The sequence below is a fragment of the Humulus lupulus genome, chromosome 7, assembly GCF_963169125.1.
Source record: "Humulus lupulus chromosome 7, drHumLupu1.1, whole genome shotgun sequence".
NCBI lineage: Eukaryota > Viridiplantae > Streptophyta > Magnoliopsida > Rosales > Cannabaceae > Humulus > Humulus lupulus.
This window is the reverse complement of record NC_084799.1, coordinates 77,073,780-77,145,868: the sequence shown is the minus strand read 5'-3', so window position 1 is coordinate 77,145,868 and position 72,089 is coordinate 77,073,780. Positions and strand designations below refer to the sequence as shown.

Here is a 72,089-nt window from a genome sequence, read left to right as displayed (position 1 = left end):
AAGCTCAAATACCCTATCAAACCCATAAATCCCCTTGTGGTTTAAAAATTTATCAAACTTAAACCACAAACCAGAAAACTTAAACCATTTCAGAATATAAACCTAAAAAATGCATTAAGTTCTTACCTTAAACAAGAATTCGACCTTGAGCTTCCTCCAAATCCAACTCCAAGCTAAACCCCTTTGATTCCTAAGCTGAGTTCTCATAAACAACAAGCCACAAATCCAGCTTTCAACTTTCATTCTCTACTCTCAAGAACAAGCTTGGAAACTTAAAGAAAATCAGGGATGCATTCCTTACCTCTGTGTTAAACATACCCTTGAGCTAATTCCCCTAACCACAGCAAGCAAAATCCCTCAATTCCTTAGTCTAAAATCCTCAAGATTCTTCAAGCTCTCAACCACCAAGGAGAGGGAAGGATAGAGCCGAATATGAGAGAGAGTTGAGAAATTTTATTCCTTTTCCTTTCCTCTATTTTTTCCAAAATGTTCTAGTATTTCCCAGCCCTTAACTAAGTACAACCAGCTGCCAAAATGACCTAATTACTCCTTTAAGTTAACCTAAGTCCTCATATGACACCAAGGGCGATTTAGTCTTTTAACACATCCCGCTAAGTCCTCGAGCATGCCTAAAAATCCCCGTTTAATCCTGACACATCTAAACTATTACTGCATTACTAATCGCTACTCAATAATTCCCGAACACTTTATAATATTCCCAAAATACCCCTAAGCTCCTCCCGAGCCAGGTATTTGACCCCGTTGTGATTTTCTAGCTAAACAGCTCCCTAGGACCGTCTCAAATCGTGCACCACAATTATATCACCACTCACACATGGTATCAATCACAATACACATAAATATAGCATTTATGCCCCCAACGAGCTAAAATTACAATTATGCCCCTAACAGCCAAATGGGGCCCACATGCATATTTAATCACCTAAGCATGCACTTCTAATCACATATTCATTAAATTCATATATTAATACAATATATCAATTATTTCCCTCCAGGCACGCTAATCAAGGCCCCAAGCCTTATTAGCTAATTTGGGTTGCTACATATACGATAGAGCAGGTTCCCCGAGAGCAAAACTCAAATGCGGACGCCTAGCTAGACTCACAACATCCAACGAGGTCGATGCGCTGAATGTGATGCCAATTGAGCACCTGTCGACATCCAGTATTAGCGAGCCTGAACAGGAAGATGTACGCATGATCGACTCTGAACCAACCTGGATGACCTCAATAGTGGATTACCTCGAAACTGGCATTCTCCCAGCAAAACGGAACAAGGCTCGGAAACTGATGTATCGAATTCCCAGATACACTATTGAGGAAGGAAGGTTATATCAAAGAGGATATTCTATGCCATTACTCTGATGTGCGACTCCACCCGAGGCCAAGAAAATCCTAGAAGAAATTCATGAAGGATTTTGTGGAGACCACACTGGGGGGCATAGCCTATCAAAGAAAATTATAAGACAAGGATATTTCTAGCCCACTATCAAAGCAGACGCATTCGAGTATGTCAAGAAATGTGATAAATGCCAGCGGTTCGCTACAATTTTGCGAGCTCCACCATCTGAGCTAACCATGATGACCTCCCCATGGCCATTTGTAGTGTGGGGAGTTGATCTAATAGGCTCATTGCCAACCGGCAAGGGTGGAGTTAAGTATGCAGTGGTCGCGGTCGATTATTTTAAAAAATGGACTGAGGCCAAACCTCTGGCAACGATTACCTCGAAAAAAGTCTTGGACTTTGTGGTAAAAAACATCATCTACCGATATGGAATGTCGAGGAAAATAGTATCAGATAACGGTACTCAATTCGACATTGAATTATTCACCCACTTTTGTGAAAAAATGGGATAATAAAAAGCTTCTCCTCTGTTGCCCATCCCCAAGAAAATGGCCAAGTCGAAGCAATGAATAAAACTCTCAAGAGTTCTATGAAAAATAAATTGGAAGAAGCTAAGGGAAAATGGCCCGAGGAGTTGCCCCAAGTTTTGTGGGCATATCGAACTACAGCTCGCACTTCGACAGGACATACCCCTTTTTCTCTGGCATATGGATGTGAGGCCATGTTACTAATCAAGGTTGAAATACCCACTATTCATAGCCATGCTTATGATCAAGCCTCGAACCAATCCCAGCTCGAAGTAAGTTTGGACCTTATTGAAGAAAGGCGAGATGAAGCTCAACTGAAAAATGCAACATATCAACAGCGAGCTACCCGATATTTCAATAAAAAGGTTCAGGACAGGAAATTCGGATTGGGAGACTTGGTGTTAAGGCGTGTGTTCCTAGCTACAAGGGATCCGGCCGCTGGCGTACTTGGGCCTAATTGGGAAGGACCTTACCAAATCGAGTCAGTTATTCGACCTATCGTCTACAAATTGGCGAGATTAAATGGAGAATTGGTACCACGAGCTTGGAATGGCGAACATCTACGACCTTACTATCAATAGTGTAGGAATGATGTCTCATGTAACCATGCTTATTTGTCTTTACAAAGTTCCTATTAATAAATTGTTCAATTTTGATTAAAAGTCATTTTCGTTTCAATATGTTGTATTTTTTGCAAACTCTCTTAATTTAATAACCTATGGTCACACTCATAGGATATTAAGGGGGCATTAGTGGTATATATACCATAAATTTGAAAAAATAAATAACTCAAATATAGCATACACAAAAACAAACAAATGTCTGGACCGTTAACCCGACATAAAAGTTAAGAGTGATTCTAAAAAAAAAGTGTCTGGATATAACCAGATGTGCAAGCTAAGATAATTTGCACATAACCATATTATTAAAAATAAAGTGTCTTGATATAACTAGATGCACGAGCTAAAATTATTTGGACGAAACCAGATTATTAAAAATAAAGTGTTTGGATATAACCAGATGCGTGAGCTAAAATTATTTGGACGAAACCAGATTATTAAAAATAAAGTGTCTGGATGCAACTAGATACGCGAACCAATGTGATCTGGATATAACTAGATAAAAAATATATAAGTGTATGGATTACAAACCAAACACGACCTAAACAAGTTTGGAACAAACCAGCTAAAATCGATCGACACAAGTGGGGAAAAGATTAACCTACTGCGGCTAAGTCGATACCGAGGCTGGAGTATTTTGCAACAAAAGTTTCAACCTCATAACCTCAAGGAACTATCCAAGGAAGAGGAAAAGTGACGACAAAAAGCAAGATACAACTAAATTGCTTAGCTTACATATCACTTAAGTACTTCCGAGTGCGTGGAAAAAGTAAGATCCGACCTTGACAAACTATGCACGAATGCATCAGAACTCGAGCTTAAATCCAACATATGTTTGTATGAATAAACTAGCATAAAGGCAAAACTCTAATATAAATTGCTTAAAATATTTTGATCTGAGAGAAGTAAAGCAAAAATATTAAAGTAAAGTTGAACATGGTATAAAAAATATCAAATATATATAGCTCTTTTACGAGCTGTAAATTGTTTTTGCTCCAAGGACATGAAAAAGAAAGGCTGTAAACTATTACAATTTTTTTTAAAGGGACGCAGCCCATGATCGAGATCTAGGAAGCAGGAGCATCCTCCTTAGCCTTCTCAGCATCTTCCTTAGCCTTCTCAGCGTCCTCCCGAGCAGCTTCCTCCGCCTCTAGCTGAGCTTGCCATTTGGCCAGAAGCTCATCCTCAAAAGTGCCCAAGAAGCTCGTGTCGAGATTGGCATTGTTGGCCCAAATCCTATACATGGCCATGTCAGCTGCCCAATCCTTCCTCTGCTTAAAATCTTCGAGAATACGAGCCTTTTCACCTTCTATTATCTCGAAGGTGGCCTTTTTCTCCTCCTCAAGCTTGGCATTCAACTTCTCGAGCTCCTCAACCCTGGAGCTCTTTTCTTTGAGCTCGGCATTCAGCTTCTCGAGCTCATCGACCCTAGAGTTTTTCTCTTTAAGCTCAGCCTCAAACTTTGACTTTCAGCCTTGAACTCGTCAGCAAGCTTAAGCTGGAGATCCTTCGACTCCTGAGCATAGGACATGCTCGCATGAACCTCATTATTCAGCTTGTAATCTAGCTGAGCAACTGCAGCGAGAGCCTAACACACAACCAAATCAAGTTAGAACATACTCTAAGTAAAATTACAATAAATAGCGAAGTAAGAGAGGTTACCGAGGAGATGAGCTCGGTACTCTTGTCATAAAGGACATTGGAGTCCCAAGCATTGACCAGGAACTGCCATTGAAGAGCCTCAAGACTGCTGAGGCTTTGGCCCACTCGAGACAGGACGTCCGAGCCAAGGGTGGCTCCATGAGTCCTGGCGGCGTTGTCGATAACATACTCATCAGAATGAGTAGAAATCGACAACAAGCGCCCCTTAGTGGTCGTTGGTTTCTTCGGAACTGGGTTGAGCGTTGGAAGGATCTGGACAGCAGGAGGCAAAGAAGAAGCATCTGCTGCAGGAATGTCGACCTGGGGAGTGGAGGTCGCTACTGGGTTCGAAATAATAGAAGCTGGGGGGGAGGAGTCATCTCAGTCCTTTTAGGGACCTTAGCAGGCCGACCAGTCTTTTGCGAGGCTCTCGAGCTCTTGCTTTGCTTGGACCCCGAGCCACTATTGAGCATATTCTCGAGGTCAAAATCCATAGTGCCTGCATAATCAAATCACATTATAAAATGATCTTAAAACGCTAAAATTAGCATAAAGCAGACAGTTAAAGGAAATAGAAGCAAGTGACAAGGAAACTAACTGGAACTCTCCCCCGAGCTTGTGCTCAGCGACCATGTAATCCCTCTATCTTCAGAGGAGGCTGGGGGAGTCCTTTCCCTATATGTGGAAGTTAGCCTCGAAAGGTCTCTATAGTCATTTGTCCTGTACTGAACGACTATCCCATCCCAAACTTCATTTAAGCTATACATAGTTTGGAATCTTCCTAACAAACTATCAAACCTATGGACCCTCTCATCTACCCAAAACCATTCATAAAAGTTATCCCTATCATCTGGGAGTAAGATCAAGGTGTCAAGTCTATACTTAAGAAGGGAAGGAGACCACAAGGTCGAGCTAAGAATGACCTCACCTCTGTCACTCGAGCTCGAGGCCTCATCATTGGAGTCATTCCCCAAGCATGGACTCCTGCGACGGCGAGCTGAGGATCGTGCTTTTGAGCTTTGCCTCGGAGGAAGCCTGTTAGTTGGGAGTGCACATGCTCATACTTGGTGTACTTCTGGTAGGCCGTATCATCTGTTCACTGGTCCTACTCCAGGAGACCATAGGCTCGAATCTTATCTTCGTGAAGAAGATAAGACAGGGAGCGCCTGCCATATGGAAGCTGGAGCAAAGCCTCTATGTGTTCCTTCATTGCGCCCGTAGGAGTAGGACGGTGATAGTTGGCTGAAGAATTGAATACATTATGAGTAGTTCGAGCCTAAGCAAAAGTCAAGTACAAAAGGAAAAAGGATCTTATACTTACGAATTCGTCTGAATGAATAATACTTAGAGGGAGCCAGGCCGTTTGTCCAAAAGAACGCCAACTTGAAGTTAGGAGGATGGTTGGGCATGTCCTCAAAGATCTTATTCTCCCTGGGATAGCTCGATAAGTAGTAGAAGCCATCTTCTCCCCGAGCTCGGGAAGGGTTGCTTTTCAAGCAAAAGAGACACAGAATCTCTCTTAGTGAAGGTCCTTCCCACTTCAGTTCGTGGTAAAGCAACCTCAAGGCTGACAAGACCCTGTATGATTTGGTTTGGAGTTGGAAGGGCGTGAGCCCAACAAAATCCAAAAAGTACTTAAAAAAGGACTTCAAGGGCAATAAGGCCCCTACCTTCATATGCTCGTGGCTCCAAGCCGCTAGCTTCAGCTTATTATCGGGATTACCATCTCCCGAGGTGTAGCAGCTTCGTTCATTGGAGGCCGAAGCTCGACATCTCAGTGAGCCTAACAATCCTAGGCCATGGCGAGCTAGGATGTTGGTGATTTGTCCCAATGAAGAAACCGAGCTCCAATAATGCTCGGCCTCGAAAAAACTCTCCCCTCGAGGTAGGAATGGTAGTCAGTTGTGAGGTGGATGGACGATTTGATGATTCTTCCATCAGTGAGAATTTGAGATCGCCCGGTTTGAAAGAAACTGTTACTTTAAGCTTGGGTCAAGAGGGATTGGTCTGGGCTCGAGGTCCGGGTCTAGATAGATCGCAACCCGAAGTTTTTTCCTCTTTCTCTCTTCGACCTCGTTGATTTGGCGTTGGAAGTGAGCTTGAATGTCCTCTTGCTCAAACCTCACTTCGTGCTCACAAATCAACCGTTGATTTCGAGTAAAGGGCGATTCTGGGCTTGGAGTTGTCGGCGAATAAGGAATCGCGAGTACTGACCCCCACCGTTTTTCCAAATTCTATGACATCTAGCAAGAAATAAAAGGGTGAGGGCCGGGCACACAAGAAATCAAGAGATAAAGGATAAAAATCAAGATGGTTCAAGAATGAATGCTCGAAACCATGGAATAAGCTCAATCAAAAGAACGAGATCAAGCTCGGAAGAAACCTGAGCTATTGAAAGAGTTGGGCTCCGAGCGTGTATTTGATGCGAAGGGGGGAAAATGGATTTATTTTTTAGAATCCCGGATTTTCAGGGAAAAAGTTGGTGGTTACTCAAAAAGGTGATATATTTTAGAAATGTGCAATTTAAAAACCCTAATTCCATACCCCATTTCTTGTTCTACACGATATGTTATTTGAAATTTAAATAACACAGTAAAAGAGCCATATTTAAATCTTTTCCGCAAAATTTGGGTTGGGAACCCATAATTTCAAACGTGCACGAAGAAAATATATATATAAGCATATAAGGTCAAGAACAGAGACTTACACAATGAAGCTGGCAGATACAATGAAATCGACGACTGGAGTGCTAGTAACAGCAAGGACCTCACCGAATCGAATATGTTGGAGGAAGATTGTTTCTGTGGCTTGGAAAACATGCAAAAGTAGAAGAAATTTTTTAAGCTTTGGTTTTTGCTTCCTGAAAACTCAAAACGAGAAAGTAAAATGAGGAAGACGATAGGGGTGTATTTATAGATCCCGAGGAATGTCAAGGGTCGAATTGATCTAAGCCATTGGCTAGATTTGGTATCTGATCTGACAGCCAGGTATAAATGAAGTGATGGAGGCAGTCGAATAGACGTGGGCATGGCACAAAAGGCACTCGAGTGTTCTGATTAATCAATCCCTGATTGACACGTGTCCACACTTGAGTACACTTAATGCCACAATTTCCAAGGAGGGTAGTTCAAAAGTTTCCTTCTCATAGGATTCGAACTAATACTTTTGAGGGGGAAAAATGTTACACCCAGATTTTGAGCATGAGGTTGTGATCCTGAAATCTAGGCTCGTTATGTGTAAGCTCGAAATAGGCACGGTCGTCATATGTCTGTAATGCCCAAAATCCCTAACGGGGTTTAATGGCTGGATTAGTAGGCCGGGAGGGCCATAATTGTTTTATTATGCCATTAAATGATTATATGCATGTTTATATGAATTATATTTATAATATGATATTAAATACATGCATGTGGGTCCACATTTGATTATTAGGGCATTTTGGTAATTTGGCCCGTTGATGGCTTATTTGTATATCTCGATGCATGTTGTGATTTATGGATGAGATCTCATCATTATGTGGATATATTCAAGCTATTCGACATGATACAATCTTAGGTTGAAAATTAGCAGTTTTGTCATAACGGGGTCAATTATTGAGATATTAGATTATGAGAATGTTTATTTGACGATATATTGGGAGTTATTGAGATCAGAAGGAAATTCTGGGAGTTTTGACTATTTTGTCCCCGGGAGCGTTTTTGGGACCCCGAGCATTAGGTTTTATTTGAGGTTACTTAAGCCTGAAGTAGTCTGTCAGAAAGAACCTTACGTTATAACACCTTTTTTTTTCTCCTGTTAGTTCTTTTCACCGTTCGTGGCAATTTTGAAGAAATCTTGAGTTCTAGGAGTCGGAATCAAGCGAGGATCGAGGCATAGCGATCCTAGGAAAGATTAGAATCTTCTTAACCAAAGGATTTGGCGACAAAACAATCTAATCAAAGGTAATCCAAGCTTTAAGTTTTGAGTTTTAGAGTTTCTAAGCTTTGATTTGGATTTTGTGTGTTGTTGAGTTTTTGATTCGTTTGAGCCTCGGGATTTGATGATTTTTTATCATTGGGATGATTGGGAATTTTGATTTTTGGATTTGGAGATGTTTAAGTAGGTTTTTGGAAGGTTTAAATTGTGAGAAAACAGAGTTATGGCTGGTTCCTGGGTGGGGGGTGCGGCCCTGTTCTTGGGGGTCACGACCCAAGTTGGGTGCTGAGGGTTGTTGACACGGTTTTTCACCAACAATGTATTATGTAAATTAGCTGAAATAAACTAGTGCTTATGGATAAACCATAGTAAGAATAATGACTCTTAAGGATGCTTAGAATGAAATAATAAGAACACTCGTTCCTTTTTACGTGGTTCGGAGGCTAAAATCTCCCTAGTCCACAAGTCGATATTATTGTTGTATATCTCTCTATATTTTGACAAAGTATTTGCATTACACAAAAAAAATACAACCCCTTCTCTATCCAATGTCTTGGTATTTATAGAAGAACCATCCCAGGATAGGTGATGGGGTCATCACGTGAATATACATCCTTTTTTGTGACTTGTCTTCTACAAATGATGAATATTACAATATATTAAGGTAAGGTCTAATCATTAGGTAAAAATGATCATGGGTCGCCTGGCAAAATCAGACACGTGATGTCTGATCATGCACATTTATATTACGTGTCCGAGAATTTAGGGATAAAGGGACGTGCGATGTCTGATCATGCACGTTTATATATAACGCACTCAGCTTAATAAACTCTTGGTCATGGCAGGTGGTCAGAGTACTCCGACCTGAATATAACGCCAGCACATGCCCAGGATGTTGTAACTTATATCCATCTCCAACTCGTATTTTAATGCTTCGTATTCCTCAGCTCATGTTATTACTTGGGGGTCGCACTGCCTCCGCAGAAGAGATATCAACTGGTGGGTCCCTTAATATTGTTCTTAGCTAGCCAGCTGTACTCGAGCTGCATAAAAGACCTCGGGCTGAATATCAGGGCGTACAAGGGCAGTGGAGGTTGTGCGTGCTGGGGACCGCGGCACTGGGTAAGGGGCGCCACGGTGCTTGCTCCTGATGTTTCTGTTTTGGCTGGGGGCCGCGATTCAGGGTTTTGGGGCCGCGACTCTTGAGGGTTTTTGAGGCCAAATGGGTGTTTTGATCATGGGAACTCAATCTTAGGCCTCAGGATCGTTCTTACTACCCGGTTTAGTAGGATTCGATGTCCTGAAGGCTAGGTCTTGGTTCGGGAACCTCTGTTATTCATTTTATTGATGGAATCCTATATTTGGTTATGACTAGGTGACCGCTACGGAACTAAAAGATAGATCGTTCTCAAGGGTCATTCTTTTACTAATTCTCGCTCGAATCAGAGGTAAGAAAACTACACCCCATAGGTGACATGCATGGTTATTCATGAGACATGTTGAATGTTTAAATGTGGACATGGATTGAATATCGAATGCTTAGCATATCTTGCTCACTTGTGTATGGCACTGACTGAATAGCCAGAATTGGCAATGGTGTCAGTATCAACTATGAAGCTGTGACTCATTAGTCAAGTTCGGCAGTGGTACTAAGCACTGGTCACCTGGTATTGACTCATAAGTCAGGAACGGTCTTAGCATGTTAACGCAAGTTGACAAAGATTATATCTAATCGACATCTGCATTGAATGACTCAAATGAGCATTAATGACGGACCGACCTCAAGTTTGATGAAAATTAAAAGCGCTTGTCTAGCCAAAGGCTAGTCATTTAGAGCCAGGGCCAGCGAGCCCCGATGACTGTTTAGTCACATGGCTATGGGTTCCGAGCCCCGTGGTGACTTACTCATCAGTCACACATCTGTTTAAGCTAGTGACTTACCCATCAGTCACTCATTATGGTTTACCAGAACCTTAAGTGTTAAATCACTCATCTGATTAAGAGCTATAAGATCCTTCATGGTTAATGTAACCACAAAGTAATATTCACTCATCTATTCAGGGATATAAGCTTCGTATGATTATCATGATCATCATTTAATACTATATACTTGCATTATTGTGTTTTCTTACTGGACTTTGGCTCATGGGTGCTATGTAGTGTAGGTAAAGGGAAAGAAAAGCTCACCTAACCTTGAGTGGAGAGCTTAGGTGGTGATGTGTACATATGCGGCCGCTTGACCACCACGACCAAGGATTTCTCAGGGGAACTAGGGGGTTTACCCTATTTTTGCCGCTTAGATCGGCGGGTTGTAAATTTCAAACTGTAATGACCATTTTGCATTGTAAAATAACTTGTAAACGTTTTTATGGGCCCATGAACAGTTTTATGTTTCAAATAAAGTATATCATTTCCTTTTTATTGGTTTTCCACCTTAACCCATTAATAACACCTAGAAGCACGTTTTTAACCAAAGAACTCGATTAGAGAGTTAAATTCACGATTCAAAGTTCACCTTAACGATCTTGGAGTAACCAGGGCGTTACAATGTCCATTCAGTCAAATCATTTTTTTGTAAACAGTGACCTTGAAGGGTCGAGGGGTATGTAGCCTTGAATATGCTCTGAGCTCGCAAATAGCATGGTTTGACACTTAAATATATCCCTGAACCATACCTTGCCTTCTGAAATGGTTCGAGCTCGGAATGTGTGAGTTTGAATGTGGCGACATCGTCAATGGTAACTTGTTCCGAGCATAGACGAAGTTAGGCGATGAGCTTGTGATCGACTGATAGTCTCAGAGATGTAATGAATCCCATATCTAAATTAATCATTTGCATGTGAACATATTTATTGTTGTACAATCCCAATGTTTAAGGGATATTATCTAATTTGTTATCCAATCCCACATTTTATGGGACGTTTCCGTATACGTAGGAAATAATGCATTAAATAGCATTATATTATTTAATTCACAGAATATCTTCCCGAAATATGTGGGAATGAATTCTGTAACCTTCCCTATAAATAGAGAAGGAAACTCCATTTGTAAGGGACCGAAATACTGATTTCTTGAGAGAAAACTCTGGGCAACTATTCTCTGAAAAGTTTCCATAAAACTCCCAAGTGCTAATAACATCGACTCGTGGACTAGGCAGATTTAACTGCTGAACCACGTAAAAACCTCCTGTGTTCATCTTTATTCATTTCCTCTGATATTTTCTTGTTTAATTGATCTCCTTTTTAAGTTGACGAAAAACGGCGTCAACACTCATTATCTGATTTGGATACATACCTGTTGATTGAATCTGCAGTCAATAATTTGACCCATTAAATATGATGAGCATATCAAGAGCTTTCCCCCACAGGAACAATCTTACCACACTACAATCACAAACCGCTGCAGTGCTAAAAACATGCCCATAGCATTCATACATTAATCATAACCCCTACTCTTCCAACATACACCTCATGCTTCCAACTCCAACATGCAAATATTACATTAATATAATCACGGAGCAGGTAATCATATAATCACGTTCATATATATATATATATTCACGGAGCATGTAATCATATAGTCAAGAGCCAGGCTCTATCAGAATCTCATGCTCCCTAATACAATGTGCAGGTAAAGCATTTACATTCTATTTAAGCAGTTAAGCACATAACTACAGAAATAGTTACCATTCCCTGAGTGAAGCTATCTTTAGTGACGAGTGTACATGCCCAGCTTGTCTTCAGGAACCCTTAACCTTGGCTTGCTCTGATACCAAGTTATAACGCCCTAATCTCCAGGGACCGTTACGGTGTGCATTTTAAATAGTACTAAACTCGCTAATCAAGTCATTTAGCCATAATCGTGTAACTAAGTATAATTAGCGGTTTAGGTATTGAAAATTTTGGTTAAGATATAACATTTCACTAGAACGTTTACTGTATACATTGGGATCCCAAAAATATAATTTAAAGGTAATTACAACAAAAGATTTACAACCAGCCGACCTAAGCGGCAAGATAGGGTTTAGCCTTAGTTCTTCTTTCAACCCTCGGCCGTGGCGGTCGAGCAGCTGCATATGTACACATCGTCACCTAAGCTCTCCAACTCAAGGATGGTCCAGCTTTCTTTTGCCTTTACCTGCACCGCATAGCACCCGTGATCCGAAATCCAGCAAGAAAACTTAATATGCTCATGAACCAGTAATAACATGTTACTAAGTCATAATAGGCATGCTTAGCAGTAATAACACTACTCATGCATGCAAGCAGGTACAAATACATGTTTGTGAAGTCCTGCGCTCTAAGTAGATGACTAATAAATCTCTCACTCTGAGGTAGATGACTAATAAGTCATTCCTTAATCAGTTGACTAATAAGTCACTCTCTAAATAGATAACTGATAAGTCCATCTCGGTCAGATGACTGGTAAGTCTATCCTGGTCAGATGACTGATAAGTCCATCTCAGTCAGATGACTGATAAGTCTATCTCGATCAGATGACTGATAAGTCCATCTCAGTCAGATGACTAATGTTGATCGTGAAATCTCATCAACGAAATTAGATCGGAAAACTCAAAGTTAAGTCAAGTGATATTCAGAAGAGAACTTAGAATACACTTATGGAAGGATAAACATAGATCAACACTGGAGTAAAAACGGTATATTTCTTAATAGCTTCAGCTTACAATGAATTTTCCAACCCCTCTTCTGGAGGGGTAATGATCTATTTATACTAGAGCTCTAATGGCTCCTTATACATTGTGGTCCCAGGGGACAAGACTATACATAGGTACATTGTCTGGGTAGTGGCACAGGTTGTGGTGGAGCAGAAGGTCATGGTGTCGGCCTGATACGTGTTCAGAGGCGTGCACATAATGTTTCCACTCTCTGTACAAATCTGTACCTCCACTACTTGCATGATGTAGATGTCAGGGTCACTCTTCTGTCCTCCTCATGGTCGTACGTCCTACACCCATACACATACGGGTACTTTGTATTTGATGGTTATGTTGGTGCGTGGCACCTTGGGGGACCGCAGGACCATGGTTGTGTGAGGCCCTTGCACATGGGTGCGCGAGGCCTTGAAGCCCAGGTGCACGAGGCTGGTGGTGCGAGACGCATTAGGGGGTCGCGGGACCATGGGTGCTTGAGGCCCTTGCACATGGGTGCGCGAGGCCTTTATGCCCAGGTGCGCGAGGCTGGTGGCGCGAGATGCCTTAGGGGGCCACGGGACCATGGGTGCGTGAGGCCCTTGCACACGGGTGCGCGAGGCCTTTATGCCCAGGTGCGCGAGGCTGGTGGCACGAGACACCTTAGGGGGCCGCGCGACCATGGGTACGTGAGGCCCTTGCCCACGGGTGCGCGAGGCCTTCATGCCCAGGTGTGCAAGGCTAGTGGCACAAGACGTCAGGCGCAAGATGCATGGCCTCACTGTGCGAGGCTTGGGGGCAAGACGCCAGGCGCGAGGTGCGCCTCTTGCGCAAGACGCATGGCCTCGCTGTGCAAGGCTTGGGGGCAAGATGCCAGGCGCGAGGTGCGCCTCTTGCGTGAGACGCATGACCTCACTGTGCGAGGCTTGGGGGCGAGATTCCAGGTGTGAGGTGCGCCTCTTGCACGAGATGCATGGCCTCGCTGTGCGAGGCTTGGGGGCGAGACGCCAGGCGCGAGGTGCGCCTCTTGCGCAAGACGCATGGCCTCGCTGTGCGAGGCTTAGGGGCGAGACGCCAGGTGCGAAGTGCGCCTCTTGCACGAGACGCATGGGCGTGTGACACCCTTGGCACGCGGCGTGCCTCCGGATATGAGACTATTCCTCGCGAGGTGCAAGGTGGGCTCGTGGGTCATTGGCGCTAGACACCCGCAGCACCCCAGGTGCCTCTTCGTGAGATGCGGGTTATAGGCCCGCGAGACGGGGGGTCTCGCGAGGTGCCTGGGTACTTGGTGCCCTTTGCCTGCAGATAGGTGTTTGTCCCGGGTGTCTCTAGCAGCGTTTACGCGTGTGAGTTCATCTTGACCCACGAGCAAGTCAACCTCGCGTGGGCACGTCGGACCTCACTATGTGAGGGCCTTGTGCACCTATCCTCTTGCAGTATTCATTATGGCCCCTTAGCTTAGCAGGGCCAAACCTTATGGCTCATAACGTGTTGTTTCTCATGAGACATTCTCCTATATTCAAAAAGGTCTACAGGCTCGAGCCCAATAACATGACTAAGTGACCTTTATCCCTGTGTTCCAACCAGGGACTAGAGATTTTTCTTTGGTGGATTTTTGGCATCCACACTTGCCCCCCAGTCTATAGGGAGACCTTTAGGCGTTCTTGTAGACTCTTCTCTTCCTTTTTATTATCCTCTTTTTTTTTGTATTTATCATGCTCAAGATCCTTTGGAACCCCGCGAAAGGGGGTTCGGTAGGTCTCTCTTTGGTGCACCTTGATTGTATTTATAAGGATATGTTGACCCCTTGGGTTCTAGCTATCCTTTTACATACTTTTGCATGCGCTTATTATTTTTTGCGAGAAGCGTCCTTCTTGTTATTAGGCATAGTACTATTTTTGCAAGCGCCTTCTCTGAGACCCTTTTTGCAAGCGTTTTCTTTGAGACCCTTTTTGCAAGCGTTTTCTTTGAGACCCTTTTTGGAAGCATCTACTTTAAGACCATTTTTGCAAGCGTCTACTTTGAGACTCTTTTTGCAAGCGTCTACTTTTGAGACCCTTTTTGTAGGCGTCTAATTTTGAGACTCTTTTTGCAAACGTCTACTTTTGAGACCCTTTTTGCAGGCGTCTAATTTTGAGACCTTTTTTGCAAGCGCCTACTTTTGAGACACTTTTTGCAAGCATTTACTTTTGAGACCCTTTTAGCAATCTTTGAGGTGATCTCCCCTCGGGTCGGGACTTTCATGGCTAGATGGTCTTCGTTCAATCCCAAACCGAGTCTCCGACCCCTCTAGCACGACGCTCCCTTCTATATGGAATCTTCAGATGTATCGGTAGAGGGGCGACTGGAGGAAGGTTCGCTTTCTTCAACCTGCGAGTTCTTATGGCCCTCTTCCACATGTATGTACTTCTGTGCTCTCTCAAAGAAATCATCTAAACTTGAAACTTCTCTTTTGAGCATGTTACTCCATAACTTGCTTCCTGGACGAACTCCGGCTGTAATAGCCATCTTGAGCTCCGCTTTGGTTAAACTTCCCACCTTTGTTTATTCTATATTGAACCTATGGATATAGTTCTTCAGACTTTCATTCTCACCTTGTTTTATGTTAGTGAGGCTGGTAATTGGCATAACGTAATCACAGGCTGCATGGTGTTGCTGAAGAAATTCATCAGAGAATTGCTGCCATGACTTGATTGTTCCTGGCCGTAACCTCCTGAACCACTTGTACGCCACTCCTTTAAGCATAACAACAAAGCAATGGCACTTTTCCCTGTCATTGACCCCTCTTAACCTCATCAAGTTATTGAATGAGTCTAAGTGATATTTTGGGTCTTTAGTACCCTCGTACGGAGTCATGCAAGGCTCTCTGAAGCCAGCGAGCATTTGCTCAGCCTTGATCTCCCTTGTGAAGGGTGAATCACAGTCAAATTCTTCGTCATCTTTGTGCCCCCCAAGTGCAGTGGTAATCTTTCCTCGAGGGATTCACATTTTGGTGTCTAGTCCCCTCCTCTTTTTGCTTGAGGAGTCTCGCGGGCCCTCAGACTGAACCCTTGCTCTGGTTGTGTTCCTCGGGAGAACCACGGGGGGTGCGTTTCTTACTTCTGACCTCTTCCCATGAAGCTTTTCTCTTAGGCCAGGGGGCGCCTCTTTTGAGGTGACTTCTGCTTCGTTCCTACGACCATCGTCTTCCCTCTGCCTTTGCTCCTAGGGGCATTTCGTCGGTCTAGACCCCTCATGGTACTTTGTCTGGGGAGTTTTACTAGTGGAAAGTCGGGTTCTTCCATCGTCTACGGGGGCAGTGTTTTCCCCTTTTTCACGCTCCTTCTCTTTATGCTTAGGAAGGGGTATGCTCAACTTTCCTTGCAGTAGGTCATTTAAGACCTCCTGCATGCTCTCTATTGTGGTTTCCAGCCTTCAAGCCTTTTTATGTAACCCTTGAATCTCATCCCTGTAGAAACGAGTCGTTGATCTGGAACTTACCGAGTGCACTCTGGGATCCTTGCATGGCCCGTGCGTTGATGGACCTTGGTCTTGGTGGCCTGAGCATGGTGCCACCGGGGGTCGGTGAAGTGGATGCACTGGCAGCTGTGAATGACCTCTGTCGGGCCGGATAGCCGGGGGCGATGCTTCCTTCTCCTCCCTTGGGGGAGGAGGTTCCTCCGACCTACCTCCATGCTTAGGCAATGGGGGGTCTTTCTTGGAAGCCTTCCTCTCTACTCCATCCCGGCGAACCTCATCATCTTGTAGTTGCAGTAGGCGTTTTGAACGCCTTAGCATTTTTCTTTGTTGGAAGTGATGAAAGAACGTTGGCTTGATGCTTGTTCTTCCCACAGGCGGCGCCAAGCTGTTGACGGTGAAATCTCGTCAACGAAATTAGATTGGAAAACTCAAAGTTAAGTCAAGAGATATTCAGATGAGAACTTAGAATACACTTATGGAAGGATAAACATAGATCAACACTGGAGTAAAAACTGTATATTGCTTAATAGCTTCAGCTTACAATGAATTTTCCAACCCCTCTTCTGGAGGGGTAATGATCTATTTATACTAGAGCTCTAATGGCTCCTTATACATTGTGGTCCCAGGGGACAAGACTATACATAGGTACATTGTCTGGGTAGTGGCACAGGTTGTGGTGGAGCAGAAGGTCATGGTGTCGGCCTGATACGTGTTCAGAGGCGTGCACATAATGTTTCCACTCTCTGTACAAATCTGTACCTCCACTACTTGCGTGATGTAGATGTCAGGGTCACACTTCTGTCCTCCTCATGGTCGTACGTCCTACACCCATACACATACGGGTACTTTGTATTTGATGGTTATGTTGGTGCGTGGTACCTTGGGGGACCGCAGGACCATGGTTGTGTGAGGCCCTTACACATGGGTGCGTGAGGCCTTGAAGCCCAGGTGCACGAGGCTGGTGGTGCGAGATGCCTTAGGGGGTCGCGGGACCATGGGTGCTTGAGGCCCTTGCACATGGGTGCGCGAGGCCTTTATGCCCAGGTGCGCGAGGCTGGTGGTGCGAGACGCCTTAGGGGGCCGCGGGATCATGGGTGCGTGAGGCCCTTGCACATGGGTGCGCGAGGCCTTCATGCCCAGGTGCACGAGGCTGGTGGCGCGAGACGCCTTAGGGGGTCGCGGGACCATGGGTGCGTGAGGCCCTTGCACATGGGTATGCGAGGCCTTCATGCTCAGGTGCGCGAGGCTGGTGGCGCGAGATGCTAGGCGCGAGACGCATGGCCTCGCTGTGCGAGGCTTGGGGGTGAGACGCCAAGCGCGAGGTGCGCCTCTTGCACGAGACGCATGGCCTCATTGTGCAAGGCTTGGGGGCGAGATGCCAGGCGCGAGACGCATGGCCTCGCTGTGCGAGGCTTGGGGGCGAGACGCCAGGCGCAAGGTGCGCCTCTTGCGCAAGATGCATGGCCTCGCTGTGTGAGGCTTGAGGGTGAGACGCCAAGCGCGAAGTGCGCCTCTTGTGCGAGACGCATGGGCGTGTGACACCCTTGGCGCGCAGCGTGCCTCTAGATGCGAGACTATTCCTCGCGAGGTGCAAGGTGGGCTCGTGGGTCATTGGCGCGAGACACCTGCAGCACCCCAGGTGCCTCTTCGTGAGATGCGGGTTATAGGCCCGTGAGACGGGGGGTCTCACGAGGTGCCTGGGTACTTGGTGCCCTTTGCCTGCAGATAGGTGTTTGTCCCGGGTGTCTTTGGCAGCGGTTACGCGTGTGAGTGCATCTTAACCCACGAGCAAGTCAAACTCGTGCGGGCACGTCGGACCTCACTATGCGAGGGCCTTGTGCACCTATCCCCTTGTAGGATTCATTCTGGCCCCTTAGCTTAGCAGGGCCAAACCTTATGGCTCATAACGTGTTGTTTCTCATGAGACAATCTCTTGTATTCAAAAAGGTCTACAGGCTCGAGCCCAATAACATGACTAAGTGACCTTTATCCCTGTGTTCCAACCAGGGACTAGAGATTTTTTCTTTGGTGGATTTTTGGCATCCACAACTGATAAGTCCATCTCGGTTAGATGACTAATAAATCTATCCTGGTTAGATGACTAATAAGTCTATCTCGGTCAGATGACTAATAAATCTATCTCGATTATATGACTAATAAGTCTATCTCGGTCAGATGACTAATAAGTCCATCTCGATTAGATGATTAATAAGTCTATCTCGGTCAGATGACTAATAAGTCCATCTCGATTAGATGACTAATAAGTCTATCTCGGTCAGATGACTAATAAGTCCATCTCAGTCAGATGACTAATAATTCTATCTCGATTAGATGAATAATAAGTATATCTCGGTCAGATGACTAATAAGTCCATCTCGATTAGATGACTAATAAGTCTATCTTGGTCAGATGACTAATAAGTCCATCTCGGTTAGATGACTAATAAGTCTGTCTTGGTCAGATGACTAATAAGTCTATCTCGGTCAGATGACTAATAAGTCTATCTCGAAGGTCCCATACCCTCCTAGCCATGTGACGTGTAGGTCACCTTAGCTTTTCCGGCTTTGGCTCTAAGTAACTAGCATTTAGACTAGACAACCGCTTTTAGTTTTCATTGAACTTAAGGTCGGTCCGACATTAATACTCATGATGAGTCATTCAATGCAGATGTTGATTAGATCTAATCTTTATTGGCTTGCGTTAAACACGCTACAACCATCCTTGACTCATAAGTCAATGCCATAAGACCAGTGCTCGGTACTACTGTCGAACTTGACTAGTAAGTCACAGCTTCACAGTCAATACTGATACCAATGCTGATCCCTGACTATTAAGTCAGTGCTTCCTCAATGAGGTAATGTAAACAGACATATATCATATGTCAAATATTCAGATATAAGGCATTTAGCATGCTTAATCAATAATCAGAAGCATAATTATAATCATGCACAAATACAGAGACTCAAGCTCTGATCAATCTTAATTTCAACATTCATGCCATGCCCTAATCTCATGTATCTTGTGCATCACATGTATCACATACTGGGTGCAATTTTCTTACCTTTGGTCCAAGCATAGGTTACCAATAAATGACCGTCAAGCACGATCCTAATTCCAAGCCCCTAGTGAAAACCTAGTCACAACCATAATATAAAACCTCATCAAAATGAGTAAATAAATACTTCCAAACCCAACCCAAGCCTCCGGGACATTGAATCCCACTCAACTAGGTAGTAGGATCGATCACAGGCCCTTAAAGTTAAGTTCCCATGACAAAAACACAATTCTGGGCAAAAATTCCCTTAAGTGTCGCGGCCCATCATACACCATGTCGTGGCCCGCCCCCCTGACAAAGCCTACCTCCTCCATTAGCAAGCTTGGGCTGCGATGCCCTAGAACAGGGCCGCGACCCAACCTCGAACCAGCCATTTTTCCTCGTTTTCTCCTTTTTAAAACCTTCCAAAAACCTATCCAAACTCAAAAATCAATGTTTCCAAACATCCCCATGATCCAAAACCAACAAAACCCAAGCTTCAATTCAATCAAAAACTCATCAAAACACAAAGTCCAATTCAAGCTTAAAAACTTTAAAAACTTAGAACTTAAAACTTGAATTACATGTGATTGAGTTGTTTCCCAACTAAATCCTCAGGCTAATAAGCTTCTAATCTTCCCTAGGATCGCTATACCTCGATCCTCGCTTGAATCCGAGTCCTAGAACTCAAGTTTTCTTCGAAAATGTGATCGGGTGACAGAAATGGAACTTAGAAGGAGAGAGAACATTCCGAACGTTCTTTTTATTTCTTAATAGGTTACTTCAAGCTTAAGTAGCCTCAAACAAATTCTAATGCTCGGGGTCCTGAAAACGTCCCCAGGGGCAAAATAGTCAAAACCTCCAGAATTTCCCCTTGATCTTACTAACTCCCAATTTATCATCAAATACTCACTCCCATTACCCAATAACCCGGTAATGTGCTAAATACCCCTTGACTCACTCCGAGTCAAGAATAAATCCCGTTGTGACTATTCCACTAGCTTACCTCCTAGGATCGTCTCGTGCTAAGTAACCCTAGCATAACAAACTAATAATGAAGCACCACACACATATCACATATATGTCAAATATGCCCGAAATGGCCAAAATATGAAAACCACCCAATTAATCAAAAATGAGTTCACATGGATATTTAATACACCTAAACATGCATATAATCATTTAATAAGATAATAAATCAATTATGGCCCTCCCGACCTCCTAATCAAGGTCCTAAATCTTATTATGGATTTTGGAGCATTACAATGTGGCTGCTGCAAATAGTGAGAGAAGAGAGGAGAAATAAAAGGTGGAAAGAAAACTGATAGGCCTAATTTTTGTTAAGGGTATGTAGGACTTTTCAATAGGTTTGGGGTTATTTTTGTGAAAAACTTTAAAATAGATATATGTTTATTATAAAGGAGAAAGACGTGGAGTTACCCAAAAATGTGGGGGCCATCATGTTATGCGAGGAATATAACAAGCTATTTATGTATTCTCAAAGCGAGATAATAATTCTTACTACTTTGCCTCACCATTCGATTTTTTGCTATTTTTTTCTTAGGAATGTTAGGTCCTTATTGTCATTCCTTCTAATTATATCTCTACTGTAAGAGTCATGCTTTTTTTTTTAACATAATTTTAACTCCATGAATTAACCATTTTCACCATATATTTATAACCATAACCCCTTGTTGGGGTTTTATGCCCTAATTAAAACCCAAATTCTTTGTAATCTCATTTTTATTATCAATAAAAGAATAGAAATCATTTTTTGACTTGGTCAATCACTTTGCTCACATGTGTTTATTTTCATGATTATTTGTTTAATATAAACTTCTATTAAATCCCGAGCATATAGCTAATCTTATTTATAGTGACGTAATCACAGTGGAATATAAATATGATTATATGTTCAAAAATAAGTTAGTCGTAAGATTAGTCAGTGCACCGGATTTACACTGACTTGCCAATCTACGATATGATCTACTTACACATTACAGTGTTATGTTCTTTCCAGAACATTAGCAAAGTAGATAAGATCGGATGTATTTGTTACATCGGACAGGACCGATATTGACAATTGATAAGATAAGTAAACATACCGTTATTATCTATTCTAGTCATTTCATATAGTTGACCATAGGTCAATTCAATCTCAATTCTGAGTGGTTAGTATTCTAACTGATTGTATTATTTGAGTTCTTTGACTTGTTCGTTACCAGCTTACCCTACGGACTAGCCCATACTTACATCTTGGGAACTCGGTAGTATAATTGAGTGGGAGTGTTAATCATAGATATGAACATCTATAGCTTCTGATGAAGAAGTGAAACGATGGTTTCCTTTTAGTTTGGTTCAAGGTGTTAAATGATAGAGATCTCATTTCAGTAATTAAATTAGTTTACTGAAATATCATTTACAAGGAACTAAGTGTTTTAAGGATAAAATACAATGAGGGGTAAAACGGTATTTTAGTCCTATCTCATTGTAGACCGTCTATAGAGGATTGAGTGACAATTATGGTTGTAACAATGGATAATTAATAGCGTATCTATATTTGTTATAGAGCGTTCTATGAATTCAAGAGTGCAATTCCAAGTCTATAGTGGAGTCACGAGGAATTAATAAGTTAGTAAATTTATTTGTTAGATTTATGATAACTTATTGGAGCTTGATTTCATAGGCCCATGGTCCCCATTGTACCTTGGATAAAATCATCTAGATAGTCTCAATTAATTGATTTAATCATCAATTAAAATTATCAAAGTTGACCAGGTCAATTTTGGATAGTTTCACAGAGTTGTGTAATTTTGAGAAGAAAAGAGAAATTATGGCAAATTTATTAATTAAGATAAATTGGTATCTAAATTAATAAATAAATTTAAATCAAGGTTCAAATTATAAATAATTAATTTGATAAAGGATTTAAATAATTATTTAATTAATTAAATCAATAGAAAATAATACAGGCCTTGATTTTAAGTCCAATGGGCTTATAATCAAATGGGAAATTTCACGGGCCTATAGCCCATGATAATTTCGACCTAGGGCTTCAAAATGGCTGTTATTTTATTGATTTTTTAATTAAATTAAATGGCCTAATTGAGTCTATAAAAGGAGTGCTTATAGAGAAGTCAAAAATAGGGTTTTTGATAAGTCAAATTTTCTGATAGTTTTATATTCTCTCTAAACACAAGTCCTTTTCTAAGCCACTTTCTTATTTTCTCTTCTTCTCTCTATATCTATCTCATGTGTTGAGAATTGCCCACACTAGTCTAGGTGGTTCTAAGGATACATTGGAAGATCGTGAAGAAAATAGAAAATCGGTTCAGTTTCTTGATAATACTCTGCGACAGAAAGGATACAAGAGTTAGAGAAACTGAAGGAAGGACTCTTAATTCCGCTGCGTATACTGTAAGTATTATATTGTTTGTTTCTCTTTGAATTCAATTTAGAAACATGTTTTAGGCTATCTCGTATTAATTTGTTTAATATCAAATATACATGAAAATAAATAAAGATCCTGTATAAGTTTTTCCAACACCCCTCATTAATGTTTCTCACATTAATGACCTTATAGGCACTTAAAAAGACATTAATACCCTTCAATAGATATTAAGTTGTTCTCTCTTTTGTTTGTCTTGCACGTACCTAGCAGCCACGAAAATGATCTACTCTCACAAAATATAGCAAACATATATTCTCTCTCAAATCATCAAATCTCAAAGGTCATCACCATTTTTTCGCACCAAGATTTAGAAAGTGACGTTATCTCCCACATCTCTTTTCTTCTCACCCAAGTTGAAAAAGATTAAATAAAAATCATCTCCCAAACTTGAAGAAGATTGAACATTTGATTTGATAATGAGTAAGTATTTTTTTATTTATAGGTTATGGGTGTCTTGTGTAATAGTTTAAATAGAATTTTGGAACTACTATACACTAAAAAATCTGTGAAAAGAAATAATTTTATGTCGAGATGACGAATTTTCGAATGGTTTTCGCGATTTAAGTCACTCTGTTCACACTTTGTTCACACTTTGTTCACACTTGGTTCACATTTTCGCAATTTAGGTCACTGCGTTCACACTTTGTTCACACATTATTCACACTTTGTTCACACATAATTCATACTTGGTTCAGACTTGGTTCACGAGTACTTAACACATGATTCACATTTGGTTCACATATGATTCACACTTGGTTCACACATAATTCACACTGGGTTCACACACTGTTCACACACGTTTCACACTTGGTTCACACATGCTTCACACATGCTTGCTTCACACATGCTTGCTTCACACATGCTTGCTTCACACATTTATTTCTTGTTTCTTTTGGCTAGTTTAACCTAATAACCTTTGGATTTCGAACCTTTTGTCATATGTTATACAGGTCAAACACATATAAATATTGTGGTGTTATATAATGGATCGTGGGAACAAGTTTTGAACGAAGGTTGGTCATTTAGTGCTAAACAAGGCAAGGGTATGAAGGTGCCAAAGACTATCACTTACAATAGTCTTGTTGATCAATTGTATACTTTAATCGGAGCTGGCAAGTCTCATATTGATCTTGACTTAAAATGTAATCTATCATTTTGGAAGTAAAGGTATCCCTCCATCTTTGATTAGTAATGATGATGATGTTGCTTTTTTTCTTGATGAGATAGGAACATCTATCAATCATCGGACACCCCTATGTGTGTCTACTATAGAGAAGAGAAGTAATGATCCTTTGGTTACTAAAACACGTGAGTTGTATACTATTCCTCCAGTTGAAACCAAAGTGAATGATGATTTTTGCATTGATGGCAATGAAGACAGTTGTGATGATGATAATAATGATGCAAATAGCAATGAAGACAGTTGTGATGGTGATAATAATGATGCAGATGGCAATGAAGACAATTGTGATGATGATAATAATGATTCATTAAGCTCAGATGATAATGAAAATATTGATAGGTCTACCAGTAATGATGTACTTGTGAAGCATAATTTACAACAGTCAACCTCTAATGAAGTATTAAAGAGCCATGATTCCTCAAATAATAGAGGTCGTAAAGTAAGACAGGTTGGTGAAGATAATCTATGGAGTACTCCACTTTTGTTGAATCAAGGGGAAAAAGGCTCTACTTCAGCCTCAACAACTCAATTACTAACATCTTCTTCGAGTATCAATTCGTGGGAAATAAAAGAGGGTCAAATATTTGAGAACAAGCAAGAGTTGACGATGAAACTCCATCTTTATGCATTAAAGCAAAACTTTGAGTTTAAAGTAAAGAAGTCTGCGAAAAATATATGGTGTACAGTATGTGTTGATGATAAATGCAAATGGAGGTCGAGGGCTACAAAATTGGTTAATTCCAATATGTTCGAGGTTCGTAAATTTTTCGATGAACACACATGCTCATTGGATGTTCGACATAAAGATCACCGTCAGGCATCCCCATGACTTATTGGACATGTCATAAGGAGAAAAATTGAGGGTGATGATGTTAATTACAAGCCAAGGTCAATTGTAAAAGATATGAGTTTATCATATGGAGTTCATATGAGCTATGCTAAAGCTTGGAGGTGTCGAGAGCATGCATTGGCTTACATAAGAGGTACACCAGAATCATCATTTCATAAACTTCCCTCATTTCTATACATGATGGAGCGAAAAAATCCTGGAACTGTTACTCATTTGCAGATGGACAATGAAGGTAGGTTCAAATATTGCTTCATGGCCTTAGGTGTTTCTATAATGGGGTTTAAAACATATATTCGCCCAGTTATATGTGTAGATGGAACCTTCTTGACTACTCGGTGTGGAGGTACTTTGTTATGTGCCATGGGACAAGATGCTAACAAGCAAATATATCTAATTGCATTTTCAGTAGTTGACTCAGAGAATAATGACTCATGGTTGTATTTTCTACTAAGGTTGAAGGAAGCGATTGGTGAAGTGGAGAATCTAGTATTCGTGTCTGATAGACATACTAGTATAGCAAGTTCCTTTACTAAAAAATTTCCTGAGGCACACCACGGTGCTTGTATACATCATGTTAGCATGAATATCTATGCGAAGTTCAAAACTGACCATTGCCATGAAGAATTCATCCTTGCAGCGAAAGCTTATAGAAAGCGAGAGTTTTTACGCCATTTTGAGAAGATTAAATTCAAAGATCTTGCAATTGCTCAATACTTAGAGAATCAAGTGGGTTTTGAAAAGTGGGCTCGTTCTTTCTTTCCTGGTCATCGATATAATTTAATGACTACAGGTATTGCCGAAAGCTGGAACAATGTCATTGCTGAGGCACGTGGGTGGCCAATTACTTGTCTCATGGAATTTATGAGGCACACTTTACAAAAATGGTTTTTCGAGCGTCGAACTGCAGCATTAGCGGCTACAAGTCCTCTTGCCACAGAAGTGGAAGCTGATTTGTGAAAGTTAGCAGACAAGTCCACTACCTCGTTCTCTTTTCCGTCTAGTCAGTATGAAATAACAGTATTGGATGGTGATCTTGATGGAGATGTCGACCTGAGGAGGAAAACATGTAGTTGTAGAAGATTTGATTTGACAGGTCTTCCTTGTGAACACGCTCTAGCTGGTGCTCGAGATCGTGGCATTAGTCCATATAGTTTATGCTCCAGATTCTACACAGTTGAAGCGTGGTTGTCATCCTATGGTGGATCTGTATATACGTTGGGTAATGAAGAATCTTGGGTGATACCAAATGACATAGGAAGTATGATGATAGCTCCTCCTTTAGTGAAGCAGAAGGCTGGTCGTCCAAAGAAGAAACGACATTTATCAAAGGGTGAGAAGAATAGCAAACAACATAGATGTAGTAGATTTGGTGTCCTGGGCCACAATCGAGTGACGTGCACCACTGTTTGTCCCCCGCCGTCTAGACATGCTTAGTTTGTACTTTTATTGTTTTACTTTGTACTCTTCAATTGCGGAATTTGAATTTTTAGATTGGTTCAGTAATACGACTTTTTGTGTTAAAGTTTGTTGTTTCGGACACACCTAATTCATATTCACACTTAATTCACACCTAATTCACACATAGTTCACACATTATTCACACATATTTCACGCGCGGTTCACACATAATTGACACCTGGTTCACACCTAATTCACACATAATTCAATCCCGATTCACACATATTTCAATCTTGATTCACACTTAATTCACACCCAATTCACACATAACTTAATAAGATAAAAGTGACAAAGATTTATCCATTCCACTATTAAGATGAAATAAACGAAGTCATTCAATACCATTTAATGAGATGAAGTTGACATAGTTTCTTCATACATTCAAAAGTAAGACACATATATTTAAATAAAAGACAACTATGGTTGTAAGTTATGGTAAAACAAATCTACACAAGTCTTTTTTCTAAAGAAATCCATGTTGTCGTCATTTACTTCGGATAGCGGTTTTTTGGCTAGCAAGTACTCCAGATGTTTGATGACATATACCCCACAATCGCCACTGCAAAGGAAAGAAAGTTTTTTAATTATTGGAAGACCATAGTGATTATTTGCAATATAAATATGGTTAACAGAGTTATACCTAGTTTTGGTCTGTGGCACTTTTTCTGTGCCAAGTCTTGTGAACTCAAAACGCACTTTCTCTGCTTGTAGTTGGACATCTTTCCTATGGCTTAACAGCCCACTGGATTGAATTAGAAATGGTAGCATTTTTCCCCATCTGCTCATTTTATTCTCAAACTCCTTGTTGGAGACCACAGTGATATCAGAGTCATAAGCTTTTATAAGATAGCTTGTCAATGATATTCACACTTTCTTCACATACGGTTCACATATTATTTACACATGGTTCACGCATAGCTCACCCAAATTCACACCAACCTCACACATAATTCACACATAATTGACACCTGGTTCACACCTAATTCACACATAGTTCACACATAGTTCAATCCCGATTCACACATATTTCAATCCTGATTCACACTTAATTCACACCCAATTCACACATAACTTAATAAGATAAAAGTGACAAAGATTTATCCATTCCACATTTAAACAACTTTTACAACAAGAGTAAAAATATATATTTTCGGTAATACATTTGTGGGGTCATATAAAAATTTACTATTGAGGTACATTTTATGTACACTAGTTTAGAAACTCCTTTTCAGGATTTGACTTGGCTTCTTCTACCCAAATTAGGACTTCAAATGTTCTCAAAGATCTCTACAACAACCAAATCACACCAAAACCAAAATACCAAACACTGCAGCAATGACAAGTAAAGAAAACACAGGGGAGTTCAGAGCATAAAGGTCTCCTAAGTTCATTTTGCTAGTCTTGCCATCTCAATTCGCTATTCTCAAAGAGTTACAGAGCTTCTCTTCTCTCTTTTTCTCTATTCTCTACCTTTTTCACCAGCCATCTACCGTACAAGTTTTCCATAACTCAGCCAATCATTTGCATCAGAGGTGTAATGATTAAAACACATCAGAAAATGATTGCCAAACCAATTCTGCAGCCCCACGTGTACCAACTGCAAATTCTAGTTGTCACCTTAATTTTAAACCACCTTTTCTCCACTGTTGAGTTGTTTGCTTTGCCATAAATATATATCAGAACATGTGGTCTGAATATGATTATGATCCTCAACAATATTGCTCAAGACAATTTTTTGGACACTGTGAGATATTAACACATATTCTAAAGATTTTTCACTCACTGTTGCTTTCCCATTGGCTGCAATTGTGCAAGAAGATGAGCTTTACAGAGAAATTCATAGGCCAAATCTGCATTTGGACTAAAGAAATATGCAGAAGTTATTTCATCTCTAAAGAAAATGCAGAACCAAATGCAACTCTGGCCAGCATTGCCATAAGCTATGTCTTACTCTTGACCACTTAATACATATGGTAACTAATGTGAGATACATCCTTAAATAACAGTTATTATAACTAAAACAAGCCTAATCATAGTGCATACCCCACAACAACCAGAATATTATTTCCTCAAAAGTTCCCAAAATACAGTCCCATTCCTCATTCTATTCAACCCAAGAAACAGAAATTACCACTCTTTCGTCTATTATAGATAATCTTAATAGGTGTTTTATCATCTTCAATCCTAATCAATATTCTAGAGTAGTCTACTCCAATCTGCACACTAAACGAGCCATAAGGTTCATAAGACCAAATAAGAACTCTCTCTCTCTCTCTCTCTCTCTCTCTCTCTCTCTCTCTCTCTCTCTCTCTCTCTCTCTCTCTCTCTCTCTCTCTCTCTCTCTCTCTCTCTCTCTCTCTCTCTCTCTCTCTCTCTCAGTCCAAATTTTCAAAGATTCTCATAATAAGTACTTGCTTTATAGCCTTATAGGTCTATGGAAATACTTGCCCATTCAATATACATCTATGTTACAAACTTTTTCTTCGAATTTTTACAATATTTATCATGTTTGGCTGAAAAAAATCCCCCACATTTTAGTTAAAATACTACCTAAATAAGAAAATTCAGTAGTTTTGATTCCTTGATCTAAAAGACCAATAATTTTGCTGTCATAAGCTATTATAATATCTTTAAATTCAAATTTACTATTAGTCCATCTACATTTGATTGGACACTGATTGGTTGGTAGTTTGAGACATTATATTTTTAATACAAGCCAATCAGTCAATCTAATCTTCTCTTGCAAAAACTATATCAAATTTTACTTTTTCGTTTATCAAGTTATGCATCAGTCTGTAGATTTGTGGTGGAATTTCATATATAAGTTATGCATCATAAGGTTTCATGTAACCAGTACTTATTTCTTGGTTATATTAAAGAAATATATGTATATATATATTCATGATTTCAGTCGAGGCCATACCATAATACACATCACTTAGAAATTATTTCAACACTTCAAAATAAGACAGTACAATTTGATATTGACAGTATGTACAAGTTTCTCATCATACTCTTGCCTCACTACAAGGAAATAAGTCTAATAATGTCTTATTATAATCAAGAAAAGGTTCAAGAATCACTTTTAATAGGGTAAGTTAGTGTAGTTTCCTTTTATAATTCACACATTATTTACCATAAGTTCAGAACATGGTTCACACACCATTCATACCAAATTCACACATGGTTCACACATCATTCTCACATTGTTCACCAAAATTTCGGAACATGGTTCGCACATCATTCACACACTATTCACACCAAATTCACACACTATTCACACTAAAATCACACATGGTTCACACCAACTTCACTTCATACATGGTTCACACCACAATCACACATTGTTCACATTGAAATTACATATGGTTCACAACAACTTTACTTCACACATGGTTCACACTAAATTCACACCACAATCACACATGGTTCACACCAATTTCACACATTGTTCACACTGAAATTACATATGGTTCACAATAACTTCACTTCACACCAAATTCACACTAAATTCACTTCTTATTTCCCAATTAAAACATGCCTCAAGTAGTTAGAAATTTAACCAAAGTCCAAACCTTACATTCTTCTAACATGTTTCCAACCACAACCATCAAATCTCAAAGCATCAATATGACAAATTCAAAATAAACAAAGGAGTCATAATAACAACAAGGGATCCCAACAACAATACCTTGGGCTAGGGTATCGGGCTTGCAAGGGGAGTGTGGGGTCTTAGGTGTTGTAAACCTTGGGCTCCGGCGACGTGGGCTCGACGATATGGCTGCGAAGCATGGCAAGGCAGAAATGTGGGTGGGTTCGGGGTCGGGACCAAGCGGAGGGGATGGGTTCGTGGGGTCGGGACCAAGAGTGTACAAGGGGCTGGTGGCTGTGGAGATGATGACACAACTGGGAGGAGGGACGAGGTGGGTGCTGGCCGGAGTACCACCGCAGCTTCGACGGGAAGAAATCTGGGTTTGCGAGGGAGGGTTTTCAACGGACGGGAAGGGGGAAGAGTAAGAAACTGAAATAGAGTTTTATTTGTTTAACAAAGGGGTAATTTTGTCTTAAAGAGTCAAAAATGTGAAAAACTTTAACTAAGGGTTAGAGTTATAAATATATGGCTGAATAGGGTTAATTCATGGAGTTACCCTTTTATTATGAACTAACGATAAGTTTGTCATTTCTTACAATAAATAAATAAAGCCTGACAAAAATAAAATAAAATAAATAACACAAATATTTTAATAAAATAAATATGAGTAAATTGTGGAAAAAAATACTTAATATTTTTAAAATATTCCACTTTTATACTCAATTTTTTTTTGAGGTAAACATACTTAATGTCTTCAAAATTTTGTATTTTTATATCCAATTTTTTTTGCAGTAAATATACTTACTATTTTTAAAATATTTACTTTTATACATATTTTTTTATTGTTTTGATAAATAATAAGAAAGTTAAGGAAAAATATATATTTTTTATTATTTTTTTAAATTTTAAATTATTTTTTATTTCTTAATATTCCTCAAAATAAATATTTTAAATTTTAAATTAATAAATGTTTATTAAAGTTAAAAAAAATATTTTTCCATCAATTTAAAATATAATTTTTTTTTAAAAAGTGAAGAAAAAATATAAGTTTTATTTATTTTGATTAATTTAAAATCTTAATTTTTTTTATTATTTTGAGAAAGAATTCAAATATGAAAATAATTTAAATTTTAAATTATAATTAAAAATCTATATTTTTCTTATATTTTTTTTATTATTTCTCAAAATAATAAAAAAAATAGATATATAAGTGCAATATTTTAAAAATATTACTCTAAATAAATTTGAGAATAAAAGTATAATATTTTGAAGGATTTAAGTATATTTAGGGAGATATATAAGTACTATATTTTAAAAATATTAAGTATTTAGCCGAAAATACTCCATTATTCAATAAATAAATCAATGATACACAAATGTTATTGTCAGGGGCATATTTGGTATGGGTGGGAGTTGGCCAGTAGACTGGCGCGCTGCAACGTCTCTTCCAAGGTTTTTCGAAGGTAGCTAGCTCACAATCACTCATGACTCACCCACCACCAAACCAAACCAAACCCAATTTTCACACCGCTCACCTACACCTACCTCTTCTCTCTCTACCCTTTATTGGTTTGTGTCTAAATTCTTGTTTTTCTCACTCGAGAGAGTGAAAGAAAAAAAGAAAAAGCTTCACCATGGCTAGGAAGAAGATCAGAGAGTACGACTCCAAGAGACTCCTCAAGGAACACCTCAAGCGCCTTGCTGGTATCGACCTCCAGATCTGCTCTGCTCAGGTTTCAATTCCCGTTTATCCCTTTTTCTGTGTTGTATTGAAATTTGAATCCTTGTTTTCTATTTACCCTTCCCTAAATTGTATCGTTTTGGCCAATGAGTAGTGAGTTGTAGTTGAGTTGGTTCGAAATCGTGATTTAGAGGATCTTTTTCTTGATGGGTATTGTTTTAGGTGAATGAAGCAACGGACTTTACTGAGCTGACGAATCAGCAGCCATGGCTTTCGTCCACAAGGTTGGTTGTGAAACCAGATATGTTGTTTGGGAAGCGTGGGAAGAGTGGTTTGGTTGCTTTGAACTTGGATCTTGCTCAGGTTGCTGAGTTTGTTAAAGCACGTCTGGGAAAGGAGGTGATTATTTACTTGATTTATAATTTAGATTAAAATGCGTCTGTTGTACATGTTTGTTGTTTGTAATGGTTGACTAAATTTCAGGTTGAGATGGGTGGCTGCAAGGCACCAATAACAACTTTTATTGTTGAGCCATTTGTTCCCCACAGTCAAGAGTATTACGTTTCAATAGTTTCTGACAGACTTGGCTCCACCATTAGCTTTTCAGAATGTGGGGGTATTGAGATTGAAGAGAACTGGGATAAGGTATGGTAATATGACAATGCCTCTGCTGTTTTCATTATGTGGTTTTTTTTGGATTGAATTGTATTTCCTTGATTAAATCTTCTCTTACCACTTATGGAATGTATTTGACTGAATTATGCCATTTTTTTTAACTGTTGTGAAATGCTTCAGGTTAAGACTATATTCCTTCCCACTGAAAAATCATTGACGCTGGATTCATGCGCTCCATTGATAGCTACACTTCCTTTGGAGGTAAGTTTAAACGTAGTTTGGATTATTGTGAGGTGATAACTGTTTTATATTATTCTCTTGTGGAAATCAGAGTGTGCCATCTTAAATTCTTAATAGATCCTCCAGAAATAAAGAAAAAGTAATGTTTGCCATCTTGATAGGTTTAAACGTAGTTGACGATGGATGCTAGTTCTGAGGATATGTACTGTTTGGCATTTTCTCAACTAATCTATCCTAATTGTGGGCAACCCCTAGCTAGAGACATAGTCACCAAGGTTATCTACTGTTTGGCATTTTCATAACTAATGTATCCTATTTTTGACAACCCCTAGCTAAAGACTTAGTCACCAAGGTTATCTACTGTTTGGCATTTTCTCAACTAATGTACCCTAATAGTTGACAACCCCTAGCTAAATACATAGTCACCAAGGTTTGTGTTAAGCATATGAGAACAATAGCGACTTAAGCAAAAAATACCTAAGTAGTTTGAACATTTGATACTGACTTCCTGTGTCTAACAATTACTTCTGAGGCGACAAATAAAACTTCTACAATGATTATGAGTCCAACATAACATGGCCAGATTGTTTGTTTCTTACTTTCTAAAAGAATTAGTAAAACACTTTAAGCCCTTATTTGATAATGTCGTTATTCTGTTCCTTCATGTTTTGTACCTTAAGAAAATATTGAATAGGGTGAAAGAATATATAGTTGTGATAATTGGTGTTTTCTAAGTATTCTGAGGTTATGTTACCATCATACCTTCCATTGTGTTGCTGTAATATGTCCTGATTATACTAGCATTAACAGGTGCGAGGGAAAATTGGTGACTTCTTAATGGGTGTCTTTGCTGTATTTCAAGGTATAAATTGTATATTAACGGGTAGTACGTTAATTTACAACTTCACGAGGACATTATCATTTTGCTGAAATGTTTTGTGCTTCATAAATTTGAAGCAATGAATATTTTTTGGGGGTAGAAAAATATGAATTTATGCAATTATTTCATTAAAAAAGTGAGAGGATAGTATAGTAGCATAAAAAATATGAATTTATGCAATTATTTCATTAAAACCTCAAGTATTATCTAATTGGCCGTGCTTTATGGTGGGTTTTTTTTTTCTTTTTTCCTCTTAACTGAAAACATTTAAATTCTGGGTTCTGACTCATCAATTCTATTTCAATAGATCTGGACTTTAGTTTTCTGGAAATGAATCCTTTTACACTGGTCAACCGAGAGCCATATCCACTGGATATGAGGGGGGAAGTGGATGACACTGCTGCTTTCAAGAACTTTCAAAAGTATTTTCAAGTACTTCATGCTTAAATGGTTTATGAACTTTTCAGTTCGCATCTAGTGTCTACTCTCTAGAGTGTAACTTATCCGTTTTATTCATTTCCAGGTGGGGAAACATTGAATTTCCCCTTCCTTTTGGAAGAGTTCTGAGCCCTACAGAAAGCTTTATTCATACATTGGATGAAAAAGTAATTTTACATTCAATTTATGTTATGTAGTATTTTAAAGTTTAGAAAAGTAGAATCATATGGATATTGAAGTTTACACAGTGGTGATCAGATTTACTCATCATGTTCTCAAGTAAATGTTGCAGACAAGTGCATCTTTGAAATTCACTGTTTTGAATCCAAAAGGACGCATCTGGACAATGGTTGCTGGAGGAGGTGCTAGTGTTATATATGCTGATACTGTAAGTCGTCCAACTTATTGTTTCCTTATCTCTGTGTAAGTTTGTAATGCTATAGTCTTCCATATATTCTGGAAGTTTTTACGCCTGCTAATACCATTTTATCATTGAATTCCAATGTGATTTACAGGTTGGAGATTTGGGCTATGCATCTGAGCTTGGTAATTATGCAGAATATAGTGGAGCTCCAAACGAGGAAGAAGTCTTACAATATGCTCGAGTTGTTATTGATGTAATGAAATTTAGTGTTTTACTCAATTTAAGCATCTTGTTTTAAGATTTTCATTGAAGTGTTGCCATTTTCAATGATACTTTACTTTTTATCATGCTGCAGTGTGCCACTGCAGACGCTGATGGTCGTAAGAGAGCCCTTTTAATTGGAGGGGGCATTGCTAATTTCACTGATGTGGCTGCTACTTTTAATGGGATTATTCGTGCTTTAAGGGAGAAGGTGTGTTAATATTTTTTTTCTGTTTTCTACATTTTTGGTTCTCTTTCTCCCTGTCTTTCCCCTTGATGTGTGTGTTTATCATTTTCATTTTCTTTTAGGAATCCAAGCTGAAGGCAGCAAGAATGCACATCTATGTACGAAGAGGTGGTCCTAATTATCAGACTGGTTTGGCAAAGATGCGAACTTTGGGAGAAGAACTTGGAGTACCCCTTGAGGTATGAGATGACAATACCTACAATACATACATATGCAGAAATACATTGCTAAGACAGCTTAAAACTCAACCATAATCCTCAACTTTGTAGAGTTAATAAAATTTTAAACTGATCTAAATGTAGAAAGATTGCATTCCATTTTCAAATTTCCTGCTCTTCTGAAGATTGCAACGAGGAAGCTCCTCTATTAATGTGCTTTGGCATGGCTTCTTTAAGCGGTCGTCATTCTGTTTTTTTTTTTTGTGTTTGCAGGTTTATGGACCGGAAGCCACAATGACTGGTATCTGCAAGCAGGCAATAGATTGCATTATGTCCACAGCATAAAATCCAAACATTGATCTCTGAATTTGTTGATGTGTGCCGACATAATGTAGAAAAAGATGTTTACCAAAAACAATTTGCCCAAGGCTTCTTTGAACTGTGAATTGTTTACTTGTTTCTTTTTGCTGAAATAATAAGAAACTATAAAAGAAAAAACTTAAACAAAACATGTTTCTTTGTGTTCATCCAGTAAAAGGAAACAAATGGCAACTTTTTTTTTTGGGTTTCATGAACACCGAAATTCTATTTTTTTTTACTTGGTAAATTAGCACATTTCAAGACAAAAAAAAGGTACAAAAATATTCATTGAACAGAATTTAAGTCGGGCTTTATTTTTCAAAACTATCAAAATATCCTTATTTTAGTGACATAATATATCTTATATTAGAAAAATCAAAATTTAATATTAATTTAATTAATCCATTAATAATTTTGTTTCCCTTTTCTCTCTTAGGTTTTTAATTAATTAAAGTAATAATAAATTTTGAAAGTTTCTAAATTTTTTTTTGAAAAAAAGTTAGTGTCATCAATTTGTTGATTTTCTAGAATTTTTTTAAGACAAATAACCCTCTTGCCCCCACTTTTGCAAGAAGTTCTAATTTGTCCTATTTTTTTTCTAAAACTAAATTTACCACTAATTATATAAATAGGGTAAAAATAAACAATTATTTATTGCTTTATAATTTTTTTTAGTAATACACATATGAAATTGAAATGAACATAAAAAAAGGGGAAAATTATGGCATAAATACATATATAGTTAGTTTTGTTACACTTAAATGTCTGTAAAATTACTGAATTCTAATTTATGAATTATTAAAATATTAATTAAAACAAGAACAATTAAAAATTCATCTTAAAAAAAATTAAGAATTTAATATTTTGTTTAAGGTTTTAAATGAATTTAAAAAAAAAAGATGAATTAAAACAAACACTAAGATAAATTTTTAAAAAATAATAATTTAAAAATTCATCTTTAAATTCATAGTATTTTAAGATGAATTTTTAATTGTTTTTGTTTTAATTAACATTTCAATAATTTGTTAATTAAATTTTAGTAATTTTTTAGGTAAATAAATTATTTTTATTTAATTTTTGCCAACACAATTTTACTTTAGCATTAAAGTATAACAAAACGAACTACATAAGTATTTATGCCGCAAATATTCCAAATGCAAATTTTGTCGTCAATTGGGTGATGCTTGTTAGGTTAGTTTTATAGTGTTTTGGAGAGCAAATTTAGGGAGTCTATATTCCTTTTTAGGCGTGTTTGTGCAATATGACGCTTATGTTTGCTAATATTTTCAAGATCATATGCGGAATAAAGAAATGGGCTAAAACATGGAAATATCTTGGGATTATGAGCATAAAATGCCTAATTTGGAGAAGCAGAGGTTAAGAGATTTTTGTCGGGTTGATTTTGGCCTTCAACGAGGTTCTCGGGATGGAAAAGGCGAATTTCGAAGAAAAATTGATTTTGAGTCGTGACGTTGTGTCATAAGGGCCGCGACATTATGGAAGACAGAGAAGGGAAAATAAGGGTTGAGTGAGGGCCGCGACGTTGGACTATTGAGCACGACGCTATTGTTTGGGCATTTTGAGCCGCAGTGCCATCAATTTAGAGCTGTGGCGCCTATCGAGGCAGAGACGAGTTAAATTTTGGGCTATCGAAGACAGGCCACGATGCTTGATTCCTGATCGTACAAAAATGACATTTTTAGCAAGGGCAACATTGGTATTTCACATACAACACGTAGGGAAACTATAAAAGCACCACGATGTCGAATTTTGAAGGGGAGAACGACTCAAAGAAACACTCAAAAGAGGCTAGGAGTTGAAGATTCAAGCAATTCTTCCTGTTTTTCTTCTCTTAATTTATGCTATAATGATGTTTACATTTAGTTTTATGGATTCTAGAGTCATGTTTATGAACTAATTTTAATCTTAGGGTTTTTAATTGAATCTCTTGAAACTTTACTATGATTTAATGCACAATTTATATTTCATTCTTCTTCTTTAAGATCCTTTCGATTTGTGTTTGTTATATGTGATTGATTGATAATACATATGAGTTTGATTCAAAATATGAAAAAGTGAGAATTAAACATGCTATAATTGATTGGACATAGATTCTAATATTGAACGAGAGTATCAATATAATTTATGTAGTTTCTTGAGTTTTTGATCTTAATGTTTCCTATATGTCAGTTTATTATAGAAATATAGAAAATGCATATTAATGTCAAATTTTATATATCTTAATCTGAATATAAAATGCTTTTGACTTGATATTTTAATAAGAAGAGTTATTGTGAAATCTTGTATTAATGAAATTATAAAGTGGATAGAAGAGGGTATTAAATTCCCTAATTTGTTATTTATTGAATAAATTCTCTTTTGTCTCTATTATTTCAGTGTTAAACTTTTGTTGCTTTTGTTGATGTTTATGTTCTTTTAAGTTCTAAAAAAAATCAACAGCTTGTTAACCAAATAGAGATTAGAAATTAATTATTGGTAACTGATCATTCAATCTTCGTAGGAAAATAATTAGATTTATTGAATATTACCACATTGCGATTACATATATTTGCGTAGCATAAATTTTGCAACAAGTTTTGGCCTCGTTGTATGGGACTGAAAAGTTGTCAATATCAAAATATTTAATTTTATTTCTAATTTGGTTTGTTTCTTAATCAATTTTCTAATTTGTTTTGTGTACATTTTGTGATCTCTATTTTTGGTAGCCTTGTTATATGCGCAATAGAAAGGGAGCTGACAGTTTAGTTCCTATAAATATTGACATAGAGAGAACTTGCAAGAAAAATCGCTGAAAAAAAAGGCCAGAGATCAGTATGGGTGATTATGGAGACAATGTTGCTGCCGCTCAGGGCAAAGATGCACACACACTCAGAGATTACGTACTTCCTACTGTCACAGGAGTACAAACGTGCATCACACCGCTGCATGTTATCGCCAACGATTTTGAAATTAAGCCAGCGATTCTCCAAATGGTTCAGTCCACAGTGCAGTTTGGTGGACTCCTCACTGAAGATCCTAATATGCATTTAGCTAATTTTCTGGAGCTATGTGCTACTTTTAAATATAATGGGGTGAGTGACGACGCTATTCGGCTGAAGTTATTCCCATTTTCGTTGTGGGATAGATCCAAGAGTTGGTTGAACTCCCTACAATCCATTTCTATCAATACATGGGAGGAGCTAGCTCAGAAGTTCCTTACTAAATTCTTCCCTCCAGCCAAAGCTTCAAGGTTGAGAGGTGGGATCAATAACTTCTACCAGAATGATGGAGAATCATTGTATGATGCATGGGAGAGGTTTAAGGAACTATTGAGACAGTGTCCTCATCACGGTATAGAGAAGTGGATGATGGTCCACAATTTTTACAATGGATTGTGTGGTACTACGCGCGACAATAATAGATGATGCTGCGGGAGGAGCTTTCATGAGTAAAAGCACTACCAAAGTGTATGAGTTGTTGGAGGAAATGACCATGACCAATTGTCAATGGTCTATTGAAAGGTTACTGGAGTACAAAAATTGGATGCTATTACTACGTTGACTGCTCAAGTTGCCACATTGACTAAGCAATTGTAGCAATATACTATGTCAGCCAACACCATTCAAATTCAAACAGGGTGTGACATTTGTGGGGGTCCTCACCCTTTTGATCAGTGTACAGGAGCAAACCCTAATAATAATATTCCCATGTATCAAGCTTAAGTTTAGGCAATTGAGAATTTTCAGAGGCCTTACAACAACCCATTCTCCAACTCATTTAATCCTGGTTGGAGAAAGCACCCTAATTTCTCTTAGAGAAATAATCAAAGCCAACAACTGCAGTTTCAAGCCCAGTTTCAACAACCTATGGTTCAACAACCTATGCCTCAAGCTTCATCTTCTCGGCAACATAGGTCATCAGCTCCTCCAGAACAGCCTAGTGAACTACAAGATGCCTTATTGACTCTAACTAACGCACAAGCTTAGTTCATGACAGAGACAAGATCTTCTATCAAGAATTTAGAGACACAAGTGGGTCAGTTGGCGAATATGTTGAATACTAGGCCTCAAGGGAATTTTTCTTAGTAATACAGTGGTTAATCCAAAGGAGCAATGTCATGCAGTTATTTTGAGGAGTGGAAAATAGTATGAGCAGTCTGAACAAAAGGAGGAAGCAGAGAAAAAGAAAGAAGTGGGAGAGAAGTCTAATTCAGTTGAGCATGAGGTTACTAAAGACCTTTATTCCAAAAAAAGAGTCTCCACCAATGACTGTTGATCATCACATCAGGATTCCTTATCCTTAGAGGCTTCAGAAAAAATTCTCTTGATAAACAATTTTCCAAGTTTCTAGAGGTATTTAAGAAGTTACACATCAATATTCCCTTTCCTGAAGCTTTAGAACAAATGCCCAGTTATGTAAAATTCATGAAAGATATCTTATCAAAGAAAAGGAAGATGAAGGATTATGAAACCGTGGCTTTAACTGAGGAATGCAGCGCCAAATTGCAAAGGAAGCTTCCCCAAAAGGTTAGAGATTCGGGGACCTTTACAGTACCATGCACAATAGGGAATTTTGAGTGCAAGCATGCCTTGTGTGACTTGAGGGTGAGTATAAATCCGATGCCCTTATCTGTTTTTCGTCAACATGGTTTGAGGGAAGTGAGACCTACAACAATCACTCTTCAGTTAGCAGATCTATCAGTGAAGCATCCAAGGCGTATCATTGAAGATGAGTTTAGTGCATGTCGATAAGTTTATTTTTTCCAGCAGACTTCATTGTTTTAGATATGGAGGAGGATACTAATGTCCCAATTGTTGGTATTAAATATGAGAATCAGAATACGTAGCTGAATGAGATCTTTTAAAAATTATTAATACTAGCCAGAATCATAGATATATAGATATATTAAATCACATACAAATAGATAAAAGATTACCTCTTGAAGCGTAACAAGGGTCCTTGAATCTTTTTTTATAAATCAATGATCTTCCTATCCTTATTTTAAAAGCTTTCAAACACACAAGGATGAGTGTGGGCACATAGGATTCAAATGTTGATTTAAAACTCTCTAGATGTACTCAAGACATGAGTTTTGGAGAGGATTGAGAAGAGAGGGGCTATAGAAATTTCTAGAATTTCAGGTTTAGGAAATTCTATCGTTTCTTTTTTGAGAGAGTTTGAGAGTCAAAACAACTTAATAAATCTTAAAATTGAAAGTATTGTTTCTTTCAGGTTTATAAAGATAATTAACTAATTTAATTAATCTTTATTTTATTTAAAATAAAACTGACCAGTTACAACTTATTTAGTTATTTAATTTTAAATCATATTTAAAAAGAATAATTAAATAAACAAATTATTTGAAATTCAAAATTCAAATCCCAGGGATAGAAAATATCTCTGTGTGGTGCCACTCACTGTACAATACAGTGAGTGGCGTGAGCCACATTACGGATTTCCCTAATTTTCTCATTTGTTTATTTAAGACAATATATTTATCCCAAAATAAATATCAGTTAATTCAAAATTAACTTTATCTTAAAATATCAGTTTTATATAAATAGATAAATCTCTTATAATAAGATAATTATTAATGTCTCTCTATATTAATCCAATCGTGATTAATATTTATTTTAACATATAGTTTTTCAAAATAAAAACTATACAGTTAAATAATTAATTAATTCACAATTAATCAGTTGCCCATAATTATCACATAATTATTTCCTTGCCTCAGAAAATTAATTCATTTGCAATAAGGTCATTCTTTCTACAAATCTTAATTATGACATCGTTACCCTTGACAGTGTAGGACAGATGTGACCTGGGGACCATGTACATATAATATGAAGCTCCAATAAACCAGATTATTAATTAAATGGTTTATACCTTTCTGGACCCTGTGTTTTGTCCCATTACCTGTTTGGACTTTGTGTTTTGACAAATTACTTTTCGGACCCTATGTTTTGTAAAATTGTTAAAATAGAACCCTAAACTCAATTTTGATGAAGAAAAAATTGAATATAACAATACAGTTTTTAAGCAGAATGATTTTATTTTTGTTCTAAATTGTTAGTTTGGTAAATTATTTGTGATTTTAGTTGAGAAAACATTGACCAAAATCAGGTTTAGGGTTCTATTTTAATCATTTTACAAAACATAGGGTCCAAAAAGTAATTTGTCAAAACATAGGGTCTAAACAGGTACTGAGACAAAATACAAGGTCCAAAAAGGTATAAACCCTTAATTAAACTATTTAATCTAATAATATTATTTATTAATTCTAAGATTACTCCACTATAAATATGGAATTGCACTCTAAGTATTTATAGAATTATATTTACAGAGATTTCTTTGTAGTCTGTTGATATAATCAATAAATGTAGTTCTGTCCTCCAATTATTGGTTCGTTAATTAGAGCTGGTCAAAATTATCGTTTTACCCTTCTATTTCCCTAAAATTTAGCATGAGGATATGGCATAGACATAAGGCATGTGAAAGGCACATGAAAAGTCATTTATGGAAGACTGGTCGACCCACGACCAGACAGGAGAAGGAAACATGTTATTAGACACATGCAGGAGTTATGCAGAGCAGTAGGAAAAAAAGTTGTTCAAAAGACATGTGACCAGAGCTGCTCAATGGAACACAGTTAAAACTCAAAGTTAGTTAAATATATAGATATTTGTGGGATATCTGTTATTTCAAATGTAAAGTGTATTATTTACATATTATTTTATTATTACTTATTGCACAAGTTACACAAGGCTCATGGCCCATCTTTGTACATCCTTGAGTCTATAGATAGAGACCCAAGGATTCATTATTCCTTATGCTGTAATTCTTTGTTTTTAGAGAGTTCATAAGATTCGAGTGATGTTATACACGTTCTTGTATCCTTCTTCCTAACTTGTGAAACTTGGTGGACTCTAGTCTGTTGATCGCAGGTTTTGGGGGATTTACATAAAGAAGAGTACTAAGCGGACGTTGGTCATTACCGACTATCGGGACCGAACCACTATAAATCTGTGTGTCGTTTATTATTCGCTAATTATTTTTTAATTTCAATTCTTATTTCATATCGTTTATTTGACTCAGTGTCATTGGCCAATTCGTGGGTCAACGCCTTCTAATTACCTCTTGTTCCTAAAGAACCATTAATTCACCAGCGAATAATTAATCTATAATCAAATTATATATTTGAGCTCAATAACTATTTAGTTCTAGAATCAACCCTTAAGGGAATCAATATTCGACTCGTTAGGAAAGTATGGATTCCATTATTGTAAATCATGTTCTTAGCAACAATTCATGATATTGAATCTCCAAAACAAAATTCATTAGCCTCATTATACTAAGAAACATTAACGAGTGAATCAAAAGATCCAATAAGCACAAACAAGAGTTCATGACTACTCAGAATTTAGAGTGATCTACAAATCTATTATGATAATAATTAAATCTTTAAGGAAAACAGTAAGTTTATAAAGATAGTTAATTCATATCGGTCTTGTCATATATAATCTATATTATATACCTTTACCTTTACCAATACGTCTATCCACATTAGTAATCTGAATCTAAACTACTTGCATCTCGTATGCTTAGAAAACAATACTAGTAACCATTCATTAAAGATTCCTTACTTTAATATGTTACTGACTATTTTATTCATTGTGTATGATCTTAATTCTCTCATATTAATAAAAGATCATATCCTCATAAATGAATATGGAATTTTCTTGATATTCATATAAATTATTAAAATAATAATTATAACATTCAAATATAATAAAATTGTACTTTTATTTAAATCAATAAAATGTATTTACATGCTTTTAGGGCATAAATCCTAACACCAATTATCCTTTGAAGACCATTCTTGGCCACGCGTTAAGCACTCATTGATGTACAGAAAGAAGAGTTGAGACTTCAAGTTCAAGGAGATGAAGTGGTCTTTAATGTGTTCAAGGAAATGTCTTATCCCATAGCGAGTGACAGTTGCTTTAACATTAATGTGATTGAGGGAGAAGTTTCTGGAAAAAGTGTGAGTAATGATCCTCTTGAGTTAGCTTTGACATAGGTTGATGCAGATGATGAAGATGATAGTGAGGTCATGGAGTATGTCAAATGGGTAAATTCTTATGGGCCGTTTTACAAAAAAAAAATTGAAGAGTTGGAACAAGGGCTTGAAAGACCATTGCCTTCTATTGAAAAGCCACCGGTGTTAGAATTGAAGCCCCTACTAGACCACCTCTGTTATGCTTACTTGAGTGAGAAAGAGACATTACCAGTCATTGTGTCCTTTTCTCTGTCTGAAGTGGAGGTGGAAAAACTATTGAGAGTGCTTTGGGCCCACAAGTTAGCTATTGGGTGGACATTGGAAGACATTAGAGGAATGAGCCCATCAACAGTAATGCATAGAATCTTTATGGAAGATGAGAGCAAGCCATCCATTGAAGCCCAGAGAAGACTTAGTCCAACTATAAAAGAGGTGGTAAGGAAGGAAATTCTCAAATGGTTAGATACCGGTGTGATCTATCTGATTTCTGACAGTACTTGGGTGATTCTAGTACAAGTGGTACCAAAAAAAGGTGGAATGATTGTGGTGACTAATGAGAATAAGGAGATCATTTTAACTCGTATTGTGACGAGGTAGAGAATTTGTGTAGACTACCATAAGCTAAATAAGGCGACAAGGAAAAATCATTTTCCTTTGCCTTTTATAGATCAAATGTTGGACAGATTGGCGGTCCATAGTTATTATTGTTTTTTGGATGTTTACTCAGGGTACCACCAAATAGCTATTGCATCGGAGGACCAGGAAAAGACAACTTTTACATGTCCATATGGCACTTGTGCTTTTCGGATAATGCCATTTGGGCTTTGCAATGCTCCAGTTACATTCCAACAGTGTATGGTGGCAATATTTTCTGATATGGTGGAGAGAAGCATTGAAATCTTTATGGATGACTTCTCGGTTTTTGGGTCTTCTTTTGATGAGTGTTTGAAACACTTGGAATCAGTTTTGCAGCGGTGTGAAGAGTCTAATCTGGTTTTGAATTGGGAAAAGTGCCACTTCATGGTAAGCGAGGGAATTTTTCTTGGGCACAAGATTTCTAGTAAAGGTATTGTTAGGTTCATTTTAGGTTTGTTTTAGAGATTGTTTTATGTTATATTTTTAGTTATTTAGGATTGTTTAGCGCAGATTTATGATTGTTTTCTTCTTGTTTCAGGCTTTAATGGTCAAGTACATAATATGGAGTGAAATGAGAAGAAACATGTTAAATATGATAAATAAGATGGATTTCGTGTTGATTGTGGAGTTTCAAGACATTATGTGTGGAAAATACTACATTGAAGATGCTCAACACATGTTGTTTATGCTCTATAACACAAGTCTGAGACTTCAAGCCGCATTTGGACCATGGTTTATTCACTTTCTGGAAATACTTATAGAAATATAAGTTGTAGATATTTCTCTTTGCTTTCCATATCTTTTTTAATCATTCAATTCGGAGTTATATCGAAGGAGTTATGATAAAAATACGATGAGCTGACGCTGCAGGCTGTTCGAAACGAGTTTCGTTCTATTCTGACTTTAGCGCTACAACGCTAGTGCACCAGATTTTGAGGCATTTTGCCACTGTTAATAGCGCTACGCTCCAGAAGTAGCGCTACAGCGCTAGTGACGCAATTTTCACATTTATGACCACTTTTTGAATGGCAATTTGGTCTTTTCACTTGGAACTTTGGAGGGTTACTTAAGAAACATAATGTTGCGACTTTAGCAGTTTTTTAGACGGGGGAGATTGACAAAAACCCTAGATTAAGCAAGGAGGCTAGAGAAGAAACAACAAGAAAACTCAGAGTTCTTTTTCTTTTTCTTTATCTTTTGATTCTATGTTTATGTTTGATTTAGTCATGTTTATGAACTAAATTTCTGTTTAGGTTTTCTAATTGACTCTCTTGAAACTCTATTATGATTTAATGCAATTATCTATTTCTCCTTCATCTAAAATCTATTCAATTTGTGTTTATTGTGTATGTAATTGACTGCGCATCTTTTACATATGATTTACGAATTTGAATCAAAATCTGAAAAGTGAGATTTGAATATGCTAAAATTGAATAGACATAGATTTCAATTTAGAATGAGAGTATCAAATTGGTTTATGTGATTGAAGGTTGTGTTCATTGCTTCCTATTGTTTGAATTGACCATAGAAATATAGGGAATTCACACTAGGTCGAGTTTTCTATTTCTTAACTCGAATAGTTAACACTTTTGCATACCTATCATTTCAATGAGAAGAGTTTTAGTAGTAATTGCATTAAAGATTAATAGAGTGGATAGTAGAGAAGATTAGGATTCCTAATTGTTTTACAGTAAATTCAATCCAAGGTTTTGCTATTATTTGTTATTTTATTTAAATTTTAATTATTGTTTCTGAATATTATAGTTTTGTTTGCTGTGTCTAAAAGAATCAAGAATTTTAATTGATCAAATAGAAAGAGAAATTAATTGACTGGTAATTGAGAATTCAGTCGTTGAGGACGATACTTGGTTTTTACCATATTATTACAAATTGCGACTGTGTGCACTTGCATAGCTTAAAAATTCGCAACAAGTTTTTGGCGCCGTTGCCGGGGAATTTTTCTTGGGCACAAGATTTCTAGTAAAGGTATCAAGGTGGATCGGGCGAAAATTTCTACTATTGAAAATTTACCGCCTCCGGTTTCAGTGAAAGGGGTGAAAAGCTTTCTTGGCCATGCAGGATTTTATAGAAGATTTGTTAAAGACTTCTCTAAAGTTTTGAAACCTCTATCAACCTTGTTAATGAACGGTGTCATATTTGACTTCAATGATGAGTGCTTAAATGCCTTTAAGGTACTTAAATAGAAGTTAATTTCAGCACCTATTGTTTGTGCATCAAACTGGGACTTACCATTTGAGTTTATGTGTGACGCTAGTGATTATGCAGTAGGAGAAATTTTAGGGCAGTAGATTGACAAGGTATTTTGAACCGTATACTATGCTAGTAGAACTTTAAATGATGCCCAGCTAAATTATGCTACCACAAACAAAGAACTTCTAGCCAATGTGTATGAATTTGACAAGTTCTGACCGTGTCTCATTGGAAATAAGGTGATTGTGTACACTGACCATTCAGCTATCAAGTACCTTATGACCAAGAAGGATGCCAAGACCCATCTCATTAGATAGGTGCTATTGCTTCAAGAATTTGACATGGAGATTCATGATAAAAAGGACACAGAAAATCTAGTAGCAGATCACTTGTCGAGCTTGAGGTGATTCAAATACTCGACAGAAAAGGCAAGGTCCTCAGGAATAAGACGATACCTTTGGTTAAGGTATTGTGGAGGAACAACAAGGTCGAGGAAGCGACCTGGGAGCTGGACTCAGATATGCAGAGTCAATATCCCGAGTTATTCAGGTAAATTTCGAGGACGAAATTTCTGTAAGGAAGGGATAGTTGTAATGCCCCGAATTCTCCGATATGGTTTAATGGCGGGATTAGTAGGGCGGGAGGGCCATACTTTTTTAATTATGCCATTAATCGAATATATGCATGTATATGTGAATTTTATTATGATATGATGTTAAATGCATGATGTGGGTCCACATTTCATGACAGGGGTATGTTGGTAATTTGGCCCGTTGAGGGCGTAATTGTATATTTGTATGCATGTCGATGATATATTGTTGAGGCCACATTATAATGTGGATTTGTTCGAGCTATTCGGCATGAGACGATCTTTGAATATTAAGTAGCGGTTTAGTCATAACAGGATTAAGTTCGAGGCTCGGGGTGAGTCTTGGGATGATTAAATGATTAGAACATTGTCGGGAGTAAAAGGGTAACGGGTTATGAATTATTGGTGTTTGGGAATTTTGAGGATAGCGGGAGTTGGAGAGCGTCAATTATGATTAACGAAATAGGTGAAAGATGACGATTTTACCCTTGGGGAGACTTTAGAAGCTTTAAATGACCTAGGGGCATTAAGGTCATTTGGCTTGGGTTATATATGTTTTAAGTTGGCTGTAGAAGCATATAGAACAAAACAGAGCAAGCTTCTCCTTCCTGTACATCATCTTCTCCCTAATTCCCTTTGAAGTTTTTGGTCCCAAATTGAAGTAGCAAGCTAGGAAATCAAAGCTTGGAGGTTATAGACTTAGCTCAACTACTAAGGAGGATTCAAAACCAGCTGGAGGTAAGAATTTGTCCATGAATTTCAGGTGTTACTCTGTTTTTCTTCTAGTTTTCAGTCTATAGATTTTGATGTGGATAGTTTGAATCAATGGGAGTTTTTTTGTATGATTGACTGGGTTTTGGTGAGGGGGTGATGTAGATGAGGTTTAGGGATTGAATTGCATGTTTTGGTAAGGTTTGGGGTTGGTTTGGAAGGTTGGTTCCAAGGAAAACGCAAGGGAAGAAAAACCAGGGTGTTGGCTGAACTGGGGCCGAAGGGCTGCGGCGCTTGAGGCAGAGGCATGAGGGGATTGTTTCTGTTTTGGGGAAGGGTTGCGGCGCTTGGGGAAGGGCTGCGGTGCTTGAAAGTAATTTTGGCCAAAAATGTGTTTTTGACCTAGGGATGCAAACCTTTGGCCTCGGGATCGATCCTACTACCTGGTTTAGTGGGATTAGATGTCCCGGAGGCTAGGTCTTGGTCCGGAAGCATTTTATTACTCAATTTATTGATGGAATCTCATAATTGGTTATGACCAGGTAATCGCTAAGGGACCAAAAGATTGATCGTTCTCAAGGGTCATTCTTATTATTAATCCTCGCTCGAACCCGAGGTAAGAAAACTGCACCCTGTGTATATGTGACATGCATGATTGTATTGAGGCATGTTGATTGATAAATGTGGACATGGATTGCCTATTAAAAGCTAGCGAATGTTGTATACTTGTATATGTACTGACTAGTCAGGGACACTGACCTAAGAGTCAGAAATGGCATAACGTCATGAACGCCGAGCCAAATGAAGATTAGATCTAATCAATATCAGCATTGAATGGCTCTAAGGTATTAATGCTGGATCGACCCTAAGGTCGATGAACTTATAAGCGCTTGTCTAGTATAAGACTAGTTACTAGAGCCAGGGCTTAAGGCCCCGGTGACTGTTTGTCACATGGCTAGGGAACGTTGTTCCAGGGTTATGACTTTAAGATCATGAGGAGGGTTATGTTGGTGACTAGTCACCATGCACCTATCCTGTTTGAACTAATAAAGGTTCACTTATCTATAAAGCCCCGGTGGCCTTATCGTCACAAGGCTAAAGGGAGCTGGACCCATTTTAGTGACTTTTGCGATTGACACCTATTTGTTTGGACTGATGGTCCTGAATGATTATTACGGTCATTGTTGATATTATATCATGCTTTATTATGTTTTCTTGCTGGGCCTTGGCTCATGGGTGCTATGTGGTGTAGGTAAAGGGAAAGAAAAGCTCACCCAGCCTTGAGTGGAGAGCTTAAGTGATGATGTGTACATATGGGGCCGCTTGACCACCACGGCCAAGGAGTTCTCAGAGGAACTAGGGGGTTTACCCTATTTTTGCCGCTTCGGTCGGCGGGTTTGATATTTTGAAACAGTAATGACCTTTTTGAGTTGTAAATAACTTGTAAATATTCTTGTTGGCCCATGAACATTTTTATTTATTTAATAAAATATATCCTTCCCTTTTTATTGATTTTCCACCTTAACCTGTTAATGACACTTAGAACACGTTTTTAACCAAAGGACTCGGGTAGCGGGTCAAATTTCTAGTTCACCGTAACTGTTCTGGGGTAACCAGGGTGTTACACTCTCCATTGTGATGGTTAATTTGGAGCTACAAGGACAGAGGAAAAGGTATTACAATGCGAATTTTATTGGCCTACTTTGTTTAAAGATGCTAATACTTTTGTCAAATCTTGTGATCGCTATCAACGTACCGGAAACATCTCAAGGAGAAATGAGATGCCTTTAAATGCTATTTTGGAAGGGGAACTATTTAATGTGTGAGGGATTGACTTCATGGGACCTTTTCCGTCATCCTACAATAATAAGTACATTTTGCTCGTTGTGGACTATGTTTCCAAATGGGTGGAAGCAGCGACAGCTCCTACCAATGACGGTAAGGTTGTTCTCAATTTTCTCCACAAACATATATTTACTCGGTTTGGAACTCCTCGAGATATTCTAAGTGATGAAAGAAGTCATTTTTGTAACAACCGTTTTGATGCTATACTTGCTCGGTATGGAGTAAGGCATAGAACCACTTTAGCTTATCATTCACAATCTAATGACCAAGCGGAAGTGTCTAACAGAGAAGTGAAGAGTATCCTTGAAAAAAAAGTTAATATCTCAAAAAAAATATTGGTCTAAAAATCTCGATGATGCATTATGGGCATATAGAACGACATTCAAGACTCCAATTGGCATGTATCCTTATCGACTAGATTTTGGAAAAGCATGTCATTTACTAGTGGAGTTAGAGAACATAGCATATTGGGCCATGAGACAATTGAATATGGATTTGAAAATATCTAGACAAAATAGGCTCATGGAAATAAATGAACTTGATGAATGGCAAAATGAAGCGTTATGAGAATGCAAAAATTTACAAGGAGCGTACAAAGGCTTGGCACGATAAGAACCTTGTTCGGAAAGAGTTTCAACCTGAGCAACAAGTGTTATTATTCAATTCAAGGATGAAGTTGATGAAGTTATTTCTGGGCAAGCTGAAATCAAGATGGTCGGGACTATACACGGTAATAAAGGTGTTTTCTTATGGATCGATGGAATTGCAAAGCAAAAGTAACGAAACGTTCAAAGTGAATGGTCAGCGAGTAAAGTCATACTTGGGATGTCACATCGATCAAGCAAAGTCCATTATACTTTTGAAGTACATCTAAAGAGGAGCTCAGCGTCCGACTAAATGACGTTAACGATAGCGCCCTTGGGAAGCATCCCAATCTTTTTATTATTTTTGTTATTTTCATTTAAGTTTGTACAATTTTTTTTTTTTTGTTTTAATTTGTACATGGTTTTTGAAATTTTTATAATTTTGGACTTTAGTTTGTAATTTTTAAACCGTGGAAATCGTGAAAACTTAAAAAAAAAAAACACTAAACAGGTACCCATTTAGAGTCGCGGTGCCCAAAGTTAGCGTCGCGACTCTGCCAAGACAGAGAGAAAGCGCTCATTTTGAGTCGCAACACCTTCCTATTAGTGTCGCGACCCTCCATAAGTCAGAGGCCTTAAGAAATTTTGGTGAGACCCAGGCGCCCTAGGATAGAGCCGCAACGCGCCCTCAATTAAAACATTAAAATTTTAGTTTCTCCCCATTTTCCCCAAAACACTCTCACTTTTTCTCCTCTATTCCGATTATTACACCTTCATATACCCCATTTTTTTTTTCAGTCCAAACCTCTAATCTGTTAGGGTTTTATGCCCTAATTAAAACCCAATTTCTTTGTAATCTCATTTATTATCAATAAAAGAATAGAAATCATTTTTTGACTTGGTCATCCACTTTGCTCACGTGTTTTATTTTCATGATTATTTGATTAATATAAACTTCTATTAAATCCCGAGCATATAGCTAATCGTATTTATAGTGAAGTAATCACAGTGGAATATAAATATGATTATATGTTCAAAATAAGTTAGTCCTAAGATTAGTTAGTGCACAAGATTTACACTGACCTTCCAATCTACGATATGATCTACTTACACATTGTAGTGTTATGTTCTTTCCAGAACATTAGCAAAGTAGATAAGATCGGATGTATTTGTTACATCGAACAAGAGCGATATTGAAAGTTGATAGGATAAGTAAACATACCGTTATTATCAATTCTAGTCATATCATATAGTTGACCATAGGTCAATTCAATCTCAATTATGAGTGGTTAGTATTCTAACTGATTGTATTATTTGAGTTCTTTGACTTGTTCGTTACCAGCTTACCCTACGGACTAACCCATACATACATCTTGGGAACTCGGTAGTATAATTGAGTGGAAGTGTTAAGCATAGATATGAAACTCTATAGAGGATTGAGGGACAATTATGGTTGTAACAATGGATAATTAATAGCATATCTATATTTGTTATAGAGCGTTCTATGAATTCAAGAGTGCAATTCCAAGTCTTTAGTGGAGTCACGAGGAATTAATAAGTTAGTAAATTTATTTGTTAGATTTATGATAACTTATTGGAGCTTGATTTCATAGGCCCATGGTCCCCACTGCACCTTAGATAAAATCATCTAGATAGTCTCAATTAATTGATTTAATTATTAATTAGAATTATCAAAGTTGACTAGGTCAATTTTGGATAGTTTTACAGAATTATGTAATTTAGAGAAGAAAAGAGAAATTAGGGCAGATTTATTAATTAAGATAAGTTTGTATCTAAATTAATAAATAAGTTTAAATCAAGGTTCAAATTATAAATAATTAATTTGATAAAGGATTTAAATAAATATTTAATTAATTAAATCAATAGAAAATCATACAGGCCTTGATTTTAAGTCCAATGGGCTTATAATCAAATGAGAAATTTCACGAGCCTAAAGCCCATAATAATTTTGACCTAGGGCTGTTAATTGGCTATTATTTTATTGATTTTTAAATAAAATAAATTACCTAATTGAGCCTATAAAAGTAATGTTAAGAGAGAGTTGAAAACATAAGTCAAGTCATAAGTTGAAACACAAGTTTCTGGTTTTAGATTCTCTCTAAACACAAGTCCTTTTCTAAGCCTCATTGTTCTTCTCTCTTCTTCTCTCTGTTCCTATCTCATGTGTTGAGAATTTCCCACTCTAGTATAGGTGATCCTAAGGATACTTTGGAAGATTGTGAAGAAAATTGAAGATCGGTTCAGTTTCTTGGTAATACTCTGCGACAAAAATGATACAAGGGTTAGAGAAACTGAAGGAATGACTCTATTAATCCGTTGCGTATAATATAAGTATTCTTATCATTATTTCTCTTTGAATTCAATTTTAGAAACACGTTCTAGGTTATCTCATATTAATTTGTTTAATATTAGATCTACATGAAAATAAATAAAGATCCTGTATAAGTTTCCCAACATAATCTACCCAAAAATCCAGATTTAATCTTCCTACAAACCTTCCATAAACCCTTTTTCATCATTTATTTAGCCATTGGCAATTCAAACACCCATTTTTTTTTTCCAAATTTCAATTCATAATTCTGAAAATTTAAAGATTTTGGAGAAATTGTTACAATTCTTAGGGGATTGGCTAAATCAAGAGTGACGATCACTTATTCTAGCATTGGGTAACAATCTTTCTTAACTTTTCTCTTTGATTTGGGTGTTTTGAGGGGTTTAGATTGAAGCTATTAGGTGAACACGATTTTGGGTCGAGTTTTTCAATGTTGTAGAGGAATTAAGTTTGGAGGAAGGGCTTTGTGTATCTGCATTGGTGGTTTTTGAGTGTTCTGTGACTGTTTGATACTTGAGGAAGTGAGAAAATTAAGGGGAAGTGTTGTCCAATTTTCTGTAGAAAAGTGTTGCATTGAGAAATTATAATGGGTCCAAGGAAAGCATCGGGAGGGGCGTCATCTTCTAGGGGGTCTGCAAGTTGTGATAATAAAAGGTTTGTGAGTAAGGAGACACAAGACCGCTATGAGAGGTTTGTTACTCGGAACTTGTTACCCGAGCGGGGGATGGGTTATCAGAATGAGCCATATAATGATGTCATTTATGAGCCAATTTGGGCCATCCTGCATGCCAGGCAATGGGCTCCTTTGGTGGAAATTGAGACGATTACAAATCCCAATGTGTCATTTGTCTATGAATTTTATGCCAATTTCCAAAACAGGTGAATAATAAGTGCTTTGTCAGAAGGAAACAAGTCCCTGTGAGTTCTGGAATGTTTAACAATTTATATGCACTTCCATCCTACCATCTTGAAGATGATGAATATAATGCTTTCTTGAAGAGCGAGATCAATTATGTTGAAGTGGCTGAAATGATTGGTTGTCCCAGGGTGCGTTTTTCCTATTCTCAAGATGTGGCCAAGTGTATGTACCGTTGCCAACTTAATAGTGTGGCGTGTGCATTGGTTTATTTTGTGAGTTCTCGGTTGATCCCATCAATCATTTTTCTCATATTTCGGGTGATCGATTGTTATTAGTCTATGCAATCATGGCGGGTCGGAAGGTGGATGTTGGACGTGTTGGGATTAGTGCCCTTTAAAGCATATGTTTTGAGCAATACTTTTTGAAATAAATAATTGAAATGAATTTTTGCATATATTTTTTGTTTATTATTATTAGAATAATATTATATGAATATCAGAAAATTCCAAAATTTGTTATTGTGACTACAATCTTGTATTAATATGAGAGGATTAAGATTGTAGGGAACGAATTTAAACAGTTCGTAATAAAACAAAGTTATATGGAATCTTTGGATTAAATACTATAAGTACGGTTCACTAGTATTATAAATACATGTAATCTAGATCCAGATTACTAATGTAGTAGGACATCTTAGTGGAAGTACTTTGTATAAAGTGGTTATACATGAACGGGACCCGATATGTTATTAATACTTAATAATACAATTTACTTTATAAGTATTAATTAAAAATATCAATAAGATGATCATATACAAATTGATTTTAATCCTGAAGTTATTATGAACTCATGTTTATGTCATATGAGTTCTTTGATTCACTCGTTATGGTTTATCATAATGATGAGGCTGAAAACTTTTATTTGGGGAACTCATTGACGTAAATGGCTGGGGACATAATATACAGATATGGAATCTATACCTTTCCGAGAGGAATTGAATAATGGTTCTCTTGAGGGTTGGCTTTTGGAACTAAAAGGTTATTAAGCTCAAATTCATAAATCGGTTTATGAATTAACCTTCACTATTAAAGTTAATGGTACTTAAGGAAACGAGATATAATTAAAGAGATTAAACAAGATATATTTAATGGTGATTAATTCCTACTTTAATTATGAACTATTAATAGATGGACACTTTTATGTTTTAAAAGTACTCAATACATAAATGTTTATAATTACAAGAGAGCAATCTCATATTGTTAGTGGAATAATATTGAAATTATTAAATTAATGTTATTATATTAAAGAGTTTTAATTAATAATCTAAATTTATTGGAGCTTGAAATTATAGGTCCATAGGTCTCTGAGATGGCTCTATCAACACTATTCAAGGTAATATTTGAAATTGAGAAAAGTCAGGATAAATGCATATTTGGAAGAAATTTGTTCTTTACGGTCAAATATGTAATTGAGACAAATTAATTAATTATATTTTTTGAAAAATAATTTTGCTATTTTTGAAAATAACATTTAAATGATTAAGATAATTAATTTTGAATTAATTAGTTTTATTTATTTAAATAATGTGAAAATATATTTCTCATAATTCAAATTGGATTTGAATTTGAAATGATATTTATTCTTTAATTAATCTAATAAATAAGTTATCAGGTTTAGATATTTTTTTTAAAAAATAATTAAAAAAAATGGTTGGAACACATCCCTAAAATCAGGGATGTGTTACATGCCAAGTACACTGTAGTTGGCAAGTAACAAGGTCCAAGAATGAGTCTTGAATATTTCTTTTATTTATTTAATTATTTAATAATTGATTTATATTTTGAATGTTGAATTTTGAATTTTGAATCTTAAAATTTAATTAATTATTTTATAAATCTATGAGATGAAAATAGTTTCAAAATGAGAATATACTTTTCATAGAAACAATACTAAGCTTTTCACAGAGAGAAAAATATATCGTATTATTTTTCTCTATCCCTGAAAACTGTCTCAGAGCTAATATTCCAAAATCTCATGTGTTAAGAATATCTTGTGAATCAGAAAATTTTCCCTATCATTACTCTACATGACCCCACACATCTTGAGGTGTAGAGATACATCTTGAAAGATCTTGGTCTGAGTATTTTAAAGAAATGCTTTGGAATGAATATTCATTGGTGATACAAAAAGATAGCGAGGATTATTGATAATTCTTCAACTGAAAAATCCTCGTCTTTTATTTGTCTATGATTAATGTATTGCATGTTAATGTTGGTTTTTATAAATCAAATCAGAAATTATACGTAGCGGAACAACAATCAAAATTGTTAATTTAATCACACAAGATTTCTAGATCTACTTCTTCACATACATATATATATATATTGAATCAAAGATATGAATAGAAAATTACCTCAAGTCCTTCCTTGCTGCTATATTTTGTATGGAAAAAATCCTTGAGATCTCACACCAAGATCTTCCAAAATGTTCTCAGCACACAAAGAATGAGTGTGGGCTCGCTATATAAAATAATAGGCAAAATATATTTATCAGATGTTCTCAACACATGAGATTTGATAAAGTTTGGACCTAAGTTTGTGAAGAACATTGACCTATGCTTGTATCACTGTTATCTTTCTTTCAGAGAGATTTCACGATATATTTTCTATCCCTGAAAAGTATCGTTCTCAAAAACTGATATTCTATATTTAATATATCAAATATATTAAAAATAAAATATTAGTTATTTTAAACAATTTGAAAATAACTAATCAGTTATCAGATTTTGATTAAATAATAATATTTTAATCATATTACAATAACTCATTATTTATTTAATATTTAAATAACTAAAATTGTGGAACCAAGAAACTACCAAGAGCTTCTTATGCGTGTAGCACAGTGACTGTGTACCGTGCTACGCGTGTACCACATGCCAGGGAAGACATGTGATTTTTCCCAATTTTATTAATATTTAAATACCAAAATTCCCAAAAATAAATTAATTCAAAATTAATTATATTTTTGTCAAATCAAATAATTAATTAATTACACATAATTATACAATAATTATGTTTAGTGCATAGAAAAATATTTTACTTATCAAATAAGTCATTTTGCCCATTTTTGTATTTACCTTTGTCAGTGTTTGTTTAAGCCATTTCGGGGACCATAGACCTATAACATTAAGCTCCAATAAATTGAAACTAAATGATTAAACTCTTTAATCATTATTGTTAATTTATTAATTATGATATTTCTCCACTATAAATTCAGAATTGCACTCTTTATGTTATCGATATACTTTTACAGAAATCTTATCTTAAGTCATCCATTGATATAACCATCTTACAATAGTTCAACCCTCTAATTAATTAGTTCATAAATTAGAATGGAAGAATTACCATTTTACCTTTCTAATTTACTTCTTATTCCTTAAGTACCATTAATTCACTAATGAATAATTAATCTATAATCTAATTATAGATTTGAGCTCAAAATCATTCAGTTCCAGAATTAACCCTTAAGGGAACTAATATACGATCCGTTATGAAAGATTAGATTTCGTATTGTTGATACATGTTCCCAGCCATACATGATATTAAATCTCCAAAACAAAAGTCATTAGCCTCATTCTTTGAAGAGACCTTAACGAATGAATCAAAAGATTTAATAAACATGAATAGGAGTTCATGAACACTCAGGATTTAGGTTGATCTATAAATGATCATCAGTTATGATATAAATTACAAGTCTTTATTGTTAAATAGATTTTGGATAAAGACTTTTATTCATATCGGTCCATGTCATATATAATCATATTATATAAAACACCTTTACCGAGATGTCTTGCCACATCAATAATCCGAATCTAGATTATTTGTATCAACACGATACTCAGCAAACCGTACTTACAACCCCAATTAAATAATTCCTTAACTTCAATTTGTTGTTGTTGACTATTTTTTTTATTCATTCATGTTGTAATGCCCCAAATTTCCTAATGAGGTTTAGGACCTTGATTAGGAGGCTGGGAGGGCCATAATTGATTTATTATAGTATTTAATGATTATATGCATGTTTATGTGAATTATATTATTATATGATGGTGAATGCATGCATATGGGTTCATATATTAATTGTGAGGGTAATTTGGCCACTGTGGGCGTAATTGTATATTTTGGGTGCATGATTGTGATTAATTAATATAGCCACATTATAAGGTGGATTGGTTCGAGCTATTCGACATGAGACGATCATGAGAATGTAAGTGTTCGGTCTAGTCATAACGGGTTTAAGTTCGGGGCTCGAGGTGAGTCTCGGGGTGAATTTGATGATTAGAGCATTACCGGGAATTAAAGGGTAATGGGATATGATTAATTGGTATATGGGAATATTGAGAATAGCGGGAATTGGAGAGCGTTAATTATAATTAACGAGATAGGCGGGAAAGGACGGTTTTACCCTCAGAAGCTTTTAGAGGGATTTATTTGGCTTAAGGGCAATATGGTCTTTTGACCTTAAATATTTATATCAGCCTTAGGAATTTTGGAAGGCTGTGGATTGATATTAAAACAGAGCCTATCCTCTCTTTCTCCCTTCCTTCCCGTACAAGTCCTCCTTCACCCTCTTCTTTAAGTTTTGAGAGCCTATCTTGAGGAAGCAAGCTAGGGAGTCAAGCTTGGGGAGGTTAAGCTTGAGTTCAGCCATTGGGAAGGATTCAAATCGTGTTTGGGGTAAGTTTCTACCATTAATTTCTGGTTCATACTCTGTTTTGAGTTTTAGCTTTCGACTTGTGAATCACTTGTAGAAAGTTTGAATTAATGGAGGTTTGGGTGATGTTTACTTTGGGTTTTGATGAGGGTGAGTTGTAGAGGATGTTTGGTGGTTGAATTGGGTGTTAGGTTGGGGTTTGGGACAAGTTTGAAGGGCTGGCTTGAGAGGAAAACGCAGGGGAGAGTTGGCTGGTGCGTGCTGGTTTCTTGGCTGGTTTGCGAAATGAGCCGCGGCCTGTCTATGGTGTGTCGCGGCCTGTGATGGCTTTAAAGGTGAAAATGGCTCTGTCAGGAGGGTGAGCCGCGGCCCATCAAGGCAGATTTGGCCAAAAATGGGTTTTTGGCCTAGGGATGCTAGCTTAAGGCCTCGGGGTTGATCCTAGTACCCAGTTAAGTGGGGATTGATGTCCCGGAGGCTATATATTGGTTTGGAAACTTATGTTGACCATTTTTATTGATGGTATCTTATATTTGGTTATGACTAGGTGACCGCTAAAAGACTAAAGGTTGATCGTTCTCAAGGGTCGTTCTTTAAATCATTCTAGCTCGATTTTGAGGTAAGAAAATTGCACCCTGTGTGTAATGCCCCGAATTCTCCGATGTATTTAACGGCGTGAACAGTAGGCCGGGAGGGCCGTACTCGCTTAATTATGTTATTAATTGATTAAATGCATGTATATGTTGATTATATTATGATATGATGTGAAATGCATGCATATGTGTCCATATTTCTTTATACAGGGGTGTGATGGTAATTTGACCCGTTGAGGGTAAATTGATTATTTGTTCACATGTTGGTGATATAATTTGAGACCACATTATGATGTGGGTTTGTTCGAGCCATTTGGCATGAGACGATCAAGGAATGTTAAATATCGGTTTGGTCATAACGGGCTTAAGCTCGAGGCTCGGGGTGAGTCTCGGGGTGCTTTTAATGTTTAGAGTGTTACCGGGTATTAAAGGGTAACGGGAGGTGAAATATTGGTGTTTGAGAATATTGAGATTAGCGGGAATTGGGAAGCGTTAATTATCATTAACGGTGTAGGTGGAAAATGTCAAAATTGCCCTTGAGTTGACTTTAGAGACTTTTAAAGACCTAGGGGTATTATGGTCATTTGTGATTTGGATATATATGATGTATGGATGGCTGTGAAATAGAACCCAAAACAGAGTTTGCTTCATCTTCTCCTTCCCGTACCTTCCCTTCCCTTCACTTTCTTTGCTTCTCCTTTGGAGATTTTGGGCTCAAGGGGTGGAACTAAGCTAGGAAATCAAGGGGTTTAAGCTATAGACTTGGTTCAGCCATTGGAGAGGGTTCAATACCAAGTTTGAGGTAAGCTTTGATCATTACTTTTCTGGTTTTGCCCTGTTTTAATGATAAGTTTCAGCTTGTGTTTTTATGGAGGATTGTTGGAATTGATGGAGGTTTTAGGGGGTTGTCTTGGGTTATGATGAGGGAGAGTTTTGAGTGTTGTTTAGGGGTTTAAATGGGTGTTTGAAAGAGGTTTGGGTGGTGTTTAATTTGGGTTTGAAGGGTTGGTTCCAAGAGAAATCGTAGAGGAAGAAAAACAGGGATTTTGGCTGAACTGGGTGTTGCGCCGCGGCATGGCAGGGGTGAGCCGCGGCCCTTGGGGGCTGCTGGGTTTAGGCGCCTCTGTCTGAGGGGCGAGCCGCGGTATGGCCAAGGAAGGCCGCGGCCCTTAAGGCATTTTTGGGCAAAGTGAGCTTTTAAGCATGGGGATTCAAGTCTAAGGCCTCGGGATTGAACCTACTACCCGGTTGAGTAGTGTTTGAGGTCCCGGAGGTTAGGTTTTGGTTTGGGAACCTTTTATTATTCATTTTATTGATGGAATCCCATAATTTGGTTATGACCAGGTAACCGCTAAAGGACCAAAAAGTCGATCGTTCTCAGGGTCACTCTTTTATTTGTTCTTGCTCGAACCGGAGGTAAGAAAACTGCACCCAAAGTGTGACATGCATGGATATTTGTGAGGCATGTTGATTGTATAAATATGGACATGGATTGAATACAGAATCGACAAAAGTGTTAGTATCAGCTGTGAGGCTGTGACTTATTTGTCAGGCTCGACAATGTTACTGGACACAGGTCAGGAAGCGCTGACTTACTTGTTAGAACGGCCTTAGCGTGAATCACGCAAGCCAACAGAGATTAGATCTAATCGACCATTAGCATTGAATGACTCAAGGAGCATTAATGCCTGACCGACCCTGAGGGTCGATGAACAAACAGAGCCTGGAGGCTAGTGGCTTACCTATCAGCCACTCTCCCGCTACAAAACAGAGCTTGAAGGCTAGTGGCTTACCCATCAGCCACTCTCCCGCTAGAAAAGAGAGCTTGGAGGCTAGTGGCTTACCTAACAGCCACTCTCCCGCTAAAATCATGTGATGTTCATTTTCTTGTTGAAAGCTTTATGTTTAGTATGATTATAATGATAATCATTTGATAATGTTATTGAAAAGTGTTATGTTTTCTTGCTGGGCCTTGGCTCATGGGTGCTATGTGGTGCAGGTAAAGGGAAAGAAAAGCTCACCTAGCCTTGAGTGGAGAGCTGATGTGGTGGTGTGTACATATGCGGCCACTTGACCGCCACGGTCATGGTGTTCTCAGAGGAACTAGGGGGTTTACCCTATTTTTGCCGCTTAGGTCGGCGGGATTGTAAATTTGAAACTGTAATGACCATTTTGTATTGAGAACCACTTGTAAATGTTTTGTTTAGCTCTGCAGAGCAGTTTGTAATAAAATCTTCATTTCTTTTTTATTGGTTTTGTACCTTAACCTGTTAATCACACTTAGAGCACGTTTTTGACCAAAGGACTCAGGCAATGAGTCAAATTTCCGGTCCACTGTTCACCGTAACTGTTCTGGGGTAGCCAGGGCATTACACTGTGTATATGTGACATGCATGGCTATTATGATGCATGTTGGTTGATTATTGAGTATGAAATGCGTGCTTATTATTGATGCATGTCGGTTGATTATTATGTATGACATGCATGGCTATTCTTGATGCATGTTGGTTGACTATTAAACGTGACATGCATGGCTGTTATTGGTGCATGTTGGATTGCTGGATATATTGCATATGATGCATGGGAAACATGTGATTAGGACATTCTTTGTATACTGGGTATGATATTGTTCAGAGCTTGAGCCTCTGTGGTTGTGCATGGTCCTAATTGTACTGGTATCTGTTTAGTAAGCATGCTAAATACCTTGTTTATGGATATTGAACATGTGGTATACGATTGGTGGCATGACTTGCTTGTGTATGGCACTGACTAGTCAGGGACCGACTCTAAAGTCGAGAATCACGCATTGAATGGCTCTATGGCATTAACGATAGACTGACCCTAGGGTCGAAGAACTTATAAGCGCTTGCCTGGTCTACGACCAGATGACTATAGCCAAGGTATATGACCCCGGTGACCGTTTGTCACATGGCTAAGGGACGTTGTCCATAGTTTCCACTCTAGAGTCGTGAGGAAGGTTATGTTGGTGACTAATCACCTTGCACCTGTCCTAATCAAACTTAAGAAAGAATCACTTATCGGTTAAGCCCTGGTGACCCTATCGTCACATGGCTAGAAGGAGCGATGCTCATTATTGTGACTTTTGGCTATTGTCACCTATTTGCTTGGACTGATAGTCCTGAATGGTTATTATGATCGTTGTTGATATTATATCATGCTTTATTGTGTTTTCTTGCTGGGCTTTGGCTCACGGGTGCTACGTGGTGCAGGTAAAGGCAAGAGGAAGCTGGACCATCCTTGAGTTGGAGAACTTAGGTGATGACGTGTACATATGCAGCTGCTCGTCCGCCACGGCCGAGGTTTAAAGTGGAACTAGGGTTGAACCCTGTTTTGCCGCTTAGAACGGCCTGTTGTAAATATTTTTCTGTAATAGACTTTAAAATTATATTTTCGGGATCCCAAAGTATATATATTAAACGTTCTAGTGAAACGTTACATCTTAACCAAAATGTTTAATCCCTAAACCGCTAATCATACTTAGTTCACGATTTTGGCCAAACGACTCGATTAGCGAGTTTAGCACTGTTTACAAGGCACACCGTAACGGTCCCAGGAGTTGGGGCGTTACACATGTGATCTTAATTCTCTCGTACTAATACGAGATCACATCCTCAATAATGAATATGGAATTTTTCTGATATTTACAAAATTATTCAAACAATAATTTAATAATCCAAATATAACAATAATAAACCATTGTATTTATTTATTCATAGAAATAACAAATGTCTTTTACATGCTTTTAGGACATACTCCTAACACTCTCCCACTTGTACTTAAAGCAAGTGAGGCATTTCTCTCAATCCCATATTACGTACATGGCCCTCGAATTGCTTTGCAGGAAGCTTCTTCGTGAACGGGTCTGCTAGGTTGTGTTCTGATGCGATTTTCAGAATGGACACATCTGCTCTATGTACAATTTCTCTGACCAAGTGATATTTGTGCTCTATATGCTTTCCCCTCTTGTGGCTTCTTGGTTCTTTAGAATTGGCCACTGCTCCACTGTTGTCATAGTAAAGAACAAGTGGTTTCTCCACTTCTGGAACCACTTCCAGATCTGTGTAGAACTTTTTCAGCCAAACTGCTTCTTTAGCTGCTTCACAAGCTGCTATGTATTTAACTTCCATGGTTGAATCAACTATACTGGATTGCTTAATGCTTCTCCAGACAACTGCTCCACCACCAAGAGTGAATACTGACCCAGAAGTAGACTTTCTACTATCCTTGTCAGATTGAAAATCTGAGTCAGTGTATCCAGTAGGTTCAAGGTCACTACCTGAATAAACTAGCATATAGTTCCTTGTTCTCCTGAGATACTTGAGAATATGTTTCACCGCAATCCAGTGTTCCAAACCTGGATTTGACTGGCAATCCCTATTGCATAACATATGTTAGGTCTAGTACATAACATTGCATACATTAGGCTCCCTACGGCTGATGCATAGGGATACTTTCTCATGTCCTCTTGCTCTTGTGGTGTCTTTGGACACTGATCTTTGCAAAGAGTAATTCCATGTCTGGTCGGCAATTGACCCTTTTTGGAATTTTCCTTAGAGAATCTTTCAAGAACTTTATCAATATAATTTGCTTGTGAAAGTGCCAGGAGCTTGTTCTTTCTATCTCTTAGAATTTTAATGCCTAGAACATAGCTCGCTTCTCCCAAATCTTTCATTTGGAATTTGTCAGCCAACCATTTCTTTACATTTGATAATGTCTCTACATCATTCCCAATGAGTAGGATATCATCAACATAAAGAACTAAGAAAACCACAACTTTCCCTTTGATGCATTTATAAACACATGCTTCGTCAACATTTTGTTTGAAACCATATGTTTTGATAGTTTCATCAAATGTTAAGTTCCAAGATCTTGATGCTTGTTTCAATCCATATATGGATTTCAACAACTTGCATACTTTTTGATCTTGATCCTTCTTAATAAACCCTTCTGGTTGTTCCATATATATGGTTTCATCAAGTTGGCGATTTAGAAAAGCTGTCTTGACGTCCATTTGCCATATCTCGTAATCATAGATGGCAGCTATGGATAGAAGTATGCGAATGGACTTAAGCATGGCCACAGGAGAAAAAATGTTTCTTCATAGTCTACACCCTCTCTCTCTGTGTAGCCTTTGGCCACAAGCCTTGCTTTATAGGTCTCTACCTTTCCATCTGCACCCCTTTTCTTCTTGTAGATCCATTTACATCCAATGGCATTAACATTGTCAGGTAGATCTACAAGTTCCCAGACTAAATTGGAATACATTGATTCCATTTCTTGATTCATGGAAGCTTGCCATTTATCAACATCAGGGTCTTCCATTGCTTCTTTAAAAGTCAATGGATCGTCCTTTTCAGTATCTGATACAAGAACATGTGCCTCATGTTCGTAGCGAATAAGTTGTCTCACAATCCTCCCACTACGACGTTGCACTGGTTTTTCCTTTTCAGGAATTGTGGTTTCTTTGGTTGTTTTATCATTAATTGTTGCTGGTGACTTTGCGACTTCATTTGAGACCATCTCCTCTAGAACAACCTTACTGAAAGGTTTGTTGTTATTAACATAGTCATTTTCAAGAAAAGTTGCATTTGTCGATACAAATGTTTTATTTTCTTTTGGACTATAGAAAATTCCACCTTTAGTCTCTTTAGAATATCCCACAAACATGCACACTTTCAGAACGTGATTCCAACTTCCCAGTCTTTCCTTTAAGCACGCGTGCAGGACACCCCCAAATTCGAAAATAGTGTAAACTAGGTTTACAACCATTTTATAATTCTATGGATGCTTTTGGATAGACTTAGATGGAACAACATTCAATATGTATAGAACACATTGAATCGCATAGCCCCAGAATGACAATGATAATGATGAGAAACTCATCACTGATCTAACCATATCTAATAACGTTCTGTTCCGTCTTTCTGAAACACCATTTCATTGTGGCTTTTCAGATGTAGTGTAACGCCCTGGATAGCCAGGACCGCTACACTGTGTACTTATAAAGTGCAAGACTTGCTAATCAAGTCATTAATTTTAAAACGTGTCATTAGTTTAAGTGTTCTAGGGTTAAAAGGTTTTGGTCTCAAAAGACTCACTTTATACAATTAAACTGTCACATACACGGGATCACAAAAGAAACAGTGTTTAAAAGCTGGTTTGCAAAACTCAACGGTTAAAAGTAGACATTAGCCATACTAAGGCAAAATACAAGGTTCTGGTCCTCTTGTCCCTGTAATCTCCTCAACCGTGGTGGCTGAGCGGCCTGTCATGTACATTCACCTTGTAGAGCTCTCCAATCAGGGCTGATCGATCTTGCCTTTGCCTTTACCTGCACCACGCAACACCCGTGAGCCGAGGCCCAACAAGAAAACAACATACACAACATATACAGCAATCTCAAATAGATATTCTAGTGAGCATGTTCAGATATTCAATTCATAGCATGTAACCATACTTCAAAGTACAAACAACCTCATCTACACTTATATTATTCAACAATCTCATTAATCAACATTTATAGCCAGATACAATAACCAATTTACACAAATACTAGGGCCGACGCCTTAGGCCGCACCCTCTATTTAACCCACTGACTCCGGCCCGCTTAAACCGAGCTCAGTGCATAATAAGCTGTGCTCGGATACCAGTGTCCGAGCCGTGCCAATTGCATAAGTTAACTGTGGCACGCTTAGGCCGTTGGTTTATAATTTACATGGCATAATACCATTCTTTCAATCATATATATCAGGGAGCCCTTAGTCCCGTTCAAATATTCAACCGGGTATAGTTTTCTTACCTTTAATCTTTTCGGTTTTGGATTACGAGCAACGCCCCTCAAGCACGATCCGTTCCCGAGCCTAAGCCTTTAACACCTAGTCACAACCAAGGTAAAGGACCTCATTAATACTCAAATTAGGGTTTCCGGTTACAAAACTAAATTCCGAGAAATTAAATCCCACCAAGCGCGGTGATGGAATAATTCCCAAGCTTTCTAGGCTTGATCTAAGTCCTTAAAATCCCTAGAAGTTCATGTGTGCAACTAAGGGCTGCGACCCTTGAAGCCCAGTCGCGGCCCTAGCCTTAAAACAGAACCAAGGGTCACCCTGGCAAAGACACGCGATGCGACCCTTGAATGGGCGCCGCGGCGCTCACCCCTGGCCGAGCCTCCTTGGCTCACTTTCAACCTAGGGCCGCAGTGCTCTAGAATAGAGCCGCAGCCCTTCCCTTCGAACCCAGAAAACCCACCATTTCAAAGCTCAAAACCTTAGCCAAAGCCTCCTCTAAGCATCTTACTTCAACACTCAACATTATCACAACTTATTACACAACTTATACTACTCAATTCAACAGAAATTCAGCTCAATAACCCATAGAAATCTCACTTCCAATCCTTGAAACTTTAAGAACATAAACACCCAATTTTAACTAGTCAAAACTCAAACTCAAATCATCAATTCATGAAACAAAGCTTACCTTCGTGATAGAACCCTTCCTCTAACCAAAACCCAGCTGATTCCCACTTGATTTCCCAGCTCAATCCCACCTTAAACAGCAATTGGACAGCACCTCAACAACCAGTTGATACACAAAGTTAAACTTCAGAAAAAACACATGGATTAACCCTTACCTTAACCTTGATTTAGTCCTTGATTGTTTACTGAGATAAAACTCTAAGTTGCCCCTAAATTCCTCCAGGTTTCCAACAATTCTTCAACTCAAAATCCCAATTTTCTTCTGTTTTTCCCTTGAGAGTTTCTAGTTTAGTTTCCTTTGTTTTTCTTGAGAGTGAGAGAGAATAAGCAGCTAAGGGGAAAAAGATAAAGTCGGTCTATTTTTTTCTAAAGGCTTCCTAGGTTTGTCTTACTTGTTAAGTTAATCCCGAGGCTCGGGATGCCAGAACCGTCCCCGAGGCCAAAACGGTAAAATCCCTCAATATTCCCGCCTAGACATTCTAACCTCAAATATATCTCCATATATTTATTTTCATGATCCAATAGTCTAAACCACTACCTGATACCTAAAATTTTCCCCCGACTTGTCCAAAGTCATATTTTAAGTCCTATTGTGACCTTTCCCGCTATCTGACCCTAGGATCGCCTCGAGTTGTGCTCTGCAAACTTACCCACATAATAATGTGGTTCTCACATATATCACATATATATATTTCATATTATCATATAATATCATTGATTATCATATAAGCATTATTAATCACATATTCACTCATTTAAATCAATAATATTCATTCCAATCCCATTTATGCCCTCCCGACACACTAATCAAGGCCCTTAAGCCTTATTAGCGAATTTGGGTTGTTACATGTAGTGAGTTGGAATTGAATGCCATGCTCACGTAAATGGTCCATGAATTAAAAATCCAAGTACTCTCCTCCTCGATCAGATCGAAGTGCTTTTAGTGATTTACCTAATTGCTTTTCAGCCTCTGCTTGAAATTCTTTGAACTTTCTAAAAGTTTCAGATTTTCTTTGCATTAAGTGTAGGTAACCATATCTTGAATAATTGTCAATGAAAGTGACGAAATATTCATAACCTCCTCTTGCTTGTACATTAAGTGGATCGCAAACATCCGTATGTACTAGCTAAAGTGGTTCTGTGGCTCTTGAACCTTTAGCAGAGAAAAGTCTCTTGGTCATTTTGTCTTCTAGACAGGATTCGCAAATAGGGAGAGATCCAATAGATAGTTCTCTTAAAGGACTATCCTTTACAAGCCTATTTATTCAGTCTAGACTAATATGGCCCAATCTCAAGTGCTACGGATATGTTTCACTATCGGAATCAGCTTAATAGATTTAGGATTAGTTGTTTTAAATAATTCAGAATTATAAAAATAGATAATTTGCATAACAAGTATGTAAACTTTGTTTATCCCAAAGCATTTGCATAACAAGTAAATAGATAATTTCTTTATATAATAACTACTTTATTAATAAAAGAAATAAATGTTATGCAAAAATTAGAAATAAGTTTCCAAACATTAATAATTTAAATTATTAATAATAAACTAGGTTTCTAGACTGTAGTTTTTCTTTGTTTAAAGAAATCTAAAATTTCTAAAACAAAATAAAGAAATTTAAATTGTTCAACTAACAATAAAACAACTTAATAAAACTACTCTCCAACTTCTCCAGCTATTTACTCGATATTCAAATCCTCATCAGTCTCTTCCTCCTTTTCAGGGTTCTGATTCTGTAAAGGAAAAACAAAAAGAAAAATAGATTAGTGGCATATATTTTTGAATCTACTATCCAAAATTTTGAATATGATATTCATAGTATTTGAATCTATTATTCAAATTTGAAAAATATATGTAAATCTTATTTACCTTTTTCATTTGATATAAACGATGACACTCAGCAAAGACTTCCTCTGTCATTGCTCGCCACATCTCATGTGCTAAGTCATAGTGTATATATTTTCCCTTTATTTTGTCAGGCATGGTTGAAAGAATGCAATAACGTGCCAAGCGATCAGATTTCATCCAATTCGCATATTTTTCTTCTGCTTCATAGCTAGTAGCCAAAGGTGGTTCTGTTGGAGGTTTTTCACAAATGGTTGACATCATCTTTTTATAAGAAAAAATGGTCAACATGCCTCGAAACCAGTGTTGCATATTTTCAGGTTCAAAAACCAAGGATTTGAGAAAAGCATCGATGTGTAATTCACCAATAGACATTTTTGCTGGGAATAAATAAATAAATACAAATATTATTATATTTAGATAAATAAATATCAATGTTTCGGAAATTAAACGTGATGCATGAGCACAATTAAAACACATAAAATAAAGATTAATTTCCACGATAAAACTTTCTAACAATTAAAGTGTCGCCTTAGGGTCGGTCAAATTAATCTTAGAGAATTTATAAGACATTCTTATCTTTATTGTTTAAAACTTAAAATAACTCTTTATTTTCTCTTTTAAACATTAAAGTACCACTTAGTTTGGTCAAGTTATGATTATCCACTGCAAAAGCTTAATCATAACTTTGTGAGTGTAACCCATTATTTCGGAGTTCATGACTTAACTTAGGACATGCCGCCTTAAGGTCGGTCAAACCTAAAATACATCATTATTTCCTATCTTTGTAAGAAATATAACCTTGCTATTGATATGTCTAGACACCTTCCTTAGGGGGACGAAAACAAAGCCGTCGTGAGGCGCTATTCATATCTCACGGTGTTATATTAATAATGGAGACCATGGGTTATGTTGAGTTATCAACCCTCTCACACTCACTATTTTGAAATAAGTGTTTTTAACCTAATTAATTCCAAATTAATTATAGATTCTTTAAACTTTATGAACATAATTAAAATTGGAAAGAAAGCGAGTTTCTAGGTCCATATCCAATTTTAAATTACCAATTTTGTTCATGTAAACTTTACTAAAAAATAATTTTAAAATAAAGTTGGTTTAAAGAAATTAAGTCATAAAGACTTAAAATCGGTGTGAAATTTTACCAAGTTTTCAAAAATAAAACTAAGTAATTTATATGCAATTGGTTTCGCAAAACATATCATATAAACATATAGGACAATCCTAATAATTATGTTTCTACTAATGAGATGCATGATTATGGCTGTGTGGTTTTTTATGTATGGCACAAAATGCATGAACGTGTTATCAATCACATGAAAAAAATTATTTAAATAAATAAACAATAACTGTTGAACCGGGTGCTTTTGGGTATTTCTAATTTTACAACCTCTTTATAAAAAATTTTAAAAAATAAAATAAAACCGCCTTGATCTCCATCGGGCTTCTTTACTTTACTTTCAGTAGGATATGTGTCGTTGGTCCAGAATAATAATAAGAAAACAATTTTCTAATTATTTTGATTAATTAAAACAAAACTTTTAAATAATCATTATTTTATTTTCCTTTTAATTAAAACAAGAAACTGAAATATTTATTTAAAATCTATTATTTTTAAAATTAAATTTTGAAATAAGATTTTAAAAAAAAATTGTTAGGATAACAAAATTATCTCATTATTTAAATATCAAATTTCTAATAAATAGGACATTTAACATTTTAAAATTAAAAAAAAAATAACAGAATAATTTCAGAGAAATAAAAAAAATTCTAGACTAGTAAGACGGGGACACGTGGCACCATTTGGTGCTGCCGAGACCAAAATGTATGGAACTGTACGGATCCGTACAGATGTCTGTACCACGTCCCCGGCAGCGGCTCGGAGGGCGACCTCGGAGGAACGGTGGCTGAATTCTGAATCCCAGGCTCCGTTCTGACTTTTGTGTGATCGGAATTACAATTTTATGGTGTCAAAAACTGAATAAAATTACATAAATCTTATGCCCCATAATGGCTTACAGAATGATCTAATCATAAACAAATCTTAACCCAAAACCCCCATATAATTAACGATTCAACATTCCCATGCATTCAATCATATTAAGCCATCCATTCATTCATCAAAAATAAATAAATGCATAAAACTAAACCCACACAGATTCAATATATATATATATGTGTGTGTGTGTGTGTGTGAGGATGGCTCTGGTACCATTTGTTGGTTTTTATAGATCAAATCAGAGATTATACGCAGCGGAACAAAATCAAAATTGTTAATTTAATCACACAAGATTTCTAGATCTACTTCTTCACATACATATATATATTGAATCAAAGATATGAATAGAAAATTATCTCAGTCCTTCCTTGCTGCTATCTTTTTGTATGGCAAAAATCCTTGAGATCTCACACCAAGATCTTCCAAAATGTTCTCAGCACACAAAGAACGAGTGTGAGTTCGCTATACAAAATAATAGGCAAAATCTATTTATCAAATGTTCTCAACACATGAGATCTAATAAAGTTTGGACCTAAGTTTGTGAAGAACAGTGACCTATGCTTGTATCACTGTTCTCTTTCTCTCAGAGAGATTTCACGATATATTTTCTATCCCTGAAAAGTATCGTTCTGAAAAACTGATATTCTATATTTAATATATCCAAAAATAAAATATTAGTTATTTTAAACAATTTGAAAATAACTAATCAGTTATCAGATTTTGATTAAATAATATTTTAATCATATTACAATATCTCACTATTTATTTAATATTTAAATAACTAAAATTGTGGAACCAAGAAACTACCAAGAGTTTCTTATGCGTGTAGCACAGTGACTGTGCACTATGCTACGCGTATACCACATGCCACGGAAGACATGTGATTTTTTCCAATTTTATTATTATTTAAATACCAAAATTCCCAAAAATAAATTAATTCAAAATTAATTATATTTTCGTTAAATCAATTAATTAATTAATTCTCAATTAATTAATTATACAATAATTATGTTTAGTGCATAGAAAAATATTTTACTTATCCAATAAGTCATTTTGCCCATTTTTGTATTTACCTTTGTCAGTGTTTGTTTGAGCTATTTCGGGGACCATGGACCTATAACATTAAGCTCCAATAAATTGAAACTAAATTATTAAACTCTTTAATCATTATAGTTAATTTATTAATTATGATATTTCTCCACTGTAAATTCAGAATTGCACTCTTTAAATTATAGATATACTTTTACATAAATCTTATCTTAAGTCGTCCATTAATATAACCATCTTACAATAGTTCAACTCTCTAATTAATTAGTTCATAAATTAGAATGGAAGAATTACCATTTTACCTTTCTAATTTACTTCTTATTCCTTAAGTACCAGTAATTCACTAGTAAAGAATTAATCTATAATCTAATTATAGATTTAAGCTCAAAATCATTCAGTTCCAGAATTAACCCTTAAGGGAACTAATATACGATCCATTAGGAAAGATTAAATTCCATATTGTTGATACATGTTCCCAACCATCCATGATATTAAATCTCCAAAGAAAAAGCTATTAGCCTCATTCTTTGAAGAGACCTTAACGAATGAATCAAAAGTTTAATAAACATGAACAGGAGTTCATGAACACTTAGGATTTAGGTTGATCTATAAACGATCATCAGTTATGATATGAATTACAAGTCTTTATTGTTAAATGGTTTTTGGATAAAGACTTTTATTCATATTAGTCCATGTCATATATAATCATATTATATAAAGCACATTTACCGAGATGTCGTGCCACATCAATAATCTGAATCTAGATTATTTGTATCAATATGATACTCAGCAAAGCGTACTTACAACCCCAATTAAAGAATTCCTTAACTTTAATTTGTTGTTGTTGACTATTTTTTTTATTCATTCATGTTATCTTAATTCTCTCGTACTAATACAAGATCACATCCTCAATAATGAATATGGAATTTTTCTGATATTTACAAAATTATTCAAATAATAATTTAATAATCCAAATATAACAATAATAAACCATTGTATTTATTTATTCATAGAAATAACAAATGTCTTTTACATGCTTTTAGGACATACTCCTAACAGTTAATGGATCTGATTATTTAAAGTTTGTTTAAATAATTTTTTTTGAAATCTCTGGGCCCAATACCCTGTGCTTTCCACTACGCACATGGTAAACTAGTTACCAACAATTGGTACCAGAGTGGTCATTAATCTCTGCATACATTAATTGTTGTGTGGGTATAATATGCATTCTTATATTATTGTAATATGTGATCAATGAATGTATGTTTGTTTTGATGAATGTTTGTTCTTAAGAGTCGTTAATTATATGGTGTTTTGGGTTTAGAAATTGTTCTTAATTTTTTATAGATTTGAAAAATGTAAGCCATTTGGGGCATTGGAATTTTTGTAATTTAATTTTTTCTGCAATTTTAAATTTTGTAAAAATATCCTCCTGAGCCCCAAAGCTTTTGATTCCTTGGCCTAGGCTCTCGGCCTACCAGCCCGAGCCCCGCATGCATCTGCTGCCAACCCGAGCCCCATGCGCGCGTCCCTACGCTCC

The 72,089-nt window shown here is 37.1% G+C and overlaps 2 protein-coding genes and 1 non-coding gene across 3 annotated transcripts; 2 read left to right on the top strand and 1 right to left on the bottom strand.

The window, feature by feature from the left end:
* The first annotated feature begins 24,747 nt into the window (after window positions 1-24,747).
* On the top strand, window positions 24,748-26,127 carry LOC133791873 (uncharacterized). The gene is made up of 2 exons (XM_062229780.1): window positions 24,748-25,646; window positions 25,695-26,127. The coding sequence occupies exons 1-2, from the start codon at window positions 24,748-24,750 to the stop codon at window positions 26,125-26,127; spliced, it is 1,332 nt and encodes a 443-aa protein (XP_062085764.1).
* A 5,043-nt stretch (window positions 26,128-31,170) lies between these two features.
* On the top strand, window positions 31,171-35,138 carry LOC133788331 (ATP-citrate synthase alpha chain protein 2). Its single transcript, XM_062225775.1, has 12 exons — window positions 31,171-31,476; window positions 31,647-31,823; window positions 31,908-32,069; window positions 32,220-32,300; window positions 33,090-33,141; window positions 33,467-33,581; window positions 33,683-33,764; window positions 33,890-33,985; window positions 34,113-34,214; window positions 34,317-34,433; window positions 34,532-34,648; window positions 34,901-35,138. Exons 1-12 carry the CDS (start codon window positions 31,378-31,380, stop codon window positions 34,970-34,972), a joined length of 1,272 nt encoding a protein of 423 aa, XP_062081759.1. The 5' UTR covers window positions 31,171-31,377; the 3' UTR covers window positions 34,973-35,138.
* A 3,097-nt stretch (window positions 35,139-38,235) lies between these two features.
* Window positions 38,236-38,342, bottom strand: LOC133793049 (small nucleolar RNA R71). Its single transcript, XR_009874512.1, has one exon. It is a non-coding gene; the product is annotated as a small nucleolar RNA R71 (small nucleolar RNA).
* Between the last annotated feature and the right edge of the window lie 33,747 nt (window positions 38,343-72,089).

Coding starts and splice junctions, on each gene's coding strand:
- LOC133788331 (XM_062225775.1), top strand. CDS start 31,378: ATGGCTAGGAAGAAGATCAGAGAGTACGACTCCAAGAGACTCCTCAAG. Junction 33,582..33,682: donor GCTTTCAAGAACTTTCAAAA/GTATTTTCAAGT, acceptor ATTCATTTCCAG/GTGGGGAAACATTGAATTTC. Junction 34,434..34,531: donor TTCGTGCTTTAAGGGAGAAG/GTGTGTTAATAT, acceptor ATTTTCTTTTAG/GAATCCAAGCTGAAGGCAGC.
- LOC133791873 (XM_062229780.1), top strand. CDS start 24,748: ATGAGTTTATCATATGGAGTTCATATGAGCTATGCTAAAGCTTGGAGG. Junction 25,647..25,694: donor ACAGAAGTGGAAGCTGATTT/GTGAAAGTTAGC, acceptor TTTTCCGTCTAG/TCAGTATGAAATAACAGTAT.